This window comes from Mizuhopecten yessoensis, unplaced genomic scaffold, assembly GCF_002113885.1.
Source record: "Mizuhopecten yessoensis strain PY_sf001 unplaced genomic scaffold, ASM211388v2 scaffold11099, whole genome shotgun sequence".
Lineage (NCBI taxonomy): Eukaryota > Metazoa > Mollusca > Bivalvia > Pectinida > Pectinidae > Mizuhopecten > Mizuhopecten yessoensis.
In genome coordinates, this window is record NW_018408879.1 from 1,263,748 (window position 1) to 1,319,191 (window position 55,444).

Genomic DNA, 55,444 nt, shown 5'->3' on the forward strand with positions numbered 1-55,444 from the left:
ACCATTTGTACAATTTTGAATCCCCACCACCTAGGGATGCTTCCAGTCAAATATGGTTGATATCAACTTCTTAGTTCCAGAGAAGAAGTCGCTTAAAGTAATATAGCCAAATTGACCCCTTTTTGCCCCGCCCCTCAGCCCCCTTGGGGGTCAGCCCCACCATTTGTACAATTTTGAATCCCCACCACCTAGGGATGCTTCCAGTCAAATTTAGTTGAATCCCAATCAGTGGTTAAGAAGAAGAAGTCGTTTAAAGAAATTGTTGACAAACGGACTGACGGATGGACGGACGGACGCAACGGTATGGCATAAGCTCACCTTGGTCCTTTGGACCAGGTGAGCTAACTAGGTGAAAACCTGTCAAAGTTGACTGAATATTCAAATTTCAATCATTTATGCAAATACGACCTGATTACAATGGCAGCCAAAATTGAAAACACAAATAAATGTTTACATAATAGTACTGGGGAAGTATTCAAAATTAAAGAAACAGTCGTTTGAAAGTTCTATTGCAGATTTTTAATTTTGATGGATTTGGGGGCCAAAAAAGGCCCAAACCATACATAGTCCTTTTGTTTCTTAATGTGTTGAAACATTCTTTATCATATGTTTGGATGAGAAGTACTGTGTGTACTCTGTCATCTTCATCCAAATAGCCAGTAACGACTGTGTACCCTTGGGTGTTTATCATGTACAAGATGTCTGTTCAAGTGACAATAAAATAGGTACCCTTTCTTTATTACCTTGTCATAGATGTACAAGAATCTACAGGCCCTTTTGTCTCGATTCAGAACTGCTGAGACCTGACTATACAGGGGTCTATTTGTTTATGCCTACCAACCAGTTTGTCTATTTTCTAAATGTAAAATTTCCTGTGTAAAACCTGCTGGACCTGCAAATGTTAATCCAGGCCTTCAAAATCTTTGCCAAGGCTTGTCAAAAAACATCAAACACTAGGACCGTCGCTGTTTCATGTACAACCGTTTGTAATGTGGTAAACGAAAGTTATTTTGGTTCCACCGGTTACAATGTTTACAGGCCTATGTTCTTGGCTAATATGGCAAATCTAACTACTATGTCAAGAATTTAAAAGATCCGACAAATTATATCCATTATCACAATTCCAAAAGATGACTTCATTACACTTGACATGGTGTCTTTAGAGAACACCACACCTACTAATGTTACACTTGACGTGGTGTCTTTAGAGAACACCACACCTACTGATGTTACACTTGACGTGGTGTCTTTAGAGAACACCACACCCACTGATGTTACACTTGACGTGGTGTCTTTAGAGAACACCACACCTACTGATGTTACACTTGACGTGGTGTCTTTAGAGAACACCACACCTACTGATGTTACACTTGACGTGGTGTCTTTAGAGAACACCACACCTACTGATGTTACACTTGACGTGGTGTCTTTAGAGAACACCACACCTACTGATGTTACACTTGACGTGGTGTCTTTAGAGAACACCACACCTACTGATGTTACACTTGACGTGGTGTCTTTAGAGAACACCACACCTACTGATGTTACACTTGACGTGGTGTCTTTAGAGAACACCACACCTACTGATGTTACACTTGACGTGGTGTCTTTAGAGAACACCACACCTACTGATGTTACACTTGACGTGGTGTCTTTAGAGAACACCACACCTACTGATGTTACACTTGACGTGGTGTCTTTAGAGAACACCACACCTACTGATGTTACACTTGACGTGGTGTCTTTAGAGAACACCACACCTACTGATGTTACACTTGACGTGGTGTCTTTAGAGAACACCACACCTACTGATGTTACACTTGACGTGGTGTCTTTAGAGAACACCACACCTACTGATGTTACACTTGACGTGGTGTCTTTAGAGAACACCACACCTACTGATGTTACACTTGACGTGGTGTCTTTAGAGAACACCACACCTACTGATGTTACACTTGACGTGGTGTCTTTAGAGAACACCACACCTACTGATGTTACACTTGACGTGGTGTCTTTAGAGAACACCACACCTACTGATGTTACACTTGACGTGGTGTCTTTAGAGAACACCACACCTACTGATGTTACACTTGACGTGGTGTCTTTAGAGAACACCACACCTACTGATGTTACACTTGACGTGGTGTCTTTAGAGAACACCACACCTACTGATGTTACACTTGACGTGGTGTCTTTAGAGAACACCACACCTACTGATGTTACACTTGACGTGGTGTCTTTAGAGAACACCACACCTACTGATGTTACACTTGACGTGGTGTCTTTAGAGAACACCACACCTACTGATGTTACACTTGACGTGGTGTCTTTAGAGAACACCACACCTACTGATGTTACACTTGACGTGGTGTCTTTAGAGAACACCACACCTACTGATGTTACACTTGACGTGGTGTCTTTAGAGAACACCACACCTACTGATGTTACACTTGACGTGGTGTCTTTAGAGAACACCACACCTACTGATGTTACACTTGACGTGGTGTCTTTAGAGAACACCACACCTACTGATGTTACACTTGACGTGGTGTCTTTAGAGAACACCACACCTACTGATGTTACACTTGACGTGGTGTCTTTAGAGAACACCACACCTACTGATGTTACACTTGACGTGGTGTCTTTAGAGAACACCACACCTACTGATGTTACACTTGACGTGGTGTCTTTAGAGAACACCACACCTACTGATGTTACACTTGACGTGGTGTCTTTAGAGAACACCACACCTACTGATGTTACACTTGACGTGGTGTCTTTAGAGAACACCACACCTACTGATGTTACACTTGACGTGGTGTCTTTAGAGAACACCACACCTACTGATGTTACACTTGACGTGGTGTCTTTAGAGAACACCACACCTACTGATGTTACACTTGACGTGGTGTCTTTAGAGAACACCACACCTACTGATGTTACACTTGACGTGGTGTCTTTAGAGAACACCACACCTACTGATGTTACACTTGACGTGGTGTCTTTAGAGAACACCACACCTACTGATGTTACACTTGACGTGGTGTCTTTAGAGAACACCACACCTACTGATGTTACACTTGACGTGGTGTCTTTAGAGAACACCACACCTACTGATGTTACACTTGACGTGGTGTCTTTAGAGAACACCACACCTACTGATGTTACACTTGACGTGGTGTCTTTAGAGAACACCACACCTACTGATGTTACACTTGACGTGGTGTCTTTAGAGAACACCACACCTACTGATGTTACACTTGACGTGGTGTCTTTAGAGAACACCACACCTACTGATGTTACACTTGACGTGGTGTCTTTAGAGAACACCACACCTACTGATGTTACACTTGACGTGGTGTCTTTAGAGAACACCACACCTACTGATGTTACACTTGACGTGGTGTCTTTAGAGAACACCACACCTACTGATGTTACACTTGACGTGGTGTCTTTAGAGAACACCACACCTACTGATGTTACACTTGACGTGGTGTCTTTAGAGAACACCACACCTACTGATGTTACACTTGACGTGGTGTCTTTAGAGAACACCACACCTACTGATGTTACACTTGACGTGGTGTCTTTAGAGAACACCACACCTACTGATGTTACACTTGACGTGGTGTCTTTAGAGAACACCACACCTACTGATGTTACACTTGACGTGGTGTCTTTAGAGAACACCACACCTACTGATGTTACACTTGACGTGGTGTCTTTAGAGAACACCACACCTACTGATGTTACACTTGACGTGGTGTCTTTAGAGAACACCACACCTACTGATGTTACACTTGACGTGGTGTCTTTAGAGAACACCACACCTACTGATGTTACACTTGACGTGGTGTCTTTAGAGAACACCACACCTACTGATGTTACACTTGACGTGGTGTCTTTAGAGAACACCACACCTACTGATGTTACACTTGACGTGGTGTCTTTAGAGAACACCACACCTACTGATGTTACACTTGACGTGGTGTCTTTAGAGAACACCACACCTACTGATGTTACACTTGACGTGGTGTCTTTAGAGAACACCACACCTACTGATGTTACACTTGACGTGGTGTCTTTAGAGAACACCACACCTACTGATGTTACACTTGACGTGGTGTCTTTAGAGAACACCACACCTACTGATGTTACACTTGACGTGGTGTCTTTAGAGAACACCACACCTACTGATGTTACACTTGACGTGGTGTCTTTAGAGAACACCACACCTACTGATGTTACACTTGACGTGGTGTCTTTAGAGAACACCACACCTACTGATGTTACACTTGACGTGGTGTCTTTAGAGAACACCACACCTACTGATGTTACACTTGACGTGGTGTCTTTAGAGAACACCACACCTACTGATGTTACACTTGACGTGGTGTCTTTAGAGAACACCACACCTACTGATGTTACACTTGACGTGGTGTCTTTAGAGAACACCACACCTACTGATGTTACACTTGACGTGGTGTCTTTAGAGAACACCACACCTACTGATGTTACACTTGACGTGGTGTCTTTAGAGAACACCACACCTACTGATGTTACACTTGACGTGGTGTCTTTAGAGAACACCACACCTACTGATGTTACACTTGACGTGGTGTCTTTAGAGAACACCACACCTACTGATGTTACACTTGACGTGGTGTCTTTAGAGAACACCACACCTACTGATGTTACACTTGACGTGGTGTCTTTAGAGAACACCACACCTACTGATGTTACACTTGACGTGGTGTCTTTAGAGAACACCACACCTACTGATGTTACACTTGACGTGGTGTCTTTAGAGAACACCACACCTACTGATGTTACACTTGACGTGGTGTCTTTAGAGAACACCACACCTACTGATGTTACACTTGACGTGGTGTCTTTAGAGAACACCACACCTACTGATGTTACACTTGACGTGGTGTCTTTAGAGAACACCACACCTACTGATGTTACACTTGACGTGGTGTCTTTAGAGAACACCACACCTACTGATGTTACACTTGACGTGGTGTCTTTAGAGAACACCACACCTACTGATGTTACACTTGACGTGGTGTCTTTAGAGAACACCACACCTACTGATGTTACACTTGACGTGGTGTCTTTAGAGAACACCACACCTACTGATGTTACACTTGACGTGGTGTCTTTAGAGAACACCACACCTACTGATGTTACACTTGACGTGGTGTCTTTAGAGAACACCACACCTACTGATGTTACACTTGACGTGGTGTCTTTAGAGAACACCACACCTACTGATGTTACACTTGACGTGGTGTCTTTAGAGAACACCACACCTACTGATGTTACACTTGACGTGGTGTCTTTAGAGAACACCACACCTACTGATGTTACACTTGACGTGGTGTCTTTAGAGAACACCACACCTACTGATGTTACACTTGACGTGGTGTCTTTAGAGAACACCACACCTACTGATGTTACACTTGACGTGGTGTCTTTAGAGAACACCACACCTACTGATGTTACACTTGACGTGGTGTCTTTAGAGAACACCACACCTACTGATGTTACACTTGACGTGGTGTCTTTAGAGAACACCACACCTACTGATGTTACACTTGACGTGGTGTCTTTAGAGAACACCACACCTACTGATGTTACACTTGACGTGGTGTCTTTAGAGAACACCACACCTACTGATGTTACACTTGACGTGGTGTCTTTAGAGAACACCACACCTACTGATGTTACACTTGACGTGGTGTCTTTAGAGAACACCACACCTACTGATGTTACACTTGACGTGGTGTCTTTAGAGAACACCACACCTACTGATGTTACACTTGACGTGGTGTCTTTAGAGAACACCACACCTACTGATGTTACACTTGACGTGGTGTCTTTAGAGAACACCACACCTACTGATGTTACACTTGACGTGGTGTCTTTAGAGAACACCACACCTACTGATGTTACACTTGACGTGGTGTCTTTAGAGAACACCACACCTACTGATGTTACACTTGACGTGGTGTCTTTAGAGAACACCACACCTACTGATGTTACACTTGACGTGGTGTCTTTAGAGAACACCACACCTACTGATGTTACACTTGACGTGGTGTCTTTAGAGAACACCACACCTACTGATGTTACACTTGACGTGGTGTCTTTAGAGAACACCACACCTACTGATGTTACACTTGACGTGGTGTCTTTAGAGAACACCACACCTACTGATGTTACACTTGACGTGGTGTCTTTAGAGAACACCACACCTACTGATGTTACACTTGACGTGGTGTCTTTAGAGAACACCACACCTACTGATGTTACACTTGACGTGGTGTCTTTAGAGAACACCACACCTACTGATGTTACACTTGACGTGGTGTCTTTAGAGAACACCACACCTACTGATGTTACACTTGACGTGGTGTCTTTAGAGAACACCACACCTACTGATGTTACACTTGACGTGGTGTCTTTAGAGAACACCACACCTACTGATGTTACACTTGACGTGGTGTCTTTAGAGAACACCACACCTACTGATGTTACACTTGACGTGGTGTCTTTAGAGAACACCACACCTACTGATGTTACACTTGACGTGGTGTCTTTAGAGAACACCACACCTACTGATGTTACACTTGACGTGGTGTCTTTAGAGAACACCACACCTACTGATGTTACACTTGACGTGGTGTCTTTAGAGAACACCACACCTACTGATGTTACACTTGACGTGGTGTCTTTAGAGAACACCACACCTACTGATGTTACACTTGACGTGGTGTCTTTAGAGAACACCACACCTACTGATGTTACACTTGACGTGGTGTCTTTAGAGAACACCACACCTACTGATGTTACACTTGACGTGGTGTCTTTAGAGAACACCACACCTACTGATGTTACACTTGACGTGGTGTCTTTAGAGAACACCACACCTACTGATGTTACACTTGACGTGGTGTCTTTAGAGAACACCACACCTACTGATGTTACACTTGACGTGGTGTCTTTAGAGAACACCACACCTACTGATGTTACACTTGACGTGGTGTCTTTAGAGAACACCACACCTACTGATGTTACACTTGACGTGGTGTCTTTAGAGAACACCACACCTACTGATGTTACACTTGACGTGGTGTCTTTAGAGAACACCACACCTACTGATGTTACACTTGACGTGGTGTCTTTAGAGAACACCACACCTACTGATGTTACACTTGACGTGGTGTCTTTAGAGAACACCACACCTACTGATGTTACACTTGACGTGGTGTCTTTAGAGAACACCACACCTACTGATGTTACACTTGACGTGGTGTCTTTAGAGAACACCACACCTACTGATGTTACACTTGACGTGGTGTCTTTAGAGAACACCACACCTACTGATGTTACACTTGACGTGGTGTCTTTAGAGAACACCACACCTACTGATGTTACACTTGACGTGGTGTCTTTAGAGAACACCACACCTACTGATGTTACACTTGACGTGGTGTCTTTAGAGAACACCACACCTACTGATGTTACACTTGACGTGGTGTCTTTAGAGAACACCACACCCACTGATGTTACACTTGACGTGGTGTCTTTAGAGAACACCACACCTACTGATGTTACACTTGACGTGGTGTCTTTAGAGAACACCACACTTACTGATGTTACACTTGACGTGGTGTCTTTAGAGAACACCACACCTACTGATGTTACACTTGACATGGTGTCTTTAGAGAACACCACACCTACTGATGTTACAATAAGAATCATTAGCAGTCACTTCAAGATGGATCCTGACATAAGAACAGAAATTTTCAGGCCTAGGACAATATGGATAAGCTAGAATTTGTGCGTTCAACATAATTTCAATAACCGTACATTGAATAGAAGTAAACAGTGTCATGTAATGTGACATTTTGTGGATTGAACAGCACTAGCATTAAACCCATATGGTAAAGATTAATATCATTTTGTTATGTGACATTACTTGTATAAAGACAGGAACTGTCAACTCTTCTAGCGTAAGTTGACATTAAGCCTATATAGTATAATTTACTAAATAACTGTAACCATGAGCAGATTGTATGCATAAAGCAACAATGTGACCAGGTAAAACAAAAACACATACATATCATTATACATTTGTTTAATGATCACAATTGAGAAATATTAAGCATGATTCAGAAAATTATATAATCTATAAGGTCTTAGTTCAATTTTGATATTTTTAGCATTTTCTATAAATATTAAGTGCAAACCAAGTACTGTATAAGAGGAGGTAAAACACTACAACCAAATTATAGATAAAAAAGTCTTGAAGAGCAAGCTTAGAATAGCATTGTCATAAAAGTAAAAACCTATATGCTATATCTATTTAATTTTCTTTGAAATACATTAGACAATTAAAAATGTTACCCCTAGTAATTGATTAACTATATGGTCTAGCTAAACCAAACTACTGAGAACCTGAGAATTCATCAGCACTGAGAGTGGGCTTTTTTCATTCAAATTCTGTCACCCACATCACATATTGATGCCAGTGATCTTCACCTTTACCATATACCTATTCACAAAGACTTTCATATCAATGAAACTACAACTGACCCTCTGACCTTGACATTTAAACATTGACTTCCATAAACAGACCTAGATCTTACACATATATGACCCTATGACCTTGAACACTTTGTCTTTACCATTTTTAAAAAGAGTGTTTTCTATATTAACAAGTCCCAAGTTATATTTTTTCCCCATAAATGTAAGAACTTCTTATGTATAAAATTAGTTTTGATATTATTGCTGGCTATCATCCAAATTCTACTAAAAAATCCTGTCACAAGCATTTTTTAAGAATCACTTCAAAGTCCAGATTTTATATATTAATCATCACAAATTTGAAATGATTACCAGCATTTCTTAGAAAGGGAAGTAATACACTTTTAGATCCATAACTATCTGTGTGTGTGTGTACGTTTTTAAGCATTTTTGATATAACCTGGTAATTGTACCTGATATGTAGCAACAACCTGAGAAAGCAAGCATGTTAACTTTGAAATCTAGTCAGACTCTTAGCACTGTATTGGGTACCAACAATTTAAGTCTGGTCAAGTGACCTCCAAAATGTGATAAAAACCGAGTTACTGGTACTTGAAGATGAACACTAGTCAAAATCCACTGATAACGTTTAAAATGAATAGTCATATATTTCAAGTATTTAGTCAGGATCTTTTGAGCCAATCCTGATAAACCATGCTTACAAAATTTGAGATGGATAGAGCAATATACACTGACTGCTTCACATCTAGGGACGTGTCCTTAAAAAAAAGTGCACTCCACATATACACCTTTTGTGGATGTTGCAGATATCCTTCATGCCCAATTAAGATATCTTCTATGGTTTAAAATTGACACATTGATTAAGATTACACTGAAATTTTGCTCTTGTTTGACCTTTGACTAGGGGTTAACTAAGTGACACAGGTATACTTCAAGTTTAATTAACTCAGTGATGCAGGTTTACTTCAAGTTTAATTAACTAGGTGAAGCAGGTATACTTCAAGTTTAACAAGTTATATTCTTTCTGTTTGAAAGTAACAGCACAGATAAAGATGCTATTAGAGGAACCTTTAACACTACCTGTACCATATCTCTCTCATTATAAGTGGGGCATAATCAATTAATTAAATCATTTGCTACATGACTGGTGAAAAAGATACAGACGTAGAAAGATGATTACTTTATACGTGAACATGTCTAATAGATCTAAATCAAACAAGTTCACATATCAGCAACAAATGCCTTCCTGGGAAATGTCTTTTTCAGTAAAGGGAAATCACAAGCAAAAACTAAAATAAATAAAAGAACAAGATAAATAATTGCACATACATATCAATGGAATACAGGAGTGCCCCATCTCCCATCAAACCAAACAGTACCTTTGACAGCTCCTTTACAATATTTACATTTGTACAACACTCTATCCAGAAGACTTGAATTATAGTTCTACTCCTTCAATTTTAAAAATATGAACTTCAGACTAGTAAAGAACTGGCGGTTATATTATACATCCTGATGTTTCTATATTTTGTTCATATCGGGTTGATATTTAATGAATAAATTATAGACCTGTCAAAATCAAATATCACAATGCCATACCGGTACAGTCTGATACAAAATGTACATGTACAATGTACCACTTATACAATGACATACAAGTACAGCAATGATACAAAATGTACATGTACCACATATACAATGCCATACAGGTACAGTACAGGTCCAAAATGTACACGTACCACATATACAATGTTATACACGTACAGTACAAGTACAAAATGTACATGTACCACATATACAATGTCATACAGGTACAGTACAGGTACAAAATGTACATGTACCACATATACAATGACATACAGGTACAGTACAGGTACAAAATGTACATGTACCACATATACAATGTAATACAGGTACAAAATGTACATGTACCACATACACAATGTTATACAGGTGCAGTATAGGTACAAATGTACACATACCACATTTACAATGACATACAGGTACAGTACAGGTACAAAATGTACACGTACCACATATACAATGTTATACAGGTACAGTACAAGTACAAAATGTACATGTACCACATATACAATTTTATACAGGTACAGTACCGGTACAAAATGTACATGTACCACATATACAATGCCATACAGGTACAAAATGTACATGTACCACATACACAATGTTATACAGGTACAGTACCGGTACAAAATGTACATGTACCACATATACAATTTTATACAGGTACAGTACAGGTACAAAATGTACATGTACCACATATACAATGTTATACATGTACAGTATAGGTACAAATGTACATGTACCACATATACAATGTAATACAGGTACAGTACAGGTACAAAATGGACATGTACCACATATAAAATGTTATACAGATACAGTATAGGAACAAATGTACACATACCTCATTTACAATGCCATACAGGTACGCTACAGGTACAAAATGTACTTTACCACATATACAATGTTATACAGGTCCACAATGAAACACAATATCACTACAAAATGTACATGTATACTCAGTACAGGTACAAAATGTGCATGCACCACATATACAATGCCATACAGATACACTACAGGTACAAAATGTACTTTACCACATGTACAATGTTATACAGGTACACAATGCAACACAATATCACTACAAAATGTACATGTATACTCAGTACAGGTACAAAATGTGCATGCACCACATATACAATGCCATACAGGTACAGTACAGGGACAAAATGTACATTGACCACATATACAATGTTATACATGTACAGTATAGGTACAATTGTACATGTACCACATATACAATTTTATACAGGTACAGTACAGGTACAAAATGCAAACATACCACATTTACAACGCCATACAGGTACAGTACAGGGACAAAATGTACATGTACCACATCTACAATGCCATACAGGTACGCTACAGGTACAAAATGTACATGTACCACATATACAATTTTATACAGGTACAGTACAGGTACAAAATGCAAACATACCACATTTACAATGCCATACAGGTACACTACAGGGACAAAATGTACATTGACCACATATACAATGTTATACAGGTGCAGTATAGGTACAAATGTAGGCATACCACATTTACAATGCCATACAGGTACAAAATGTACATGTACCACATATACAATTTTATACAGGTACAGTACAGGTACAAAATGTACATGCACCACATATACAATGCCATACACGTACACTACAGGTACAAAATGTACATTTACCATATATACAATGTTATACAGGAACACAATGAAACACAATATCACTACAAAATGTACATGTATACTCAGTACAGGTACAAAATGTGCATGCACCACATATACAATGCCATACACGTACACTACAGGTACAAAATGTACTTTACCACATGTACAATGTTATACAGGTACACAATGCAACACAATATCACTACAAAATGTACATGTATACTCAGTACAGGTACAAAATGTACATTTACCACATATACAATGTTATACAGGAACACAATGAAACACAATATCACTACAAAATGTACATGTATACTCAGTACAGGTACAAAATGTGCATGCACCACATATACAATGCCATACAGGTACACTACAGGTACAAAATGTACTTTACCACATATACAATGTTATACAGGTACACAATGAAACACAATATCACTACAAAATGTACATGTATACTTCTATAATATCACAATGACTTACAATACTGCCTATTACACTGACCACCAATATACCCAAAGTCATCTGTATTCTCCGGGCAGTATCATTTGTTATAATATGCTGGTCCTATTCCAGTTAGTTGTCACCTCGGAAATTTGTCCCATCAGTAAACCGTTAGTGCTATGTTGGACACCTAGATCACTTGTTCTGTCAGTAGACTGTTAGTGCTATGTTGGACACCTAGATCACTTGTCCCATCAGTAAACTGTTAGTGCTATGTTGGACACCTAGATCACTTGTTCTGTAAGTAGACTGTTAGTGCTATGTTGGACACCTAGATCACTTGTCCCATCAGTAAACTGTTAGTGCTATATGGGACACTAGATCACTTGTTTCCTCAGTAGAGTGTTGGTGCTATATCGGACACCTAGATCACTTGTTCCCTCAGTAGAGTGTTGGTGCTATATCGGACACCTAGATCACTTGTTCTGTCAGTAGACTGTTAGTGCTAAGTTGGACACCTAGATCACTTGTTCCCTCAGTAGACTGTTAGTGCTATGTTGGACACCTAGATCACTTTTCCAGTCTGCCCTTGATGTACACATCACTGTTGAGAAACTTGTCCACATCTAGTTTTGTAAGATCAATTGGCGTGTTGCTCTGAAAAAAGTAGGAAACAAAATATTAGGCAAATTAAGCAGAAAAAGAATTAACAGTTGAAATAATTCGCATAGTACTTCCCTTGCTTCAACATCAAAATTTATTCAAGATATTTAGCAGTATACATTTATGTTATCAAACACAAAGTTAGATGTATTTTTGATCTGATAAACACAACAAAACATTGTAATTCAACACTAAATCAAAATTGGTCTCAAAAGTAAACAAAAGTAACTAAGGAACAAGAAGAATCTACTTATAAAGTTGAGAAAAAGCCATCCAGTATTTCTTGAGCAACAGTGAAAAATGTTTCTTAACACACTTGTCCCATTGCAGGAAAAACACTTCAGTTAAGTTTTTTAAACGTATAGTAACCTAGCTTAAAACTGTAGCATGACTGAGCCAGAGTACCATCACTGACCAGGTAGCTCAGTTGGTTCGTATAATGATCGGAGGTCCAGGGTTCAAATTAAAATTTGGCTTTTTGCACTTTACACTCAGAATACTATTATTGATTTTTTTTATCTCACCTTTACTACGTTTTCCTAAAAGTTATGCAACTTTTCATTTCAGAAGTTACGTAGTTAACAGTTTCTGGCAGTTGTATAAGGATCCTATAAACCATCAGAATAAAAGAGAGCCACCTGGTCATCTCATTCTAATGATTTGTCTCAAAATTAAACATTCACAAATAAGAACAGAGAAAGACCCCTTCAGCAGTTTCTGAGAAAAAGAGATAACAATCTCAATTGTTCAAATCGAACATGGTCACATGTTGCCATTTTCTTCACCCATTTAGCTTGTACAACTGAGAACCAAGAAAAACCTACAAAGGAAATTTGAGAAAAATCCTCCGGGTTTTCTTAATCTGATGACGATGGACCGGACTATAGATCTAGACTTAACTCACCTTTTTGGCTCTTTTCGTCTTGACCTGAAAAAAAAATACAAAAAATATTGTATGATTTGCCCTGCACATTAAATTTTCAAAAACATTTTATGATAAGTGAAATTAAAGCTGAAGTGGAACACATGAATTGTTGATAAATATTTTAATGAACCTTATTAACTCTTGTGCTAGCTCAATATCAAACAGAATGAGCAACATTCTAAATTTAACATATCAGTTAATAATTCTCTGCCTCCAACTCACAGGCAAGTTTCTTCTAAAGTTGATAATAGTGTCAGGTGATTGTACCCATACAAGCATCACGACATATTGTCACAAGTTTCATTTCTACTCCAAGCCATGCCAACATTTTCTATAAAGGTATCTGTCATTTTGGGGTAACTTAATACCTTTCCAGCTATCTGAGTATCTATAGGTAGTTTCCCAGTGGAAACCAGTTACTTACCTCCCCACTTTGATAACTGTCCACGTGACGTTTGTGACCTCGTTTGTGAGTTGGGGATGTCTGCCGCTGGGTCGTATTTTTGTTGGAAGTTCCTGATCCAGATGATCGGGGGTGGGATGCTGAAGAACTAGGCCGACCTATAGAGGATCTTGTGTGGACTCTCTCTACATTTTTATTGTCTTTATCATATTCTGTGTTCACATGAGGGGTCCTGTCCTCACTTTTACCAACTCTTCTGTCGTTATTTACACTGGTTTCAAACACTTTCCGCCTTATACTTGGACTTGCATAAACCCTCTCTAGATTTTTACTTCTTGAGGGGCTTTCTGTAGTTCTGTTGAAAACTGTTCTATGTGGAGATGGGCTTTGTGATGACCTTCCTGATATTTTATGACCAGATGGACTTTGTGGTATTCTGTCTGAAGTTTTTCTATGAGATGGATTTCGCGATGTCCTATCTGTACTTTTGCTATGAGATGGACTTTGCGATGTCCTATCTGTATTTTTGCTATGAGATGGACTTTGCGATGTCCTATCTGAAGCTTTTCTATGAGATGGACTTTGTGATTTCCTTTCTGAAGTTCTTTGATCATGAGGAGCACGAGATGGACTTCTTGAAGTCCTACCATGACAAGATAAAGTGTCTGAAGCTCTACTTTCTGTTCTACTGTGATTACCTTGGGTTACATGACTTGAGTCTATGTCTTTCCTGGGGGTCAAAGTTGACTTTCTATTCTTCCGAGGACTCTGTCCAGGAAGTGACACCTTAGCACTAGAATTGTGACTCTCCGACTGGTGTGAATGGTCTCTCATGTTAGTGGAAACATTCCCTTGCTGTGCAGCAGAGGATACAAAGTACAATCCATCCCCACTTTTAAGTGATGCTGTAAACCTCTTTTTTGGTGGAGTTATATATTGGTGGTGGGGTGGCACGTCTTTCTCAGCTGAACCTCCACCACTAGAACCCTTGTCATTACTGGTGGAGTGTTTCACTTGGCTTGTCAGTTTGCCACTATTGTGTGATGATTTCCTTGGCGTGAGTTCCTGGGGATGTTTGAAGGGTCCCCGAGCACTTTGTACAGCATTTTGAGCGTCTTTACTGACCTTCGACACTTCCTTACTTAATGTAATGACTTGAACTCGCCTCGGAACTTTCTCTTTGGCATGATGATCGGCAGAGACTGGCTTGTTTTGTGTTGACAGAGTAACTGTAGAACTAGCTGTTAACTCCGGGCTAATCTTCTGTGAAGCAGTCTGTGTCGTTAAGGAAATACTTTCTGTACGTACAGGACTTTTCTTTTCAGAAGACTGTTGTGTATTTTTCTGTTCTAGAATTTTTCTGATAAAAGCTGACGTGGTCGAGGAAGGCTTGGTGGCAAAGCCAGTTTGCCAAGCTGTCTTTTTAGGACTACATGATACATTACACAAAGAGGTACTGTCATGGCTGATGGTGTGTTCTGTTATGGGAACTTTGGTTATCTCCCCTGCTGACAAATCATGGTCCCAGTCCCCCAATATATCTATGTCATCGTCACTGTCACTCACTTGTGAGACTTGGATATCAGCTTTTGCTGAGTTATTAGGATGATTCTGCGATTTCAACTCTCCACTGTTAGGACTACTTGGAGAAGTCTCCATCCTAGATGACTGATCACTCACTGGATCATCATTACTGTTGCTTAATGCTGAAAAGTATCGAGGACTGTCTCTTCCTGTGCGACAGGGAGGCGGTGTGTTCTCTGCTTGTGTCATGACTTGGTTGTGTCCATCCATGGTATCAAACAGGGAGGGAATCTTGGCAATATCATGGGAGACCTCTGTGATGATGGGCAATTTTGATGGTGCTTTTAGAACTGGAGCAGGTTCAGCCACCTCCTCATCTGTAGTCTCTGCAAAGATATCCTGGTCAGATTGATACTGAGCACAGGGCGATTGACCTACATCTGGTCCTCGAATACCATGATTCAGACGGTTGTCTACAGTGGAACCAACCGTTGAACATGGTACCAAGGAGGTGGTAGTGACTGCTCTCTCCTGCTGCACCACCAAACTTTTCTCACATGACATCTGTGCCAGCACATTTGGGGTAACGTAGATTGTCCCAGATCGATCAGGGATAAAGTCTGTAGGTTCCATCTGAGGTGTGGGAGCCCTTGAGGGCACTTTATGTGGAGCAGGAGAACACACACTTTTGTATGGGGCAGTAGCCATCACAGCAGCAGGTGAGTTGACAACTTGAGGAGTAGCTGGTGAATTGACAATCAATGGAGTTGCAGGGGACTTGACCATCACAGGGGTTGCTGGTGAGTTCAAGACAAACTGTGATTGACAGGCTATAGGTGTAGCTGGGTAAGTTGTTGACGTAACAATAAATGATGCTGGTGTAACAGGAGCAGGTGAGTTGACTATAAACTGAGAATGAGTCAAGACGGGAGCAGTCGAGTGAACTACCGGTGTAGATGCAGCTGTGGACTGCACTGTCTGGGTAGGAGCTGGAGAATATACAATGAACTGTTTTTGACTAACCACAGGTGCTGGAGAACTGACCACCTGGGAAGGTGTCCCTCTACAAGGCACAGCCTGGTGATTTGTAGATGAATTTTCCATTAATTGTGTACCAGTCAAGACAGGAGCTGAACTAAAAAATGTCTGCTGTTGATCTGAAGCTGAAAATACCTGCTTCATAGCATCTTCTAATATATTAGTTGAACTCATCATCGATTGTGAAACTTTTAAAATGCTTTGGTAATCTAGTGATTGGTTGATTACATGGTCTTGTGATCGGTGGGTTGTAGGGCTTTGTGATTGGTTGATGACATGACTTTGGTTTTTAACAGTTGGGTTTATTGTATTACATTTGTTTCCATTGGAGTTTTCAGGCTGGGAATATGAGCCACCTTGATGCGATTTGATTTTGAATGTATCAAATTGGATAGGATTTTGCTGACTTTTTGAGTTACTGTTAGTCACTGACTGATTGCCGATGTCTGACTGCTGAACTTCGACTGTGCCTTGTGATTGCTGGCTATTGTCGCTGGCCTCAGTGGACAAACGTTGATTATCAATGCTGATCATTATATCAGACTCCTTGCCTGTGGGGTTAGTTAGCTGTTGAAGTGTGTCCGGTAAGGGTATAGACACCTTCTGTTGAGTGTGAGGGTTTGGTGAAGTAGGCTTCCTACCTGAGGCTGTATTTCTACTCTCCGACATGTTGACAGGACTAGACCTACAAATCTCCACAGAAATAGCATTGTCTTGAATAGACAAGACAGCACTGCTGATCTCTGATTCATGAATGCTCTTTGCATTATCCAAGACCTGATGTGGAGATGGAATTTTGTCCAGTGTCTCCATAGCTTCATTATTATAATGTTCCGTAAGTTTTAAATTTGAAATGTCCTCCGATGTCTCAGTCTGTTTTCTATCACCATCTTGCTCACATTGATGTATAAGAAGTCCTTGTACTGATGGGCTTGGGGCATGCTTAGATAAAACACTATCTCGACTTGCCATATCGTCATAAGATGGAGAATTCACAACTTCGTGCAGGCTTAATGCTCCCACATTTCCTAGGGTTAAGACTTGACGTTGAGATGTAGCCCCCTTTGTTGGTATGTAGTCAGTGTGAGTTGGTGTACAAATCATCAGTTTGTCGGGTGTACCTGCAGGACTGTTGTTGATGTCTTGAAGAGGTGTGCATGCTGGCTCACTGGGACTTCTGACCTGACCTGATGTCACTGCAACAGTCTTTTCCCCCACATGTGAGGAGGTGTAAGAGGGAATGCCTGGAGATGACAATGCCTTACCCCGAAGTGGAGTGCCATAGGCTTGTTGTGAGGGTGGTCCATCCAGTGAGTCAGTACAGGAGTCGAACTGCCCAACACAACTACCAGTTCTACTACAAGTAGGAGACATCACATTTTGTTGTGAAGCCTTGGTCACCTCTCTTGATGATATTGGAGAATTCATAATGTCCTCACCAGCATTCAACTGTGATTTTCCACGTGTTGATCTCCTTCCTGGAGGTCTACCCATTTTCTTTTTCTTTGTGACTGGAGTTTTCTTGCCGCGACCAAAAGAGGGCTGTCTGAGAGGAGAGGAGACTTCTGTCGAGCTTGAGTGTGGAACTGCAGAACCAAAGTCCAGTGGCCGTGCATATATATCTCTCTGTGTTACCTTGTCAACAGGAATCCCACAATAAACACTGAGATGTTCAGTCATTGATTTCACACCTGACTCCATAACATGATCTCTACGAGCAGACCCATCATCATAACCAGACATACTAGAGCAGGGTGACTCCAGGAAGTCTCGATCTGCAGAGTAGGCATCATTAAGGACAGAAGCATGATCTGGTTGTATGTCCTTCGGTTTGTCACAGGTGGTGGCAGGCACTGGTAGAGAAGGTTGGGAACCATGTAAGTCAGGCATGCTGGGATAGTCTGTGTGACAGGTGTTGGTCGGGGGAGTCTGAGGGGCATCCTTCTGGACGAATGGTAAACATGACGATGTCATTGTTGTCACTACCTTTGAAATACACTCAGTTTGTAGTGAAGATGTCACGGATGGTACAGCTGACAGGGACACAGATAAGATAGAATTACTCTGGGTTGATAAAGGCAGAGATGATGTTATCAAAGTCTGTGTTGTTGTCAGGGTTACATATGATGACGTCACCACAGGTATGCTAGTTGGAACAAGTTGTCCCATAGGAACCAAATCCTTAGCATCAGAAAACTCGCTAAGGGAGTTAACTTCCAGGACAGGTACATGGTGTACACAGCTGCCACTGGGTGATAAAACGGCCATGAATGTTTCATTTCCCTTCTTAGTTTTCCTGGGCTGTTGAACTGTCTGATCACTATTCAAATCGGACATCTTTGCAGCACTTGACCTTGTGACACGTGACCTTTTGACACTTGAGCTTTGAGTTGTGCATTTCTCAGGAGAGGCAATTTTCACTAAAGCTGATAGTTCTACAAAAGAAAATGAACAGAATATGTCAGATCATATTCAATGTGAAGTAACTTGTTTACGATATTAATTGTGACTTCAAAAATAGTTCAGATTGAACTTAATACTGACTATTGTAAGCATTTCAATTCAATTGGTCCATAGTGGTGGAGCCTAAATGGGTTTCAATGGGCATAATCTTCAATGAAAGTCACAATTGAATGATACCAGCATGTACTATAACTAGATGGTTGCTATTTGTACAGCTTTTAGAGAACTGACTTTATCAAAGACAGCAAATGTATATACAAAAGTACTGATGGCTAACCCTAGATATTTCTTTTCTATGATCACACTGCCTAGGATGCTCATAATGATAAAATGTATTTTTTATGAAAATGTCCTGTTCTTCATCTGAATAATCAAACTATGTTGTAGCATTTAATTTCACAAATTGGTTTATAAATAACAAGTCAATAAGTTTGTGAAAAATCTCTTCCACATTGTTTGTTTCATCTCACAATACAGTTGTCAGTAAATTCTTCTTTTAAGTCTTGACAAACACAACTTAATTTTATGTAACCCTATATATATATAGATCCCTTTTAACTTGAAATCTAATGAGAACCAAAACGTTTGAAGATCATTCAATATGCCACCATGATATTTACTTAAAGCAAACTTTTGAAATTTATATGAGATAGAATAGTGCAAGTTTGATCAATATTTATTCCTCAGTTGCTGAGATGTCCTTCATCCAGGGTGTTATCTATGGTCACTTGATATCTATACATTAGTTTCTGAAAAATAATGCCCAAATGTGTTCTGTAAAAGTTTCCATATCCATGCACAGTAATATCTCAATATAGTATTACTGGTTTTACTTACCAACCCCCTCAACAATTCTTGGCTATTGTTGTGATGACAATTTCAAGGCCAAGGGTCAAAGTCAGAAGTTTTGGTTGAAGACAAATAAACATATTCTCCCTACATTATAAGCCAATATAATCTTTACATAAAAAGTGCTTCTTTATATTATAATACCTGAAGACCAAATTCCTGCACCTGATGGATCTAGTGGTTTAGGCTGGACAGATTTTGGGGATGACTTCTGTGGTGGGGGATTTTTCTTCCTGCCCCGACCCTTGGTACTTGGTTTGGCAGCTGGTTTTGGCTGTAGGTCTATCTCTACTACCTGCAATTCAGAAACAATCCTCTCTCAATCTACTTTAAATCATAACACAGAAGCTTAAGCCTTGATTGGTATATTTTATCACATTCCCATTCCAGGAGCAATTCATATACACTGTGTACAGGGAGACATTTGCGAAGAGAAATATGTGCGCTTCATTGGTACGTACAAACAGTGTTAACTCTCAAACCTCATGGTAGATACTATGTATACTAGTATATGCCAACATGATTAATTACATACATACATTCAGTGTTATTAAGTCTAGACCAATCACTATGAAAAACAATACAAACCAAAAAATTTAGGACTAGTATTGAACATTTATTAATGGAAAAAGAATCACTCCAATATCATGTATTATAAACTTATTAAATCTAGACCAATCACTATGAAAAACAATACAAACCAAAATTTTAGGACTAGTATATTGAACATTAATTAATGGAAAAAGAGTCACTCCAATATCATGTATTGTAAACTCATTTTTGATTCAAAATCTTTCATAACACAGGCTTCATTTTTGGATAAATCATGATCAGTGCAACTGGGTTTTCATATCTACAGGTACCTATTACATATTGCATATAGAAAATATTGAAACAGATATTCAAGAATTTCACATTTAACTCCATACCTCTCCTTTGGCTTTAGCTTCCAGTTTATCCATAAGACTACGGATGTTGATGGTTGGCAATGACTTTGGGGAGGTAGTTGGAACAGCTGAATGGGGCTTGGCAAACACCGCTGGAGAGGTAGATGGAACAGCTGGGATTTTTTTTGTTAATTCTTGACTGGAGGTAATGCCTGTCACACAAGGCAAAACAAGACCAGCATTGACTCGCCCAGTGATGGGAGTACTGCTATGTTGTCCGTCATTCATGCCGCTCACAAATGTAGAATATGAAGCTGACAAGGTGCTTCCTCTCACCTCACTGGTGTGACACTGACTTGTCACACATGGCTTGACTGGTGATTGTATAGTGAACGACGATAAAGGATCTGGCAAGTCATCATCATTGACAGAGCTCCTGAGGGACAGCACAGGGAAACCGTGAGGGGAGGTAAGGGTGGACTCTACCGTCTCTTTACCATAACCAGTGGAGAAAGACGAGGTGATTGGTTGTATGGATGTCACTGCTGTTGTGATTGGCTGGGACGAGAGTCTAGAAGTGATTGGTTGATGGGATGTGACAGTTGCCAGAGCCTGAGCTGTCACACATATTGTCACACTTTGTACAGCTGAGGTAGCAAACTGCTGAGAAGCACTATCACAAGTTGTCAATGGCAACTGGGTTTTAACATTACTTGTCTTTGGCTGGTGTAAGGTCGAAGATGTCACACTGCCTGTGATTGGAAACTGTGTGGCACGAGCTTCATCTCTGGTTGTGGTTGTTGTATATTGAGTAATGCTGTGGAATGATTCAGCATTGCTTGTTGGAGAGTTTGAAAAATTTGGCACAGATATTTTGAATAAGTTGCTTTCAATGTCTTCTGATATTGGCATAAAATTGGTAGGAGGAGTAAAAGGTATGTTCTCCGATGTCAGCCCACCAAAGGACCTGTCAGATGCCGGGACAAAATCCATCTTACTACCTAAAGTATAAAAAAGAAACATTCAATGACATACAGTTCAATATTCCTGCAAAAATTATGTGAAGTAACAGCAAATTGTTGTTTATACATGTATGTATTTCTCTGTAACTTTTATAAATAAACTCAGTCAAATGGCACAAACAACTACAAAGATATGCATACATATATGTTACTATTTGAATTGATAATAAACTATATGGAATGAACAGTGACAGGGACCAAGCAAATACCAACATTGTAGCCAGATAAAACAAGCTGTGGTAATACCCTGCACCCTGTTCTGTGGTACATACACCACACAGGTTTCCAAAGCTTACCTGAGGAGCCAGGTTGTGGCTGCTGTGTAGTGTTTCTGGTGGAGGACTGTACTAGTCCATTACTGCGACTCTTGTGTTCGCTGTCTGTAAAATCACGGTCATGGGCGGCCTCATCCACTGAAAGGAGACACACACAGTTCAACAGAATTACTTTGTAAGATTCAATACAGCAAAACATAATCAACTTTTTATTTTGTTGGTCCATTCCATAAGCCTGGGGTGGACTTTCTTATGATACTGAATTGTGACTGAGTACAGAGGCATTTGTTTGTAAAAGGAGAACATATTGAGTGTTTTAAGCCCTTGGATTTTTTTCAATGTTTTTACTCAGCTGCCGATATTCTGGTAGAAAAATTATATCAATTCAAATTTAAGCTAACAAATTAATCAAAAGCTTACAAACAAGAACGAGCAAGCACGGAGTAAGTTGTCATTTTCGTACTGATTCACCTAAAACAGTGAATAGCGCTTCTGTGAATAACAAATAACCAGAAAATGGAGGCAGAAGTGAAAATTAATAATTTGCGAAATCGACCTAATATTTTGATTGGCTTTAATCAGTGCATTTAAAACTTTCATTGGTTCTCGTTTTCAGCCCATATTTTATGAATGGAATCTTCAGTTTTGTGAATCGCTTTCTGCAAGAGGGCAGTTGAGGAAAATTGAAATCAGTATGAGGACAAAACCTCACATTTCCAAGGCAATTCTAACAATCATTAATATGCATTTAATAAAAGGTTTTTGTTGTCAAGCTCTGTGTGCAAGTTGTTGGTATGACAACAACTACAAAGATTTGGTCAAAACACAGAGACAATTGGAAACACACAAAATGTACTTTCATGTCCACATATCATCCAAAATCCAAAACAATTGAGACAATCTTAGAAGATATGCAAAACATTTAAACTTAACACACGTGTTAATCAATATGTTTTAAGCTTGTTTCTATACATTTCATGAATGTTAGTTAGAATTGTAGAATATACAAAAATGAGTGAAATTTTCTTATATATTTTGTTTTTAGTTAAAAACAATTTGAATCCTTTAGTAATCAAACTATTTGATTTCATTCCCTGATCTAAATCTTAAGCCAGGTTGATCTGTTATCACAAAACATTTCTTCAGTTGAAACAGATGATCATGAGATACCTATATTATCAAAGTTGGTTGATGTTGAAGCTGTATCAAACTTTAAAGATATTCTTAGAGACATTCCAAAGACTAACTTACGATAACAAACACCTGCAGAGAACAGCCACTCAAAATTCGGATCCCTCTCTGTGAGTTCTATAATTCCATTGATGGAAGATGCTGGCATCTGTGTTTCCTACATAAAGAAACAGGACGGTCAGTGTAATATTAATATCAGTATCAGAATATATATTATACTGTAGATAGAACTTTTGAACATTAATATCAACCAAAAATGTTTGCCCTCTGAATTATAGACATGGTTCCCATCAAGTATAGAGGTATGATATATATAATGAAATATCAACACCGGAGACATAATCATGATGCAATGATCTTTATGTCCAGCTGTAATTAGTAGAAAGGAATACTGTTATGAATTTGTAATTATTTTTCACACATCTTTAACAGTGATTTAATGAAGCTGATTTCCAAGCCCTGGACTTCCCTTTTTTGGCTGGGACTCAACTTATATGGCACTATGATTTTACTTGGCACTCAAGCACATTTCAAAATTCTTGGCTTGGACACACTGAAAAATATTCTACAAAATTTTCATCTGATATAAAATATTTTGGCTACAATCCATTTCAGGTCCAGACACATGCACTTGTATCTGGCAAGTGACAGAAAGTGTTACTGAATCAGGGCTCACCCTGGACAGAAATAATTAGTAGCCAATATTTTTGAAACAGTGGCCATACTTTCTCAGCCTCCAACCGTTACGGATATAGGCCCTCCATTAAAATCATTCAATATTTAATATTTTTGAAGTGCAATACTATTCAACAAGATGTCAAATTAAGGAGTAATCTGTTAAAATTAAAATGTTGTTATACATCATGCCTATAATTTAATCCATAATATGATATTTTTTTAATACTTTCAGATGATAAAGCTTTAATTATAAGAAAATATGACTTAAATCAAAATGCTGAAAATTTCCACCAGAACTTTTTTAATTCTTTTCAAAAGAGAGAAAAATCAGACTTTATCTCATTTTCTTGACAAAGGAATTGTGAAAAAAAATAGGTTGAAAAGTTTAAATGTTAAGATATTATTCGCCTTCGGGCTTAGATAGTCTAATTCCGTGCCTTCAAGCTAAAAATTAAACTTATAAAAATCCAAATCAAAAGTAGCCTCAGTGATGCAATATTGATAATTATTTTTCCTGGGTTTACATTCACTGTATACGTAATTCATGTTTTATGTAAAAAAAACACTATATATATTTTAAAATATCACACATTTCAAATGCAAATGGCAGAAAAACACATTTGAAAGGAAAAGGACTAATTTATAACGGTATTGACCAACCCTTCGAAATAAAACGGGAGCACATCACATCGCGCAACTTGGCCATTCCCGTGTTGTCGATTGGCACCTAATATAAGCGACCGTCGAAGACATTCTGAACAGCTTGCTGTTCAAAAAACTGCATAACTGCGATGCTAAATAACTTTTCTTGACCACTTGAAATTCTATAACATCTTACCACGAAAGTACATTGATATGATACCTCGTTTGAAGTGATCTGAACGGCCGAAAATCGGCACTTCAACATGGTGTTTCAAGGCGATACTTATACTATCTAATCAAGTATATCGGATGCATTTATGCTTGCTACTGTACTTGAATAGGTGAATGAAGACCATGCACACTTATTTAATATATATTAACCCATGTTGGATGCAGTGTTTGTAACAAGATGATCAGATCGGCTTACGGCGCCGCCAAATGTACGTGTGCAAATCAACCTATGCGTGACTGGCTTATCAGACTGTTTTCTCAACGTCAATGGATCATCCAATTAACTTGACCCCACTGTCCATTAATGAACACAAATTATAACACCTGTTGCCATCTGAAGCTTGATAATTGACTTCACAACTTAGACAAAAGCATTATTAAACTTGCAGCAGTACAGCGTGCGCTGATCTGTGACGGCCCTGATTATGTTTACGCAATCAGTGTCAACCACAATACACACGTGAGTAGACAGATCCATTTTTAAGGTGATACCTGTTGGTCAAGTATATCCTCGAGAGAGCGACCTATGAAGGGACTATCAGGGATTGAATCCACATGAGGAAGGGCAGCTGGTGTACCAGGGTCTGGGATCACCTCAGGGTGAAGACTCTTGTTGATGTTCTCAGCAAGTTTGTGTGGAAGCAATGGATCATTCATGATGTGCTCCAATATTTGCTGTAAAGTGAAAGAAAGACACAGATTATATAGTGTCATATTCATTGACAACAACACAAAATAGGATCATTATTCAAACAAAGGAATCACTCCATTTTATGACAGTTATGACAGATTTGATATTTTTTTATTTTTTTTTTAGAATACAAACTTAACTGTGAACCCTAAAAGTAATAGAAAAAATTCGTCAGAAACAAAAGTATTATACAAAAATATGTTATGTGTGCATGAAATGATTTTGATGACACAATAAAGTTTCTACTGCCTGTTCCAATCAGTTACTTAACCTCAAATTCAACCTCCAAACAGACAGCTAAATCAATAACCTAAGTGAAGCTAGGTTGAAGGGAGACAACTTGATCAATCTACTGTGTACCCAATCTGTTGCAAAAGGGCCAGTTAGTTAGAGATGAACAAATATGGCAGGGACTGTAAACAATGCTACAGACTGTTCAAAACAGAGAATATGTTTCCTGGATTTCTCATTAAAAAGGGAAATAAGACGAAGAAGACACAACAGCTGGGACAGAGACAGTGACCAAAACCCAACTGATTAAGACAATGACAAAGCTGCCAATGACAAAGCTGCCAATGACACAGACATTGGACTCGTAAATAAGTAATATAGAACAGTACTTTTGTTTATTTCAGGCATTGAAATAGATCTAATTGAAGGAAATTGTGTATCCTTAAACCTGTTACCAGTAAGGAGTTTTTCAGAGGAAATGACACACAGGTTTTTTAAGTTCAGAGGTGGCACAAAACAAAACGTCAATAATGTTAACTTCAACATAGAAGAACACATGTTTATGCTTTCACAACACACACAAGTACACATTTGTCCAGGTTGACATGTCACTTATATTACAGAAAAAGAGTAGTTCTTTTTCTTGTTGAACATGACACACATTTGTGAATAAATAAAACAAATATATGGGTACAACATTTAGGATTTCTTACAGGGAAGGAGTTTTCCAGGGCTGATCCATCGGTGCTGTTACTACTTTCATTGTGGCTACCTATACCATGTGCTATACTGGAGTCAGACTTATTCTGTCTGCGAAGTTCTCCTTGTGGTTTTCTCTTTGGTGGTCTATAATAAATAAAACACACTTTGGTCAACATGGTTCAAAACTTAAATCAGCTCGTCAAATAAAACACCAATTAATTGTGAAACATGGACATTTGACAATCAGTATCTTATTTACTTCTAGCTGATATCACTGTGTAATTTGCTTTTACAGTACAGATCAAATTATCTTACTGATAGTGTTTCCCAAACAATCCATGCTTTGAATTCAAAAATATGCATAGTTATTTGCAGCAAATCGAAAATGATGTCCCTGTCAGATATTCAACTCCTTGCTGATTGTTACCAATCTAATTAAAATTATGTCTTCACATCGCTGCCGTTTACTGATATGTCGCGTTGAAGATCTAACAACATCCCATAGAGGGTCACGTCAGAGGTCAACATGAATGCATTATCGTATTTATAACAAGCCAATCAAAATGTGACATAACTCTTTCTTTCAACCAGTCAGAAAGCAGGACCTGTAGCATTTAATGCAGACACCTCGTAGCCCAAAATCCACTTTTTCGTCTGGTCCAGTGATAGTTTGAATATTGCGAAGCCTGTCATTGGTTAATTTTAGTTTCAGGTTGTTAAACTTTTTAACGACAACATCACCAGAAGAGGAAGTCTTTCTTATTTCAAAGCAAAATCCACAAATTGTACAAACGTTGTCTTGTAGATAGACACGGCGTGGTGTCATGGGCGCCGCCATTTTCGATGCTCATTTGACACCTCTCGGTCTTTTATCATAGCAAGTGTGTTCCGAAATCATTACATCATCATTTACAGAAATGCGTAAGCTCTCATCTGATTGGTTAACGCAAAGGTCGCCTGAACATGACCCTCTACGGGATGTTGTTAGATCTTCAACGCGACATATCAGTAAACGGGAGCGATGTGAAGATATAATTTTTATTAGATTGGATTGTTACACACTTACTAAATACTTTACTTTCAAAAGAGATATACTGAATAATTAGAATAGGTGTTCTATCTCCTACTACGATACACTGTGTAGGCATGATACACATAGTGATGGAGTTTCAAATAAAGTATAACATTCAGTTGTTCAGAAGTTATTTTCCAAAAATACTACGACTTTTTCGAAGTATGAATCCTAATTATAAGCTTCCTGAAACAATACTCACTTGTTCGAAATTTAGAACAGGTAGCTATTTGACCCCTTATATTAGTGATCTTGAACTTATTACATACACCCGATGGCTGTACAAGAAGTACTGTCTGGTAGGAATCATTATAAATATATCTATAAAATATCGAGCCATTCATAAGTTATTGCCTGGGCAATAATTAGAAAACAAAACATCGTCTTGTTTGATCAATTAATTCATGCTAGGTGCATCTGTCTGTTGCCAGGATGAGACTAGGTAGACACAGTCGCATCATATAACCTCCACAGTTTCACTAATAGGGAGTTGTTCTATCTGACAGCGTAAGCCTATTAACATCATATAACCCCCACAGTTTCACTAAAAGGGAGTCGTTCTATCTGACAGCGTAAGCCTACTCACATCATATAACCCCCACAGTTTCACTAATAGGGAGTCGTTCTGTCTAACAGCATAAGCCTACTCACATCATATAACCCCCACAGTTTCAATAATAGGGAGTTGTTCTATCTGACAGTGTTAGTCTACTCACATCATATAACCCCCACAGTTTCAATAATAGGGAGTTGTTCTATCTAACAGCATAAGCCTACTCACATCATATAACCCCCACAGTTCCACTAATAGGGAGTTGTTCTATCTAACAGCGTAAGCCTATTTACTCCATATTTAGAGGATGATTGCTACATTATCTTCAAATGTACATAATTAGTAGATCAGAGGGGCTAACATTTCTTGTTTAACACACAGAACTTTTCTGATAACAAGTAGTTTCTGTTTAAGAAGAATGAACAAGCTTTTTGTAACATTTCACAGACAATATACCTCTTCCGCCTTGGTGACTTCTCCAATCCAGGCTCCACAGTAGTATGGTTTTTGACAGGTGTTTTGTGAGATGACACAAGACCAACAGCTGGTGAGCCTGGAACATTTGTCATTTCTGTGTCAGCATGTGCAGCTACTGTTGAAACTGTCATTGTGACTGAGGAAATGGATGGAACCATGGGAACCTTTCTGGCAGACAATTCTGAAGAGCCAAAAGTAAACCAATATTGTCAGTGTTCAAAAGAATATTTGTAAATTTGAATCAGGAAACATTACTGATGTAAAATACATATGGTCAAAATGTTTTATAGCCAATAAATCCATAATGTAATTAGAGAGTAACATTTCATACAAGTATTGACAGCTCTGTTAATATTTTTAATATTGATAATTTCTTGAATATATATATGTATTATTAAATATGACTATTACACCAAACTTTTATTCATATGCAATCATTTTGTATACCATGATAAGTCATTAGTGTTACTGAGTTAAGATATAGATTAGTAACATATGGAATTGTTACTGGACAATAGGACTAAGATGAAGCATTTTTTATTTAATTAAACATGAATTACAGTAGATGTATCAGTACACTGCACTACAAACCTGTAACTTTGTTAACTGTAGAGCATTCTGATGCTTGGTATTTTTCAGAAGAATTCTGCAAAGTACAGACTGTATCTGACCTTGGACTTGGTAAAGCTTTAATAGGTCTCATTTCACTAGAACCTTCTTTTGTTGGTTGGGATGTAGGTAATTTCATTATTTCAGTTCCACTAGGGACATCCACTGACATTTCGTACACATCAGAGTCATTATCATCGGGTCCTTCACCACCATCTGATGGTGAGGCTGGCTGTGATAGACTGTAATCCGAGTCAGCCTTGTTCTGCAAAATTGCCCGGGTGACCACCAGTGGCGTGACAAGTGTTTTGGAGTTGTGGGGCTGGATGATATCTGGATCAACATTGGTTACAGAAGCTTTGATTTGATTACGTCGCCGTTCCACCATCTGCATTCGTGTCCTGGACTTTTGGTTTTCATGGCCTTTGTATACCAAATTTGAATTAGAAGCCATACGTTTCTTGATATTGTCCACAACTGAGTCAAACTGACACCATAGGGAACTTAGAGCCGGGTTTGGTGTTAATTTCTTGGTAGTTTCTGAAAAAAATAAAATAAATATAAAGTCATCTGTATTTTTCAGTGACAAGTGCTAGGCCCACTCATTTTGAAAATGAGGAAATAAAAAAGAAGAAAAGAATATTTTTTTGCAGGAACAACTATGAAAAACTGATTAGGAAAAATTGCATGCGTAACCTTCACATGAAATTTGATAAAGATCTGTCCATCACTTTTGAAAAACAGTATTTAAAACAAAATTGATTAAGGATGGGCCCCAATAACAGTGATATAAACAATATGATGGTAGTAGGCTTAAAAAACACAGTGCATGGTTTACACAACTGGGCCAATGTGATCTCTTGATTCATCGAATTGTGTATGCTAGTGGCAAGCCATATGCACTAAATACATTTCAATAGACTGCAATTATATATATTCTTCGTCAGTTTGCAAATGAATGTATACCGAATATGTCTATTTCTCATGAGACAAGCAAGGAAGAAATAATATGGTGGAATGCTTGGAGGTATATCATGATCACCACGGAATTAGATTATCTAAGTCTGTGATATCACTATTCCTCATCCTACTACAACTGTATATATTGAAATTGTTGTTTGTAATATTTCAACAAATTGAATGAAATTTGCTAATGGTATGGTTTTGAAGTGATAGAGTCTTGCTTGTCCTCCACAAAGGTATTTCTTCTAATCAGTTCTATATACGGTCACGATACCACACCAAATGGTATATTGTAACATCATAATCAAAGTAAACCATTGAAATAATTACCATCTAAAACTTTCACAATTATGATGTGTAAATACCATAATATTTTCATTCTCACCTGCTACTCTTAGAGCCCCATATTCTTCCAGGATCTGCATAAGGGCCAAACCATTGATTGTCAATGGGTAATATTGGCCCTTCTTCATGAAGTTGACATATTCGCTTAGATGAGGACATTCTTTCACAAAGTTCTTGTAAGTTTTGACGTAGCCTTCCGATTGTAGATAACCTGAAGTAAATCAAGCAAATTTTCAAAACAAAGAAATATACAATGAAATAAATACGAAAATGTGACAACATTGAAACCCAGCATCCCAAAAACACGAAATTGAATTTTGTCAACATCAACAAAACTTTCCCGTGATTGAAATGGGTAACATATTTCATACAAAGACAATAATAGGACACAAACCTAAAACCAGACGGGCGATTTCAGACGGTAGAAAATACAAGCTGTCACATGCCATATCATATGTGATCTTAAATTATGGCATGAGAGTCTTTTACATTTCAAAACATCGTCAGTAGTAAACACGAATAATGGCGGGCACGATCGGGTATTTACTTTGCGGTTGTCGTAAAATTAAAAAAAAAATCCCGTAAAAAAATATAGCTGATTGACACCAAAAATAAATAATTTATGTAGCTGTCTTAAACTGCAATAATCTTCAATAAATCATGGATATATTATATACTATTTTGATAAAGATAATAATGAATGACGTAATACATTTTGGCATCTCATTTTTGACGAGGTTAAAGGTCAATTACATACAGCTGTCTGCTACCTTGGGACAAAATGTAGCTGATATCTATTTTGGACAAGATGTGGACGTATATCAAGCAATGAACGTGTCATTCCGAACCAAATCTCGACACGGCTACTCAGTGGAATTCTCGCCGTATTACCCACAACGTCTAGCATGTGCCACATCTCAGTATTACGGCCTTGCTGGCAAGTATATTGTAGTCCTCAATGGTTCTAAGCACACCCTGCCTCCCCCGGCGATCAAACTACACATCAAATTTTGTTATCCAAACACTAGTGAAATCTGACCCTTAAAAACAATAGTAATTGCATATTATTACCCTCCACAACTTTCTGGAATAGCTATCTTACACATTGTGTAAAATGTACAAATAGAGAATCTATAATGAATTGCACACATATGATATTTCATTTTATAACTTTTTCAATTGGCACTATACTTACATTTATTATACACTCAAACTATATAATCTGTCATTCAGAATCACATCTGCGTATCTGTGCACATTTATTAATTGATCATGGCAGGGACAGTATATAGTACTATACGTCCCTGATCATGGTTGCCTTCCTGCTTCATGCTGTGGAATTCCCTTTAGGTTTCCGCTCAATCCGTAGAGCGGCAGACTGGGAAACTGGGATGGTTGCAAGGGTTGATTCACAGTGGAAGCACGTACACTACTCTCTTTCCAGTCTGTTATGCAAGTAAAGGAATATTTAGCTTGGTAGCTAAAATAGAAAACAGCAACTTGATGGAACTTGCACATGACACGTACAGCACATAAGACAAAACAAGTCCAGAAAAATGCAGCATATGTTATAGCTTGTCATCAACCATTACAATAACAATAATCCATGTCAGCACAACAAAATAGTACCTGAATTAGTAAAATTGGAAACATAGGGTGCAAAGTAACAGACATTATATTCATGAACAAGATTTTACATCACGCAGCAGTACCAGCAGCTGAACACCCCACCCAGAATTGAGGGGGAATTTTAATGTTATTCCTCTTCAAAAATAGGAAGACTCACCAAGTCAGGCCTAAGTTACTTGGATAAAACAACTTTTATACAACTATTTAAGGCATTAGTCCGCCCACATTTGGAATACGCCGCAAGTGTGTGGAACCCATACAAGGTGAAAGACATTGAATTAATCGAGAGAGTGCAAAGAAGGGCGACAGAGCTAATTCCTGGTCTCAAAGATCTACCATATAGTGACCGTCTGAAGAAGCTGGGGATTCCAACACTCACATATAGGAGACTGAGAGGAGATATAATAAAAATTAACAAAATGATGAACAATTTTCATGATAATCAAATTACCACTGGGATATTTGACCATCATATAGGAGCCTGAACAAGAGGCAATTCACAAAAACTACAGAAAAAATACTGTAGATTGGATATCCGCAAATACTCCTTTAGATATATGGAACAGCCTACCGGATTCGGTCATACAGGCAACAACCATTTAAAACTTTGAAATTATATTGGAATTGCTTGGAACTAAAATTTAACCATCTTGCTAGCTTCAAATCCATTACCGGAAGTGACTATTAGTTTTATTTCATTTATGTATAATTATTGATATGGATATAGAGGCATAACAATGCCTGCGTCCATTATATATCCTATTTTAAGTCTGAAAGTTACTCTATTGCATGCTTTTTATCCATTACAATTAACGCGTATGAAAGCAAAACCTAAAACCTGGGAAAGAAAACTCAGCTTCAATAGAATTATTTCATAATAGATAATAAGCACAAACTTCCTGTGCATAAATACTAAAGAAACAACATCACTTGCTATAGAAAATGTTCAAACACAAGACCTAAAAGTGAAGAGAGATGCAGAAAAATGATCAAGTGAAAAAAATCACATCAATGTGAAAAGATTTTGAATGTGATCTAGTTAAGAAAGTGAAGTCTGCTGACCCTCAAGGTATTAAGGAAACATAATTAATCACTCCAAAACTTATACCAATTCATACCAGACATGTATGAAGTTTATATCTGTGGGATACAATGTAGTACAAATTGAAAACTAAATAACTTCAGGTATAACATGAAACAAAGGTTGTAAAGCAAGACAGATTTCTAATTTCATTATAAAGACCATTGTCACTCATCTATCAAAAAGAAAAAAAATGTTAAAGAAACATGATAAGTTGTCAGTTTAAAGAATTTCTGGATAACAACAATCAGGTTTCAAATCTACAAACCATTGAAAAACCTAAGACCATATAATTACAATCAGGTTTCAAATCTACAAACCATTGAAAAACCTAAGACCATATAATTACAATCAGGTTTCAAATCTACAAACCATTGAAAAACCTAAGACCATATAATTACAATCAGGTTTCAAATCTACAAACCATTGAAAAACCTAAGACCATATAATTACAATCAGGTTTCAAATCTACAAACCATTGAAAAACCTAAGACCATATAATTACAATCAGGTTTCAAATCTACAAACCATTGAAAAACCTAAGACCATATAATTACAATCAGGTTTCAAATCTACAAACCATTGAAAAACCTAAGACCATATAATTACAATCAGGTTTCAAATCTACAAACCATTGAAAAACCTAAGACCATATATAGTCACATACAGGTTCAATTTTATGCATTGTGCTAGAGTTTTACTCCATTTGATGTGTTATTGTTCTATTCAAATTCAGGTTGTGGGACACTATTTGTTCTTGATGCAACTCCAAACGGCCTTGTGCCTTTACAGACTTACCAGTGGAACGATGGTCTGTTCGAGGTTACTTGGTCTGAAGGCAATGAAAATGTGTTGGTGGCAGCGGCTGGTGATGGCAGCATCTTGGTGTGGGATGTCTCCCAACCTCAGGTAATCATGAACGAAGGAGAAACACGTCTACATTTACCCAGTATCCATATCTCTTAGTGTTCTAGTACTCATTAGTGTACTAACACCAAACATTTAGTTGGTTTGATTTTTGTAATCAAATGGTCCTACTCACAATTCCGTCTTTGCGTATTGCAGAGTTATCTTCTCTTGGGAACAGTTATTTATTGTTACGTCATTGGTGTGTGTGAGAAAATTACGTCGTTTTTTCAAAAATTGATGACGTTACTCTCACAAACCAATGACGTAACAATCAATACCTGCTCGCAAGAGAAGATAACTCTGCAATACGCAAAGACGGAATAAGCTTCCAGGGAATCTGTTTGAATTACCTTCATGCCCATCAACCCCTCTGATGTTGGTATGCAGTTTGATGATTTCTAGAGATGTGACTGTTAACTTTACAATATAATTGTGTTTATTGATGAAAGCAGTTAGCAGTATAAAACAAAACATGAAATATAAAGAATAATTGAAAGGCTTCACTAAAATAATTTATTTTGTATAAAAGTATATGAAGATTTATTTTTAAATTCAGGGTCCCCTAAAGGCTCTAAAAGAACACACAAAGGAGGTATGTAAATTGATATAGTTTTATTATGTAAATACATGAAGGAATTTTGTAAAAAAAACCAAGATAATTTATTTCTACAAAAGTGATATTTATATGATGGGTAAATGATAAGTAATCCTGTTATTATGACACATGGAAATAAGGACAAATTTAAAAGAGTTGGATTACCATATTTGTTCCTGAATAGCTGGTTGTTTATATAAAGCTGAGGTTGCAAGATATGTAAGGTGAACTGTTGTGACATCATTCTCCATTCCAGACCTATTCTGTTCACTGGAGTCAGACAAGGAATGAGAACTTGGTGATCAGCGGGTCCTGGGACAGTCTCATCAAACTGGTTTGTAAACAAGCTTTCATTTATACACTTAATTTTCCTCTAAGAACCATTGGTACCTATAGATCATAAAATAGCTTTTCATTTAAGTATCTTTGTCCTGTTGTGGGCAAAACACTAGACAACTCCAATTTTGTGTACACACAGTAACCCCCCCTTTATGTTATTTAAATATAAGTTATAACAGTAGGAAGACTGGAACGGGATTAAGTGATTGCTGATCAGGTCGCTCAGTTGGTTAAAGTGACTATATTGTGATCAAAGGTGAAGGATTTGAATCCCCGTTTGGAGCTGTTGTGTTTTTTACTCTCAGAACACTTGTTTGTTCCTAAAAGCTCTACCAGTCATTAAAGTCATTGTCAAGCCAGTAGTTCCAACTCAGAGTTACAGTTTTTGTCAGTGGTACAGGAATCTTGCTGTGAAATAATTATTGTTGGAAATAAGTTCCTTATCAATAACTTATATTTTTAGTATGTGCATGAACATTCAAGTGTAAAATATAAGTACATCACATAAATTGGGTTAATTTTGAGCACTTACTCTCTGTCATTCTAAATTGTTTCTTGATCCTACTGGTAGGGTTTTATATTTACCCGGGTGCACTGCCACTAACAACTGTTTCAAAATATGATTTTTTCAAGCCAACCTCAAGACTGGTTAGGTAAAATAATAATATCTATGCTGTTACATTCGAAAACAGAACAAATATATGCCACTTTTTATAAAGCTTGGGATACTATATGAAATAAAATTGACTCCAATGTTGGTGTAAGCCATATTCCCAACATCTTCTTCTAAACAAATCTCCAGACTCCAGGGTGGTTGTATGTGTCAGCATGCACAGTTTATATCATTGTCCTCTTTATATAAACACTTTGAACTTTTTTCTTAATTGTTTTTCCTGTAACTCTAACATTCATGTACAACATATAGATACAGATTTATTTAAAAACACTGTTTTTGTATTGTAATTTCCACTGTTCTTTCAACACTGGTAGTTTTTAGGGCAAAGTTGGGAAGACACAAATAGATTATCAAATATTTTTTATCTCTATTTGTCACAATTTCTGCAACTGACCTTAGATTATACTTACATCAAACAAAGTTCTTTTAGTGCTGCCTTTGTTACTAGTTCAATCTCCAGATCTTGATCTTGAATGTTTGTGATTTTTACTGCCAGTCTATACAGTAATCTTGTGTTTTATACTTTGGACATTTCTTCAATGACCTCTACATCTATCTTGTGTTTTACAGTGGGACATCTCCCAGTCTAGCTCCCTGTCCACTTTTGAAGGCCACAGGTCATTAGTCTACTCTGTGAGATGGTCACCACACATTCCAGGCTGTTTTGTTTCAGCATCAGGTAGGTGTGTGACTGTGTGTACATAGAGCAATGCTTCAGTGTATGCTCTATTGCGGTCTTCTCTAACACTTTCAGATAAAACAAACCTAGAACAGTTGAAGGTGTGTTAGATACTGTAAGTAAAATGTAATGATGCACATGAGATTTTTTTGTTTCTGTTTTACAGTAGATCAAAATCACTTTATATTTAAATTGTTTATTGCCGTGGTTTCATCTTGTGTTGCATTAGTTTTTGCAAAAGAATCTCCACGCCTGAGTCTTGAGACACTTTCTGGGTGTTTGCTATAGCCATTAATCCACATGACCATTACAAATGACAACATTACTACTACTTTAGGATAATGGGATGCACTGGTATGATTTATAGAGCAGATGCTAATGTTCTAATGACATTATTGGACATATTTTGAATATTTCGAGGCAGTATTGCAAACAAATCAAGCATTGATAAATGTTGTAAATCTCAATTTTATCATTTCCTCACAAATACCTAGTCCAGAGATGTTTTATGTCCAATATACAATATCCAATGAGATATCTTTCAATGTATCTGCTGTATGAGTATACTAATGGGCAGCAGGCTGGGATGCAATATTAACTCCCATGTAGAATCTTTTTGGTTTTAGAATTTTAAGCTTTCATCAATTTCATAATCAAATCCTCCCTGAATGCATTATTTTTATCATCTATATTTTTTCAACTGAATTATCACCGATCATATGTACTTATATTGGGATGTTGTTCTCTGTAACAGAATTTGTTATTGCACCTTATTCAGATGGCTTACCCAGTATATACAGTATGACCAGTGCCCACTTGTATAAAACATCTCAAAGTTAAGGAAAATCTTAAGCAATGTATTGTCTATGGGAAATCTTAGACTTGAGGAAATCTCAAGAGTTGAGATGTTTTATACAAGTGGGCCCAAGTATATATGAGATTGATGAGTGTTGTCTATGACAGGTGACCAGACACTGTGTGTGTGGGACATTAGGAAGCCTCAATTTGCTCAGACAGTAATCCCAGCTCATGAGGCAGAGATTCTCACCTGTGACTGGTGTAAATATGACCAGGTACGTTGACATGTTAAAGGCAATCAAATGTTTAAACTCTGGAATGGTGACTGCTGACCGAATGATAAGTGTATAGCTATACTGAACTTCTGATGAGTTACCTGGTAATGTTATCATTAAACATGTGTCATGGTCACATCTTAAACTTGACAAACTGTCTAAATTTTCATGGGGGAGAAACTGTAACATGTTTAAAAATTTGTATCAAAATAATGTTGCAGAATGTTAAAGCTTAAGCAAAAAGTAAGATGTAGGGAATCATGCTGATTTCAAGAGTCAGAAACGAGATAGGAAAGTTGAGAGTTTGCATCCAAAATGGAAGATATGACAAGTGAAAAGTTGAGAGTTTGCATCCAAAATAGAAGACATGAAAAGTATAAGTTTACAGCCTGATATTCTCCTCACTGTTGTAATAGTCTAGCAAATAACTGTTGTAGAATAGCAACTTATATTAATGGGATGGCATAAGGTATAGTCATAGGATCAAGGTCTGTAAGCTTGAAATGGAACTATGGGTAGAATGTTGATGCTCCTCATTTCTTATCCAGAACTTGGTGTTCAGTGGGGCAGTGGACGGTACCATACGAGTGTGGGATATAAGAAATCCTCAAACACCAATCAACCAACTGCTTGGCCACAAGTTAGCTGTGAGGAGAGTCAAGGTAGGCTAAAGCTGGATAAGGTCTACCTGGATCGGAGGGGAAAGTAAAATGTAGTGTCATACATGCACTTGTCATGATGTCTTCTTTCCCTATGTTTAATAAGATCAAAGATTTGATAAATGTCAATAAATCTTTGATATTAAACCTTTACCTGCGATTTTGACTAAATTTACCGCCCATGTGTAGAAAAAAACAAGTTTACCTTAAAAGATAGAATTATACAAAAATATTATTTTATGACCTGCAGTATATTTTGATTATTTGATGCCATTAGAAACTTAATCAAATAGGATAAATATTGTCAGAAAATAAGTCTGAAGAAATTTACTCACAGTTGTAGAATGGCATTTTAGTATGGTAATAAAAAGGGAAAAAATAAAACTCTTAACAGTTTTGAAATTTTGTTGCATATTAATCATGCATACGTGATGGTTACTTCATAAAACCACAAAATCACTGTAGATGGAATTGCACACAACCTGAGATACCTTTACAGTACAGGGTGACATTACACACAATCTGAGATACCTTTACAGTACAGGGTGACATTGCACACAACCTGAGATACCTTTACATTTCATGGTGACATTGCACACAACCTGAGATACCTTTACAGTACATGGTGACATTGCACACAACCTGAGATACCTTTACAGTACAGGGTGACATTGCACACAAACTTAGATACCTTTACAGTACAGGGTGACATTGCTATACTTTTGTTTTGCAGGCTTCCCCTCATGCTGGCAACATCCTTGCTTCCTGTTCATATGATTTCACCACCAGGTGAGTTTCTCGTACAGGTGATAAAACGTTTCTGATACAGTCCTGCTGGTTACTTGGTCATTTAATCTGCAATGGTATTAATTCGTGTTTTAGTCACATATCCAAACATGGAACTGTGTTGTTCAGGTTAAATTTGTAAAAAGAATATTTGTCAAAAGTACTTTAGGTCAGAATATATTAATCTAGTCACTGGTGTATTGGTATGATCTCCCTAACAAAGTTTGCTCTGAATCCTGCTACATCAACAGTGAGCATCCATATGACTATGTGAGACTAATAAAATCTTTCATCCCTTTGGGGGTGAGATAGGGGGATCTCAACCCGAGGGGGAAGATTCTTAATTTGCCAAACAATGAGGCTTTGCCAAGTGTTTGGCAACTTAAGAATCTTCCCCCCGAGGGTTGAGATCCCCCTATCTCATCCCCGAGGGGGTGATTGATTATTTTTCTCTTACCCTGTTGTTCCTGTCCAAGTGTAAAACGAAGCATATTGTTTGTAAACAGGAACACGTGGATAGCGTATTAGTATTATATGTATGCGTCAGATGGTTCAAGCATCATATTTTAAAACATTTTAAAATCAATCCCGTCTTGTTTGATGTAAAATGTTAACACGACAAGATTATCAGACAAACTTGTGTATGTGTGTGACCTCATAAAAGTAGTTCTTTATCCGGGTCACATCAGTGACGTCAGGTTTATTGTGGAGAACGTGCAAAGAGCATGTGTAGCTTGTCTCAATCCTAGGGTGAGACAAGGAAATCTCACACCGGTAAAAGTAAGAATAAATCTGTCCAGGGTAAGAGAAAGTGTTTTTCTGTAACAGATAGACTGTTCTAGTAATGGGGTCTAATGTACTATCAGGATCATACAAACTCTTTTTTGAATTATATATACTTATACAATCATGCAGAGGGGTTCTATCAATTTTCTGTCCACTGACAACAGTGTACACAATGGTTTGAGCAGGTGAAAAATGTAGACAACCAGATAATTAAAATCAACAGTAACAAGGGAGATAAGTCTGTCTGGTGCTATAAAAATATATATACAACATAGGCAAAACATATTATATTTGCATCTGTATGTATGTCCCTTAGATGTTGCCGTTGCTCTGGAAGGTTAATTTATAATAATATTTTCTCCAAATTTGCCGAAGTGTGAAATAGTTGCATATCTTGAACATTTTCAGGGTTAGAAGTGCTTGCCTCAAGTTTTCTGCTATTAAACAATTATTATGTGAATAGAATTCTTTGTAATTGCTATGGAAGGCTCAGATTTTATGATTGCAAAAAGGTGCTCAAATATATATCGTGATTTCTCTTGCAAGATCAGGGTCACTATTACATACAGCAGAAACTTCCTAATGGTAATTATTGTGGTCTATCATACACTTGGTAATGCATTCCGTGGAATAATTACAATGTAGGAAGGCAGACCTGTAAGTGATTGATCAATTTTTCTCACCTCTGGTACCAATTACCTATGTGAGTAAACCAGATGGGACCCGAGTGATTCATTTTCCTTACAACAACTATATTGTAGACCATTGTAATGGAGAAATGAGAGGTTTTGTCAGCTTTGTTCACTTTCTCTGCATGTAGGTCTGATATATAATCTTCACTTTGTTTATTTAGAGTATGGGATATGACTGGCCCCTCTGCTCTGGAGGTGATAGAACACCATACAGAGTTTGTGTATGGCCTCGACTTCAACCTCCACATCCCCGGACAGATAGCTGACTGTGGCTGGGATGAATTAGTGCATGTCTTCTCTCCCCGCAGTCTGCAGCAGTAATCACTCACATTATCAGACAGACAACTAATTAGGGCAGCGATGAGGTGTAGTGCATCTTCTATTCTAGCAGTCTGCTGCTTAAAACCTTCACATCTCTGAACAAATAACTGATTATGGCTAGGACAAATTTGTGCACACCTCATCTCTCCACACCCTGCCACCCTAACTTCCCAGCCAAGATTCTCTTTACCCCAGGACAGATTACTGTGGCTTAAGCAAACTACAGCCATATTACTTGTTAAAGGAATCTTGAGTGAAATGACTGCTCTTTCACAAACTGTGACAGGTAAATAACATATATATAGTGAATACATGTGTTAAAGCTATGGAAAAGATGTAACAAAAACAGAGAACAGCCAAGCATCCAGGACATACCATTGAACTTGAAACATTTTAGGACAGAAAAAGACAACAGATTGAAAGGCCAGAAAGTAAGCAGCCGTTTGAGGCAATTAAAGTTCTGGGACACAGGTCAGGATCAAGAGGACTCGGGACAATCAGGTGGGCCAGCAAGAAAATGCGCCGCCCATTATAGACAAAGCATTAGGGATTTCAATAAGTGATTTGATCTAGGAGACAGTGAAGATGCATTGTCAACATTGTGAAAAAGTCCACAACATTAATTGGGGAATAGATTTCTAAAGAAATCGTCCTGAAGAAACCACTGTTCGGAGGATATTCGTAAACACAACTAATATACACTTGCATAATATATTTGGTTTATAAATCCTGTTATTGATGCCATGTTGTATAAAGAAGCATTTTTGGAAAATATCTTTTAATAATGGTGGCTTAATTATTAATGTATAATCACTCGGATAAGAATTGTGTCACAGTTGATTTTTATATTCAAGAGCTACCCAAAGTCAGTTTGTGCCTTGCACTAATCACCCTGCTGGCAGAAACTTAACAAATGTTTTGTTAAGTATAATACCACCAACACAACATTTGTCAATTTATTAATATTTAATTTACAGCATACATTTTTTGTAGTTTTCTGTCAAGTTTTTGTTCTTTCTACCTAAATGATCTTTATAGTATTTGAGGGATTCAAGGGATGATACTGTTTCAGTTATGAATAAAAGTTTCATAAATAAAGACTTGTATACAGACAGTTGACAAAGATGTGCTTAATTTATACTGCGGGTAATAATATATGTTTGGAAGAGCTTGTGATATTTTGAACGGGTGATAATAGAGGATTGTGTGAAACCATGTAAGTGTATGTCAGTGTTTGATTTAACATATTGTTAGTTACCTGATTGTATGTGATTTATACTTTTGTATGAATAATTCTATCTTAATCACGATTATTAATAAATGCAAATTTTATACAAGAATGTCGTTTCTTGTTGTTTACAGAATATAAATAAATAAGGACATCAATTCAAAAGAAATGTTAATGTGTGTTCAGTAGCTGCGACATTGCTGACTGAGACGGTGATCGGGAAACATAGCCGGGTATTTCATCGTACACAAGAGACTGACAGCAGTATAGAAGGCCAAATTGATATAATTCTTCGTCTTAGAAAACGGAAATGCTGACTACAAGCAAAGCAGCTGATGGTTGGCTAGTAGGATAAAATAGAAAAGTGGAAACCACATCTTCAATACACATGAACAAAGTCAGAGCTCAAAGTCAATATAAAGATGACATAAACGGAGAAGACAAAAAAGAAAAGAAAATTGAGGTTAAACCGTTGTGCAGGAGAGTATTTGTTACCGCACCATCATTAATTTTCCTGTTAAATTAAGGAAAATGGGTCATTCACCGAGTTAAAAAAAGTCTTTGTCTTGCTTCAGAGAAAGGTCGAATCGGATAGAAACAAAAGTGCAACAGATAGCAGTCGAGACAAAAAACCATGAAACTATGAAAGGTTAATAAGTACACTCAAGGACAGTTTCAATAGAACAGTAAAAAGGAAAGTATTCAAAAAGAGACATGGCTGATTAAAAAATCCCAAAACCTCAATGATGAAACAAATGCCATTGTATTACTGGAATCATCAGGGTTTTCGGAAGAGTAAGCACTCCCCCCACCTGTCAATAAGTCGCTAACCATGATGCAGCATAGTCTATCGCTTTCAAGAGCATCCAGTTCTCCGACGCCCACTTCATGAATAAAGAACTTTTAAACCTCGAAATGGCCTGTTTTGGAGGAAACGGACATCATGCATAAGGAAAGACACAGTCTATGTGGATATTGGATGCTTTTTAAAGAAAGAAAAAACTCTTTTCAACGATGTCAAGCTATGTTTTTTGTAAATCCACGAAATACTTGATTCTTGATGACGAGAGGAAGTTAGACTGGGTCGATATTTCGACATCCATAGCTTTCCACAGAACGGGTCTTAGTGGATCACTAACGCTCTAATACAAAGGGATGGCGGCTGTAATATAGAATCAGCGTAGATTGAACATAATGGTTTCTGTGTACAAAGTATTGATGTTTAGATCGTGATCTGAAATGGAGAAACAATTGTTACAGCCCCACATTTATGCGAGACTGGTATATACTACTAAAATAAGCGTTGCATAGTTAGGCCTTATAAGAATAATCTCGACAGTCCGCGGTAGAAATATTGTTCCATCAAATTAAAATATAACTTCTTGCTTTGCCCGTTTATAAGAGTCCCCGACATCACCTGTTATAATTTTAACATTGAACTTCAGTTCATGGATGGTACTCGATATAATAGACCTTTTGTAAGTAAATTTCAGTGCTTGATATCATCAACAGTGGAAAAGTCACTAGTAATGACATGTCGATAAACTACCTGAGGAGTAAGAGTTTGGAATGGTTCTCTGTGCGTATAACATAAGTTGCCATGTCGTCTATTTATAGGTATTTATAGTATGATGCAAAATTATTCTTATATTCTCTCTATTCTCAAGCTGCGGAGACCGTACTTTACTGTACAATTTATATTTTGGTATATCATGTCGTGGCTGATGAAATATATATCGAAATATAAATCGATTAGAAAATGATCCACAGATAGCCTAGTTCATCATGTAAAGAGCATTTGACACAGGTAGACGGTTGTAAGCCCTATATTGTTTGACCGATTTTAAACATCTTTGATAAAATTACAGTCCGATCAAATCTTGCCGACATGTACTGACCTAACAGACAAGTTTGCACGAACGTGAGTCATACCGAATGGCCTAGCCCTTATTTGTTTGTTAACGAGTATAAACTGACAAATGTCATAAATTACCACGTGACTTCGGAGTCGTATGATGACCATGACGGCGTACTTTCACAGAGCCATAAAGATAACATATATGATCAATTTGAGCACAACTGTGGTATCAAACGTTTTAATATTAAATTCCACATGTTGTCGTCGGCAAGAAGCATTCAAACTGGGGCTAATTGAAAATTGATAACTTTTCTCTTATATACAACTCTCTCTATACTAGTATAACTTCACATAGATAAGTTCACAAGGAGAATATGTATATCATAGACAAGGGTATATGTTGGTCTAAAGCCTCATATATGTATGGATGTATCGGGTTCTCCAACGAAAGATTTACATGGAGGCATTGAACAAATACCTGAAGAATAAGACCAGGTGTTAAAGAAGGGTAAGCGTCTTCTGCTTCTCTGTCGAATCCAAGTAATGCCACGTCCTCACATCGGAAACTCGGATAGTGACAACAATCCACAAACGCTCTAATGCTAATGAGAAGAATCAAAACATCGACATACTAAACACATTAACTAATTTGACGAGTTCACTTCAAGAGTTTCTAACTTTTCTCCCTGAGCAGCTCATTCCTGCCCTTTCTTCTATGGAAGAGCTTACTTGTTGGAGTTCATTCGCTATTACAGAAGCTGTTTAGATATCAGTTACGTCAGAGGCGTCTATCTGCGTTAACGTTATTTCTACCTATTTGATTTCAGGGATTACCACACTTATAGACAAGTTTGCCATGTCTCAGATCCTTGGTGACCTAGATATTTACCTGGATTGGACAGGATACATCAGGACGGAAACACATACACCCTCCTGAAGCCAGTTATGTTTGAGAGGGTCGACATTCATTTCTCCTCATTCGGTTAGACTTTAAGTTCATTTTTTGACCTATTGCATTCAATTTTCTCTTTCTCATTTTAAAAGATAATATATAAAGTTGGATATTAACTATTGAAGTAATCAAACATTTGTAATAGACAGACTGTTTTAACATGATTGTTTAACTCTCTACTTTAACAATTGAAATGGAGTTATACGACAATATAACACTGACGAAAAGGCACAGCCATGCGGCATTTAAACGTGCAAATATTTGCTTTTTATGTATGAGATATGTATGTATTTTAAAGTGGTTTAGCCTACTTTGACACGCACTGTGCTGCATACTGGCATACAGTTTTGGGAGCTTATTTTTTCTCTTCTTTCTAAACAACTTTCTTCTTCTTAATGTCTCCCATGACAATGACTCACTTTTGGCCTTTAGTTGAGCGTTTGCCCCTGTGAGGAAGGCTTTGGGTTCTGTCCCCTGGCTGAGACATACCTTAGTCTGTAAAGATAGTAGTTTCTACTCCTGCTTGACGGCATCAGTTCCGCGCTATCACAAGGAGACAAACACGAACATATCGCAGCCTCCCAAAACACACGCATATACTACACGCATGCATCTTGCACACAGGGGAGGCCGTCCTTAAACGACAATACTAAACCAAACCAAACCGTATTGCATACAGTTTTAGCAGGCGGATACTTCAATGCTTTTGTTTTTCAAATTCACAAAAAATGAGCTGGAACCACGCTTGTGATCAGGTTTATTGGGTTAAAGCGAACTGAATAGTAATACAATGTAGAAAATATACAACCCCCACCATTGGATAACGTTGTGACAACGATGGATTTTCTAGTTAACAACAGAAATAACTCTGATGAAAATCCTTGTCAATAAAGTCTATTTAATTTCAGTTTCTGATAAATCCGAAATATATTGACCTCGTCGATCGTATATACCCTACTGAACTTGAAATCAAGCACGCTACAGACTCTTCTACATTAGCTTTTTACCTCTATTTACTTGCAACATGACGAGCAGGGACGGCTTTTTGTTTGTATGGTAAGTTAGTTTTTCATATCTACATGCCGATCAATATGGCAATTTCAATATGTATAAACCTATATACTCTAGCATATAGAACATTGTTACCATTAGCTGTCGCATCATACCAAAAGGCACGCAAATAAAAGGATATCAGATCATTGTATCCATATACCATGCCATTTCTCCCACTCTGCGTTGGTAAAGTACACGTGTCCCACGAGGACACCCACCATGGGACACCCACCATGGGACACCCATGTGAGAAAACTTTATCCCACAAACGTTTTGTGTTCAAAATGTTCTGTACCATATCGGCTGACACTCTATCATTTGACGTTATTTTGATGTGATACAAGACCGCTTTTGTACGGTTTGTTCTCCTTTCTCCCACTTTTTTTCTGATCAAAGGAATTATATAAACACTGGAAAACAATAGAAGTGTCATTATAGTTTGTTCTGGTATAGTACAGGTGGATTATTTACCTGTATTTACCTGTTCACCAATAGGAAATATACTGTGTTAGTTATAGGAATATTTAACAAATATATTTCCTGATTTATGAATAAATATATACAAGATTCCAGTTATTATTTAATAAAAACACATCAACATACATTAACTGAAAACCCGCTTTTATTAATTTCATATTAAATCAATTTTATACATTTTTACTATACATTTACATGTATGTTATATAAATCTTTCATAAAATAGAACTATATATAGCAAGCAATTTATGACAAATATAATCAGTAAAGACAGAGATCATGTATTACATTATTAAATATGCAAAAACTGATGCAAAACTTGGAATGAAAATAAATAAAACGAATTAATTACATGTGCACATGGAATACTTAGCACTGGTTGATCAAATCAATCATATTCATAAAATGCCCACATGCACACAGATACATGATATAAAACTAATATAATAGCACTAACTTACTAAAGGTGAAATATTGGAAAGTCCATAAAAAACACAGATAAGTCCATAATTTTAAGAAATCCTGGCAAAGCACCAAATAAAAATTCGATAACAAGCACATTTATCACAATGTCACTCTAAATGCGAAAGAAGGGATGCTGTGTCGGCGTACTGGATTATATCTGTTGTACCATTCTCCAAACGTTCCTTTACTTACAACTCTTTTAATTGTATGGAACGCCAAATTAACATATATTAAAAAAAATGCACCTGTCTTCAACGGATTGAAGAAATATATAATTCAATTGAAGATAGGCGCAATTCAATTGAAGATAGGTAGGTTCAAATATGACGAATTAAATATATCTTCAATTGAATTAAACCTATTTTCAATTGAATTGTACCTATCTCAAATTGAAATGTACCTATATTCAATTAATTGTAAATATCTTCAAATAATTGAAGATAGGTTCAATTCAACTGGAGATAGGTTCAATTTAATTGAGGATATGTTGTATTTGTACCTAGGTTCAATTCAATTGAAGATATGTACAATTCAATTGGAGATAGGTACAAATAATTGTATTTATCTTTAATTATTTAAAGATAGATATAATTGAAAATTGAGCATATCTTCAATGTATTGTACCTATCTTCAATTATTTGAAGATAGGTAAAATTAATTGAATATATGTTAATTTGGCGTTCCATACAATCGACATTTTGATCGGCAGAAGAAAAACAAAACACAGTCGACATCTACGTCACTGCAAGGAAATATTTATTAAACAAACTTCTTATTGTGTAACTTTTCCAAACCCTATTAATTTCAAACCCGGTATACCAGACTTCTTTTTCCAATTATTCTCTTGAATAACTTGTCCGGTATCTAGAAAATCTAACTGTTATATTTCCAAAGTCATTATCGATTTCTTCCGAATTCCCGGTTAGGAAATTTGAAAAAAGAGCCAATCATTATAAAGGTATGTGGATTACGGAAGTTCTACCCGGCGTTTTAGGATTGAGTCTATGAACCTCGCCAAAGCCTCTGTTATGATCTTAATTTCCTGAAACAGGGTAGAATTTTCCTAGCCACCATACCTACCTATGTTTACATTAATCATTAGATATTCGCATCATAGTAATCAGAGCTATTTGGCAGTAGATATAAGATACCCACATCATAGGCATATTCTTTTCCATTTCAGAATAGTTTATTGTATAGCTCTTGCATGCAAAAGGAATTTGGCAACAGGCAAAGCCTATAAAAGCCATCTCCTAAAATATAAACAGTGCATACATATAATGAAGTAGAAATATACAGCCTTATATAAAATTAAAGAAGCATTAATATGAAATTATAGATATTATTGAATCACCAATTGTTTTAAGTCATATGGAGTGGTTGCTACAAATAACGGCCGTTCGGTCAAACATGAATTGGAGACCAGCCCAGACAAATCGTCCATCACGCACACAATTCTGAGCTGGACCCACATGACAAGCCGACCAATACCCGATACGACAAACAGTTTTATTAGAAAATGAGAAAAATCTAATAAAAATGTGTAGGATCCAAAAAAGAAATATTCAAATTCAATAAAATGTTTGACAACAATATAGACCAAGACATTCATGGATGTCACCATGTATTTAGATACTTAGATATTAGAGCAAGCTACCTACATTTGTCAAACAACACACCAAATCAGAGAGCTATGTTATCAATGTGGAAACATAAGAACAAAATACCCATATATTGAACCTTACATAAAAGAAAATATCTATTGAACACTGGAATAAAATACCAATATCTACCGAACAGTTTAACAAACGTATGTGCATTACATACATCAAATCACACGGAAACATTGCACGCGTACATTTTTAGCAATGTAACAATATGGCAAAAAATGGTCAAATATATAGAAATGTTGAACTTAAATATGCATTCAATTTTGCCTTAGTATAATCTGCCATAAAAGAAGAAGAAGAAGAAAGTACGTGTATACATGTAAAGACATGTAGTAACTATCAGGGTGGTCGTTCAGTGAGATGAGCACAGCTTTCTCTCTATATATATGGCATATGTACGAGTACCAATTTAATATGATCGTGGGGACGTTTTCCTATTGAACAGACAAACACTGTAAACACCTCGTTATGAGTTGTAACAACATTACATGGTAACATAACTTCAAAGTACTGATCAAAGCATGCGATTTAATGAAAAATTGTCAACAATTGAACTCAATGTTTGAAAACCTAGAGGAATCTATTTACCAGTAGAATAGAATATCCCCAGTTTTAATTCGCCCATGTTAGGTTTACTCGACAATGCGTGGTAAGCTGTAGTCTCTTTTCAGGTAAAACTGGTGTGCGCATGTCAATAAACACAAAACATACACATATATACACAGTTGTGTCAATACATTGTCAGAGGGACGTTTGGTGGACTGATTGTCGGTACAGCTGTACCGCTTGTCCTTGGTAAACATGGGTGGCGGGAAATACCTGCTGCTGATGCTGGCAATGGCAGCTATCATAGTGTCGGTATCAAGCGGACACAGGTATGTTATTTTTTCTATAACAGTTTTTTTTCTAGCGTCATGAACGTATTGTAGAGCATTGTTACTGCTGTTCCTGTCAAACTTTGTCATTAGATATAATAGAATATTGTGACTGAAATTATATATTGTCTAACTCTATCCTTATATAATTGAACAGTTCGACGACATTACTATCCAACGTTGTTACACATGGGTTAACACGTTCATAAGGATATTCCACATCAATTTCCTGATTTGAACGATTACGACAGCACAGCCCTCCGCTTCCTCATAAATATGCATAAATCACCACCTCCTTTAAATCATATAATGTTAATTACGATTGTACGTCCTCATTGACTTTAGCTACTTTATTTAGGTCTGTCAATCCTCCTCTCGTCACTCCACCTAACTTAGGCATTAACACATCCATATCCCTCTATATATACTTCATGCAACAGAGGCCTCTTCTGCCAGACATGTTACAATGGCCTCTCTACCCCAACCCACGGTTGCACATTTTACTGAGATCGATAACCTCTTGATTGAGGATATCCTAACCGAAACAATATAGGGAATCAATAGTGGATGGGTTACACATTATTTTCTCTTTAACATCGTAAACTATATTTATGCATATTTTGTAAGCCGTTATTATAGCTTGCAATAGCGTTTCGAAATATCATGTTTTCATACAATAGTCATATATCCATAGGGACCTCTGTATGGAATGAGCTATTGACTTCTTGTCCTTCCGAGATACAAATTATTTTCATTTCTGAGGTTATATTCGTTTTTACTTACATTAGATAAAAAACATCTCGATATTTTATCATCAATCATTTGAAGGCCAACCACTCATTTAACATCACCATGATTTCACTGTCAGAAAACATAATCAAATATGATATTGTAGTTGATAGAAGTTGTACACCATTACAAATTAATGAAAGTACATCGATGTCAACATTTTCACATATAAATTAAGCGTCTTGAGAATTGAAATATGAAAAAATACTATTTTATAATGGATAGCTTCAATAGCATTTGAATATAATAATGATAATACGAATTTACTTGGTATAGCTTGCATATCATTATAATATATAAAATTATCTAAGTATAGCTTGAATTAGGTAACGTAAGAATGTATAACGTACTTAGAACGAGATATACAGTGGTATGTTATAGTGGTTAACTGTCTCATTGATATAATCTACCTGCTGATCTGTTATGCAACTTGGAGTTACACCTAACGCTCATTGACATGCTGTAAATATTTTATGTTAGAGCCCAGACCATGACGTATGCATCTTAAATAGAAAAGACACCAGCCATAAAAGTAAAATATAAAATTACACACAAAGATCAAGGCGACCACATTTAACCCCGACTATATAAATAAGACAATATTATAACCTTACATGACGTCACGTTATAATTTGTATACATTCTGGTCGTAAGGCGACCTTAAAGGCTGACATTCAATTAGAAGGTTTCCCTTTTTAACCTAACCTGTTCAATTTTATCATTACAACGCCATCAGTAGATGGTACTGAGATGTTATGTAGTAGGGCACACAATTAGAACAAATACAGCTGGACGGGATGTTCCTGAATATACCACTTCCTACTTGCTATCGAGTTGAGTAAGTTCAGTATGGGTCTTGAGATTTTCTTAAGTGATTAAAACAACTTTGTAAATCTCATGTGTTCTGCTGTCGTTATAGCTGGTCTCGTTTTCAATAGACACCGTATGAGTAACCAACGTACATATATAACCACTGTACCAGTTACAGATGTGTTTTATAAACATGTGTCATTTATTTATTACATTACGTGAAAACCGGGTCTGTATTAATTTGTAGCTGTATATTCGCTCGGTAGGATTTAATATAGGTACAATGAACACAATACAAACTAAATATCATCAATATATAAGTCACTCTACCAAAGTGGCTACAGTACAGTATTGTGTACAGTGTATGCTAGCATACTTAACCCAGTACAGTACTTTGTACAATGTATGTCAGCGTACTAACCCCAGTACAGTACCGTGTACAATGGTTGCGAGCATACAAACCCCAGTAAAGTACTATGAACAACGTACGCTAGCATACTAACCCCAGTACAGTACTGTGTACAATGTATGTCAGCATACTAAACCCAGTACAGTACTGTGTACAATGTATGTCAGCATACTAACCCCAGTACAGTACTGTGTACAATGTATGTCAGCATATTAAACCAGGTACAGTACTGTGTACAATGTATGTCAGCAAACTAACCCCTATACAGTAATATGCGCAATGTATGTCAGCATATTAAACCCAGTACAGTACTATGCACAATGTATGTCAGCATATTAAACCCAGTACAGTACTGTGTACAATGTATGCTAGCATACTAACCCCAGTACAGTACTATGCACAATGTATGTCAGCATACTAACCCCATTACGTACTGTGTACAATGTATGTCAGTATATTAAACCCAGTACAGTACTGTGTACAATGTATGCTAGCATTTTTAACCCAGTACAGTAATGTAATGTGTACAATGTATGTCAGCATATTAAATCCAGAACAGTACTGTGTACAATGTATGTCAGCAATCTTAACCCAGAACAGTACTGTGTACAATGTATGTCAGCATACTTAACCCAGTACAGTACTGTGTACAATGCATGCTAGCATTCTTAACCCAGTACAGTACTGTGTACAATGTATGTCAGCATACTAACCCCAGTACAGTTCTGTGTACAATGTATGTCAGCAATCTTAACCCAGTACAGAACTGTGTACAATGTATGTCAGCACTCTTAACCCAGTACAGTACTGTGTACAATGTATATTAGCATTCTTAACCCAGTACAGTACTGTGTACAATGGTTGCTAGCATACAAACCCCAGTAAAGTACTATGAACAACGTACGCTAGCATACTAACCCCAGTAAAGTACTGTGTACAATGTATGTCAGCATACTAAACCCAGTACAGTACTGTGTACAATGTATGCTAGCATTCTTGACCCAGTACAGTACTGTGTACAATGAATGTCAGCATACTAATCCCAGTACAGTACTGTGTACAATGTATGTCAGCATACTAACCCCAGTACCGTACTGTGTACAATGTTTGTCAGCATACTAAACCCAGTACAGTACTGTGTACAATGTTGGCAAAGGCGTGCTCCTTTATCGATATGATTAGCTCAGGCCAACGACTCGGGTATTTATGGCGTTGGTGCTATTGTTTCAATTTTTTTTATTCCCAAATGCAATACAGCATATAGGTTAATGTATACATAGTACACAAAACATATTTCAATTTCCAATTTTCAAGATGGCGGAGGACAGTTCCATATTAACATTTATCTCACAAAATGAATACATACTGCAATATAACTGCACGAGGGTTTTTCTTTTGGCGGTAGCATGCCGTAAATAAAGACCCCCTCTACGTAATGTTTTAATATTTTTACATGTATGATGCATTCGTAACCCAAATCATAGCTTTAAACTCGCACCTCGACAGTAAAATTGTGTAAGAGATTTGACCTGGAAACCATGTCCCCGAGTCGATCACGTGTAGTAATTGGAGTGTGACATCAATAACACGATTTACCTTACCTTTGTTGGGTATGTGGGAACATACACATAGTAGCTGTATATTGTCTGGGATTTAACTATACACACAGTTTTCAAGGCCAAAGGTTTAGTAATTATATATACATAAACCTGTAAAGTCTAACTAGGCTCAGGGTGGAGTATATATATTTTACAAATACGTAAAGTCTAACTAGGCTCAGGGTGGAGTATATATATCACATATAAATATGTAAAGTCTATCTAGACTCAGTTTGGTGTATATATATCATATAAAAATATGTAAAGTCTAACTTGGCTCAGGGTGGAGTATATATATTTTACAAATACATAAAGTCTAACTAGGCTCATGGTGGAGTATATATATCATATACAAATATGTAAAGTCTAACTAGGCTCAGGGTGGAGTATATATATCATATATAAATATGTAAAGTGTAACTTGGCTCAGGGTGGAGTATATATATCATATATAAATATGTAAAGTCTAACTAGGCTAAGGGTGGAGTGTATAAATCATATATTAATATGTAAAGTCTAACTAGGTTCAGGGTGGAGTATATATATCACATATAAATATGTAAAGTCTAACTTGGCTCAGGGTGGAGTATATATTTCACATATAAATATGTAAAGTCTAACTAGGCTCAGGGTGGAGTATATATATCACATATAAGTATGTAAAGTCTAACTAGGCTCAGTGTGGAGTGTATATATCATATATAAATATGTAAAGTCTAACTAGGCTCAGGGTGGAGTGTATAAATCATATATAAATATGTAAAGTCTAACTAGGCTCAGTGTGGAGTATATATATCATATATAAATATGTAAAGTCTAACTAGGCTCAGGGTGGAGTATATATATCATATATAAATATGTGTTAAGTTAACAATTAACGAACTGATGCTAGTACACATAACATAAATGTACAGCCATTATATCCTGAGAGCGGGCATAACATAACTTCTCCTTCTATCAAGCGAATTTCTATGTATGCATCGTTTAGTTTGTATAAATAGCAACATCATTTTCAGCATGCTGAATAAGCAATCATTGTTTTTATTTGTTTGCACTGTTACATGTATAAATCAATGCCACTTTTTTAACATTGAATTGTACAAGAAATAATTTAATGTAAAGTACATAAACACAGAGCTTAATGCCCTAATTGATCACGTGATTTTGACTTTAATTATCTGATAGCTTTTAGGGGGTTTATTTTCATGTAGCATGTTTATTATGTTTATTATATGAATCCATTACGGATATGATGAGATAAAGGTAAAACATGCAATACAAATTGTAACCCTAATTTCAGGTGATGTGATCTGCTACATTAGAGATTAAAATGATCTCTATGTTCATTTGACAGCGTCTCCAATAATCTGGGATCAGGCAAACTTGACATCCCGATTAACGTAGAAAGTGTACATATCGATTCATTTCAAATTCAATATATATTTTCAAGAGTGCTCCAACTTTTATAAACTATATAGTATAGTAAGCATTTATTAAATTGAAAAGTCCAAATCGACAGTTGTAATAAACACTATAATTAAGTGTTGGTGACTTGAAGATGTGTTTTATTTGAGTTTGTTTAAGTTGTCCGCCATCTTTTAATTGTTACACAATAGTCTGCATTTTGAATTTTGTGTTAACACGACACTATCCGTATCTGTTTTGGTTGTGTTTTATCTTTAAATTGATACGCAACTGCCCATGCCAGTATCTGTTTGAGTGTTGTCCTTTAATGGTTACAGAACAGTGAATAAAGATACCTTAGTTTTTTTTGTTGTTTTTTTGTTGTCTTTTAATTGGTATTTAACTTTCTATTTATCTATGTTGTCTTGTTTATCTGTCATGGTCAGCTTCGATCCTGTTATCTACATGTCATGGTCAGCTTCGATCCTGTTATCTACATGACATGGTCAGCTTCGATCCTGTTATCTACATGTCATGTTCAGTTATCTATGTTGTCTTGTTTATCTGTCATGGTCAGCTTCGATCCTGTTATTTACATGTCATGGTCAGCTTCGATCCTGTTATTTACATGTCATGGTCAGCTTCGATCCTGTTATTTACATGTCATGGTCAGCTTCGATCCTGTTATCTACATGTCATGTTCAGCATCGATCCTGTTATCTGCCATGGTCAGCTCGATCCTGTTATCTGTCATGGTCAGCTTTGATCCTGTTATCTGTCCTGGTCAGCTTCGATCCTGTTATCTGTCCTGGTCAGCTTCGATCCTGTTTATCTGTCATGGTCAGCTTCAATCCTGTTATCTGTCATGGTCAGCTCGATCCTGTTTATCTGTCATGGTCAGCTTCAATCCTGTTATCTACATGTCATGTTCAGCATCGATCCTGTTATCT

At 37.2% G+C, this 55,444-nt stretch overlaps 3 protein-coding genes across 5 annotated transcripts in view; 2 read left to right on the forward strand and 1 right to left on the reverse strand.

Annotated features, from left to right (window-relative positions):
- Positions 1 to 12,195: 12,195 nt before the first annotated feature.
- LOC110465729 (mucin-17-like) lies at positions 12,196 to 31,211 on the reverse strand. Of its 2 annotated transcripts, XR_002464647.1 has the most exons (14): positions 31,076 to 31,211; positions 30,722 to 30,892; positions 29,356 to 29,913; positions 28,744 to 28,945; positions 26,674 to 26,806; positions 25,531 to 25,713; positions 23,548 to 23,644; positions 22,318 to 22,434; positions 21,042 to 22,000; positions 20,257 to 20,407; positions 14,260 to 19,235; positions 13,815 to 13,838; positions 12,719 to 12,904; positions 12,196 to 12,578 (listed from the first exon to the last, which is right to left on the reverse strand). XR_002464647.1 is itself a non-coding variant. In XM_021521743.1 (13 exons), exons 1-13 carry the CDS (start codon positions 31,128 to 31,130, stop codon positions 12,818 to 12,820), a joined length of 7,713 nt encoding a protein of 2,570 aa, XP_021377418.1. In that variant the 5' UTR covers positions 31,131 to 31,211; the 3' UTR covers positions 12,196 to 12,817. The 2 variants fall into 2 exon arrangements, 1 of the variants encoding a protein (XP_021377418.1); XM_021521743.1 differs by having other exon boundaries at positions 12,196 to 12,904.
- A 201-nt stretch (positions 31,212 to 31,412) lies between these two features.
- Positions 31,413 to 42,241, forward strand: LOC110465725 (peroxisomal targeting signal 2 receptor-like). Its single transcript, XM_021521736.1, has 9 exons — positions 31,413 to 31,618; positions 34,128 to 34,300; positions 34,857 to 34,892; positions 35,152 to 35,229; positions 36,481 to 36,589; positions 37,553 to 37,662; positions 38,211 to 38,324; positions 39,055 to 39,110; positions 40,747 to 42,241. The coding sequence occupies exons 1-9, from the start codon at positions 31,510 to 31,512 to the stop codon at positions 40,904 to 40,906; spliced, it is 945 nt and encodes a 314-aa protein (XP_021377411.1). The 5' UTR covers positions 31,413 to 31,509; the 3' UTR covers positions 40,907 to 42,241.
- Positions 42,242 to 49,325: 7,084 nt separating this feature from the next.
- The window catches only part of LOC110465735 (protein jagged-1-like), a 23,046-nt gene continuing 16,927 nt past the window's right edge, over positions 49,326 to 55,444 (forward strand). For both annotated transcript variants that reach the window (XM_021521769.1, XM_021521770.1), the window contains exon 1: positions 49,326 to 49,484. In XM_021521769.1, the coding sequence (XP_021377444.1) occupies positions 49,411 to 49,484 (74 nt within the window). In that variant the 5' untranslated portion in view covers positions 49,326 to 49,410. The remainder of the gene's footprint in view (positions 49,485 to 55,444) is intronic.

Bases quoted from the DNA above. Each gene is read 5' to 3' on its own strand.
- LOC110465729 (XM_021521743.1), bottom strand. From the start codon at position 31,130: ATGGCATGTGACAGCTTGTATTTTCTACCGTCTGAAATCGCCCGTCTG. The intron at 29,914-30,721 runs GTGAGAATGAAA...TATTTTTTTCAG, and splicing joins TGGGGCTCTAAGAGTAGCAG to AAACTACCAAGAAATTAACA. The intron at 25,714-26,673 runs GTAAGAAATCCT...TTCACTTTACAG, and splicing joins CCCTGGAAAACTCCTTCCCT to CAAATATTGGAGCACATCAT.
- LOC110465725 (XM_021521736.1), top strand. From the start codon at position 31,510: ATGAACGTGTCATTCCGAACCAAATCTCGACACGGCTACTCAGTGGAA. The intron at 36,590-37,552 runs GTAGGTGTGTGA...TGTCTATGACAG, and splicing joins CTGTTTTGTTTCAGCATCAG to GTGACCAGACACTGTGTGTG. The intron at 38,325-39,054 runs GTAGGCTAAAGC...TTTGTTTTGCAG, and splicing joins TAGCTGTGAGGAGAGTCAAG to GCTTCCCCTCATGCTGGCAA.